This window comes from Lepisosteus oculatus, unplaced genomic scaffold, assembly GCF_040954835.1.
Source record: "Lepisosteus oculatus isolate fLepOcu1 unplaced genomic scaffold, fLepOcu1.hap2 HAP2_SCAFFOLD_45, whole genome shotgun sequence".
NCBI classification, from domain to species: Eukaryota; Metazoa; Chordata; class Actinopteri; order Semionotiformes; family Lepisosteidae; genus Lepisosteus; species Lepisosteus oculatus.
Window position 1 is genome coordinate 662,506 of NW_027167988.1, and position 70,511 is coordinate 733,016.

The window sequence follows — 70,511 nt, forward strand, 5'->3', positions numbered from 1 at the left end:
GGGGCAGAATGGACAACATAATGCAACTCCTGGAAACGAATGCGGTGCTCAGCTACCAGTACATTCTGCTGGGGCTGGCACCTACCGGACTGGACAGGGGGACGCAGTTCCTGATGTGGCTGCTGCTGTCCCTCACAAAGAAAGGCCTGTGGGACGCGAGGAACAATCTCATCCGGCACAACAACAAGTGGGGAGCGAGGGAGCTGGAAGAGAGGATCCTGGCGGACCTCAGGAGGAGGATGAAGCGCGATGTTGCTAAATGGGGTTTCCCCACGGCAAAGGAGCGCTGGAAAGGCCTATGGACCCTGTACAGGGATTAATGGTTTACAGCAAGCGGTAGGGTTTGGAGGGACTCTCATAATAGCGCAAATACGCCCACCCTTGCAAGGATTGATAACGGACAATCACCGCCGTTCCACCGATGTTTTAATTTTGTGGAGTGTTATCGTGTGAGATGTTTCCTTTTGAGATGTGTTTTTTTTCGGAATAAAGTATATTTTATAAGAAAAAAAAAAGATTGTACCATAAAGATTTCCATGGAGAGGACTATGGTTTCCTGCAGGACTATGCCGGTAGGAGGACCAGGTTCCACAACTTCAAGGGGCTGTGTCGAGGCGATCCACAGTACTGTCAGGACCAGCCGTGGCAGTTTTAGGATTCCCATTCTGGAACATAGATGAGGCACATGGTACAGTTCCACTATAATTTTGAATATATTTTCCTAGCAGGACCTACAGTACAGTACCTAACTGCCTGCAGCTACAAAGGGGCACCCCCCTCTTTGATCGGGTTTGGACGTTTAACCCTATTCTGTGTTCTCCGGCGCCATTTGAGGTGGGCGATACAACCGGAGGTGGTTGCGATGCACCCACTTGTAGACCAGAGATTGCCTTCCCTTCTCAATCTGAATTCGATAAGCTACCGGTGATACCTTATCGACAATCTCGTGGGGTCCTGTCCAACTGGGTAAGTACTTCCGGGCCACCCCTGTGGGTTTGGCAAATTGGAAGTACAGGACCTTGTCTCCTACTTGGAGTTCCTGGTTAACTGCCTTTCAGTCATAGTATGCTTTCCTACCCTCTGCACTCCTTCCCAGATTGTTCTGGGCAAAAGCAAAGGTTGCCTGCAGATGTGCTCGCAGGTCTGACACATACTGATGGGCCGTAGCAGCCCCCGTCGTGCTCAGGTCCTCCACCCCATAAAGACAGTGTAGGGGAAGAGTCATCTTCCGACTTGTCATCATCTCAAAAGGTGGGACCCCCGTAGAGCAATGGGGCGTAGCTCGGATGGCCATCAGAACCAGGGGCAGCTTAATGTCTCAGTCCCTACTGCTGTTGGAGACAAACTTTTTGAGCATACTAACCACCGTTCGGTTTGCCCTTTCTGCCTGGCCCGAGGATTGAGGGTGGTAGGAGATATGCAACTGGGTCTTGACCCCAAGCATATTCCACAGGGTTGCCATTACTGTAGCTGTGAAATGGGTTCCCCGATCCGAGACCACGGTCAGGGGGAATCCCCATCGACTGAACACATGGTTCACCAACAGCACTGCAGTTGTCTCTGCCGTGTCGTTGGGTGCTGGGAGGCACTCAATCCATTTTGTGAATGCACACGTAACAGTGAGGAAATATTTGTTCCCTCTGGATGACCTCACCAGCGGCCCCACCCAATCCATTTGAAGATTGGACCAGGTGAATGTCATGCCCTTTTTCTGGAGTGGTGCACGGTGCAAGGGCCGTGATGGTTGGAACTGGCTACACGTCAGACACCCCTTTACATACGCGGCGATGTCTTGGCCCATGTGAGGCCAGAATGCCACCTGCTGGATAGTGTCGTATGTAGCCTTGATTCCCCGGTGACCCCCACAGGGTTCGTCATGAGCGTGTTGGATCATGACCCCCCGATGACAGTGGGGAACTACCCACTTTGGGACACCTTGTGTAACTGGTACACAAACCAACAACCCCTTTATAATTTTTAGGTTGTCTTTCACCTCTGCCAGCTCCTTCAGCTCCAGAGACTGGCTCAGCACCTGCTCCGAAAGAGGTTGACGCACTGGGTCAGCGATATGCTGATACATTTGCCCAATTGCTGGGTCCTGTTTCTGCATTTCCGCAAGATCGGTGTTAAAACCCTGTGACCCAAGCACTACAGATTGAGGGTCAGCTCCGACATCCTGTCTAGCCCTGCTTCGGGTGACCGCCTTGACCTCAGCCACGAATTCTGGGGGTAGCCATTCCTGCTGGAACTGCCAGGGTTCACCCTCTAAGGCGCCAGATTTGGCCAACCGGTCGGCCTCATCATTCCCGTCTTTGTCGGGTCCCTTCACCTGGGAGTGTCCCTTCACCTTCCTCCAGTAAACCATCATTCCAGCCTCGGTCGTGAGCTTGTCACTGGCCAGGAACAACTCTTTGTTCTTTACTTCCTTGCCCCGGGCATTTTTCATGCCGTTACCCTTCCAATACGGAACGTGAGACACGAAGCTATGTCGGGCGTAGTTCGAGTCACTACAGATGACAAACTGTTTAAGGCCATGTGTCAGGGCCTGCTGGAGGGTGATCAGCACCCCAGCTACTTCCGCATACTGACTAGTCTTTGGTCCTAGCTTATAGCGGGTCGGCCCACAGGGAGTATTGTCTTGCCAGACTACTCCTACCCCTGCTAGCACCTGCTGTTCGTGGCGAAAAGAGCAACCGTCAACATAGGCCATGGGTAAGCCCTGGCCCATGTTCTCATCGTAGTACCGATGATTGTTCGGTAGCTCAGCAGCGGGAATTGTTTCTGGAGCTTCCATGTCAGTGTCACAGCCGTGACACACTTGGCCCAAAGCCAGGCCCTGTCCCAGGTACATTTTCTTGCTCTGTGCATAACGTACCTCTATCTCATAGCCTTGTAGGGCCATCATTCATGCCACAATCCTGCTATTTGACACCCTGCCCGCTTTCAGTCTCTGGCTATGCAGGAATGTCACAGGTTGGTGGCAGGTTTCGATGATGATCTTTTGTCCCCCAACATAACTACGGAAGTGTTCTACCGACCAGACCGTAGACAACAGGGCCTTCTCGCAGTCCAAGAACTTTTGCTCCACTGGGCTCAGGGCTCGACTGGCATATGCCACCACCCTTCGCTCTTGGTTATATTCCTGACTCAGAGCAGCCCCAAGGCAGTGCTCTGAGAACCCTGCTTCAAGGTAGAAGACCTTATTTTTGTCAGGGTAGGCCAAGCTCGGCGCACTACCGAGTCTGCGCTTCAGCTCCATCACAGCCTGTTCTGGGGAAGGCCCCCACTCAAAGGGCACGTCTTTCTGCAACAGCTTGTGGAGGGGCCTTGCTATTTCAGCGTAATCCTCAATGAACTGCTGGGAATAATTACATACTCCCAGAAAGCTGCGCAGTTCAGACAGGTTAGTGGGCGACTTCATATTCTGGATAGCTTGGACTCTGCTGGACTGTGGCTGTATGCCTTGGGCTCCAACCAACAGTCCCACGTACTCCACTTGGGTCCTACACCACTGTCCCTTAGCCAGGGACAGTTTGGCCCCTGCACAGGAGAGCTGGGTCAACACATGCCTGATCTCGGCCATGTGTTCTTCCCAGGTCTGACTCCTCATCAGAATATCGTCCACATAGACCAGGTTGCCCCTGGCGGCTGCATCACTCATGGCTTTGTGCAGAAATATGTTGAACTCCGCTGGGGAGTTGGAATACCCAAAGGGGCATCGATTCCAGGTGAACTGCCTGTTTCCAAAGGAAAAGGCCAGTTTGTACTGGTCTGTTGGTTCTACCTTAAGGGTCCAGAACCCATTGGCCACATCCACTGTGGTGAAATATTTCGCTGTTGTCACCTTGAATAACTCCTGATCTAGGTAGATCATTGGCCATCGTGACAAAGGAACCTGTTTATTCAGCTGCCGGTAGTCAATGGTCAGACGCCATTTACCATTGGGTTTCAGCACCGGCCACAGTGGGGAGTTATAAGTGGAGTTACACTCCCTTATGATCTGACGCTCTAGTAGAGCATCCAACGTCTGCTTTATGGACTCGTATGCCGTGAGGGGAATGCGATACTGCCTGACATAGGTTGGGCGGGCGCCAGGGGCCGTTGGAATGCGCACTGTGTTCAAATCCGTCACCCCGCAGTCATAGGCGTCCCGTGCAAACACTTCCCGGAAATCCTGGAAATTCTGACGCAGCTGCTGACGCTGGCTTTCCGTTTCCAGGGCATCTGCCTTGCCAACCTGTTCCTGTACCTGCTCTAGGAACCCCGCTTTTGACGGCATGGCGGTATCCCGGGTCGTACTCTCGGCTGAGTGGTCCATCGGAACACCTGCGTGTACTGTGTACACAACCATCTCATCCTTATCGCTAAGGTCCACCCTGCACACCTCCTGGTTGCAGAATCCCTCTATTGGCATAATTGCAATCATCCGCCGGGGGTAGGTGTAGTACACCTGCTCGGTTCCCCCCTCCCTGGCCAAGGGACCAGGGAGCTGCCCCAGTACTGGGATGGCTAGTTCGAAATCATAGAAACCATTGTCAATTACCAGTCCCATGTCAGTGCGAGCAGGGATTTTGACATCTTGTTTTGCTATGTTCTGCACCAACAGGCAGGTGGCTCGGCCATTCCGTTCCAGTCTGGGGGTACAACAGACTGCTAGGTTCAGTCTGATAAACTGAGCTGATGGTTGGAAGAAAACCATCTCAGCGTCCATTCTCTGTCCCTTCTTTAGGACAAGGCGTACTGGAAACCCTGCTGTTGACGCAGGAACGATCAGGTCCGATTCGTTTCCTACCTGGCAGGCCTGAGGAATCGTCTGACCTGACCGAATGTTCTCGGGGTCACCGCTTAGAGAGTGGGCATCTGGGTCCACCCGTGTCCACAGCACACTGTTTACTGTGTCCAGCTGGGCGCCCAGTCGAACCAATAGGTACTTCCAATAGGAAGTAGTGAGCAAACTTCCTTTTTCCGATGGAGATGGAAGCTACACAGCTTCCTTTGCTCCAAATGGACCTATGAGATGGGGGTGCCCACCACAGAACCTGTGACTGCGTCACCAGGGTCACCTGACAGCTTCGCGACAGGTCCTCGAACAGACCTTCACTGATTATGGACTTCTCAGAGCTGAGGCTAAGAATTACATCATCAACCTGCACTTCTGCCACCTGGACCCCCTCCCACCACCATGGGGTGGTAGTCCTGGACCCCCTGAGGTACCAGGGTGCACAGAAAGGACTCCCATTCATTACCGGACAGGGAGATCCACTCTTCTTCAGGGATGAAAAGGGGGTGTGCTTTACCTGGCGGGTCAAGCAGCTGCTTGGAGCACTGCTCCTGTAGTTGGGAGACCGTGGGAGTGCTGGCCTGGGCAGGACTTCCCTGTAGTTTTGGAAAGCAAGAAGAGACATTTATTCTCATCCAGAGGAACCAGGAGGAACCTCCAACTCAGCTATAGTGTTCAGTGGGCACTGTGTGATCACAGCATAACCACTGAATCCCCCTTTTTGCTGTGCAACAGGCTTAGGGTTTTTGACCTGAGCCCACAATTTTCCACGCTGGCAGTCCACCAGAGGCTCCAGCCTGTCAAGCAGGTCTTGGCCAATGAGTAGTGGCTCTGTTTTAAACCTAGAGATGTAAACAGGATGCACCACGTTCATTGGCCCGAACCTAAGTGCCACCCAAACTCGGTGTGTGATCCTGGCATGATCCTGGGTATAGCTGGAAATATCTATCTTACACGGTTCTACCTTAAGTCTGATGCCTTTTCCTTTCGCTACTCGTTTGAGCTCGCTGAGTAGATCGGCTGACATCAAACTAATTTCAGCCCCAGTGTCAATCAGTGCTTCTCTATCTAAGACGTTTTCAAGAGAAACCTTGATATAAATACGCCTTGCTTTGCCTTTCTGGCTGAGATTCCCTAAGAATTGTAGGAAGCCTGCCTTTTCTTTGACTTCAGGGGCGGGGTCAGCGCCCAACTCAGAGTCACAGCCTTCTTCCAGGCAGGAACCCTCCCACCCAATCAGATAGACTGAGGGAGGGGCTTGGGACGGATCCCCGCCTCCTCCAGTGAGAAGGGGCGTGGTCCCCCTAAGCTCATTCACACTTCCGGCATTCGGTGCGGAAGGTTTACCCTGTCCCGATCTCTCAGGCAGGGCTTGTTCAAGCCTGGCCAGGCGGGCTGCAGTTGACTCCCTTCGTCCAGTCTTATGATAGGCTCTGCCTGAGCCCTTGCCTTCCCCGTAGCGCTCACGGCGGCTCTGACGCTTAGTGCGGTCCTGCCTGCCTATTTTGCGCCGGGGCTTAGCGAGCTCAGGAACCTCAGCTGCCTCGAGCTGAGGCGAGTCGTCAACCCTGCTGGCTTTAGTGGCGAACACGGCCGTTTTAGCAGGTTTTTGCTCTGAGGAAGCAGAGACTTCAGCTCCCCAGGCTTTTTGAGCCAACCTTCTAATGTCAGACATTTTCATCGCTTTTGCATCAGTGTGCATCACAATCATTTTCCTGACTGAGGGATGCAGATTAGCAATGAATAAACCTTTGAAATTCACGTTCTCTTCGCAACCCTCTTCATTCCGCCCTGCAAAATAAGTGCGCCTAAGCCTCTGATAATAGTCGCGAGGGGCTTCAGCTTTTTCGTGCTTAATATGGTGCACAGCGGCCACGGCAGCTATGGGATCGATAAAAGCCGAAAATTCTCCGATCATTGCCTGACACAGCTCCTCAAAGCTATTACAGACCTCCGGTCCTTGTCTAGACATCCACTCGTGGACCGCTCGGCTGGTAGTTTTCCTTACTAACATAGCCTTTTCCTGTTCGGACGCTTCGGGCATAAACTGCAAAGTATATCTCAGCTCATCGATGTAGGTCTCCACATTATTCCCTGACACTGACGGGTCAAACCTTTCTACATCTTTGGCTAACTGCCTCAGGGAGTGGAGGTTAATTTTTACGGTTTCTCAGCGGGCAGGGAGACGGCCGTGATCAGGAGCAGGGGGTCTATCCCTGAACTGACTCGCACTTGCGTTTCGCGCAGGACTCGGCGATCTCCCCCATGCCGATCCGACCACAGACCCTGGCCGGGAGAAACCTCCTCCCGGCGCGCTGGGTGAGCGCTCCGGGCTGCTAGGTGGGCTGGCATGCAAGTGGGATCTAGTCTATTTTGCTTCCAGTACGGCAGCATCTGACTCCTTTTGCCTTTCCTGTCTGAGCTCATTTAAACTCTCAATTTCTTTTTCTTTTTCTTTCAAGCTCGCTTCCAGGTCTCTCCTAGCTACCTCAGCCGCAGTTTCTCTAGCAGACAAGTCATCTAATTTACCTAAAACTTCCCTGAGTCAGTCTTCACTTTCCTCATTTTTCACTCTCTTTTCTCTGATTATATCCAACAACTCAACTCGCTCCGCCTTATATCTTTCTAGCGTTCCCTGAAGCTTTTGAAACTTTGTCAGCTCGGACAAAGACAGTTCCAGCTGTTTAGCTAGATTTAAGGTGAAACTCGATAGGACCAGAACTGCTTTCACAGACCCTCCTGTGTTAAGCTGGTTCGCTACCTTAGCTACTAAATCTACTTGCAGCTTCTCAATATCATCAAAGTTCAACTTTTCGATACCACTCCAGTAACCAGGATTGTCGTCGCTAGAAATAGTACTTATAAGCGACTCCACTTCAGACATTTTAGCAGCCATTGTCATTACGTCTGTAGGGAAAACCGGTTCAGGGACGCCAAATATGTAATCATAGTGGCTCTCTGAAGGCACCAGTTCTGTAGGGTTTGGGCATTTACTGAGACAATTATTAATTGTAGCAGTAAATCACAAAGTTGATTCTTTTGATGGCTTTAGAATCCAACCATGCGATATAACTCAAACAACGCACACACACAGGTACTAATACACGAGGATACATTTATTAATACATAGAATATGCATATAAACCTAACAGATCTTATCGAGAGGGTTATCAGAATACAAAAGGTATATATTCAATCAGTTACAAAGTGTTACACATATCAAGAGGACATACGTTCAGTATATCATTCATTAAGACCGTTTCATAAATGAACTTGGTTACAACTTCTACATTAGATACTCAAAACAAGTACATAACTCTTAGGAATTAAATTGATATCAACTGGTTGGGATAACAATTGAATTCTCGAGCTGTAATGCATTGAAGTTGAATACTCATCCAATCTTTGGGGATTCAGATCTCCTGCGGACTCAAAGAAACAGTTGCAGGCTGTTGCTGTCCAATCCGCGCTCTCTGGCTCCGTGCCAGGCTGTGCTGTGCGGCTTGCGACGGTGCGCTGCTGATGCTCACTGTTGGCTTTAACTAGCAAAGTTTGTGCACAGGAGAAAAGATGACTGTGGGTCCCAGCAAATCAGGAAGAGGACCGGTTCGTTCCTGATGAAGAGCTAGTTCTGAATAGTGATTCAGCTGTCCACAGTTCCGACCTGTTCACAAGGCCTGCTGCTGGTTACTCTCTGGCAACCTCCACTCTAGACTCTTAGAACAAAGGAAGGTTCTGGCACTCGGACATACTGGCCGTTCCATGGTTGTCCGGGCTGAGTCTCAGGATGGTCAGGAGGCGCGCTGCGAGAATGTCCTGCCCTTGGGATTCTCCTTTGAATTCCCTTTAGGATTGTTGAATCTGAATCTGAATCTGAATCTTGTTGAATCTTCCCTTCTGAATCTGAATCTCCAGGCTCTCTGTGTTGCCTGTTTTTACCTGGAGGAACTTCAGCTCATTGATTGGCTGAAAGTTCCATGGGCATCAGAGTCCCATGTGGGTTACTCGGCCCTACCAGTCCCTGATTGGTTGATCAAGGTGAGATATGAGTCACTTACTCCTGACACTTAGTAATGCAGTCCAGATGTCCAACTGGCACTCCCTAGACAGATAGGCGCCAATGGATGACCATTGATCATGATAGCCAGGCTTAGCTAAGTGCATCCCCCTTTGGGAGCTGTCCTTATCAAAAGAAAACATCTTGCATGAATTGTTTCTCTATGGCTGCACCACAGAGAAATGGGGCCTCATTTGGGAAGGCTCAGAACACTTAATTCTTTCTATTAATAAGCCTCACCGCTACACGTCAGAGAAACTTTAAGAGTATTACTTTTTTTTTTCTTTTTCCAAAATACAGTATGGAATCTAGACACCCGAGCAGATGGATTTCCAATCAGCACACGTTACACTAAACGCTAGAAAACAGGGGGATTTCTTTACGCAGTTATCAGCACACCCGGTATTCGCGTATAGAAGCCGCGGTGCTGTGCTGAACTTCAGTTATTCTGTGCGACTGATTCTCATTTCATTCTAAACTCGCCCACCCAGGGACGCCATTAAATGTAATGGTTTGATGGGTTTACTGAGACAATTATTAATTGTAGCAGTAATCACAAGGTTGTTCGTTGGGGCTTTTAGAAAATCAATCGTCAGAACAACTAACAACGCACACACAGGGGTTCAATACACTAGATACATTTATTAATATAAATTGTGCACCAAACATATACTAGTCTGCCTGGATACGAGTGGCAGACCTTACTGTGAGGGTTATCAATATACAAGGTATATAATCCCGAAGAGATGCAAACACAAAGAGATACACAACAGAGAATATATGTCAATATATATCGTTCGGTTACCAAATCGCTAATCAGTGTTATTACCCACTGTTACTCTAAACTCGGAAGTAAATACATTACTCATGAATTAAATTGATAACAACTTGTGTTGAGGTACAATTAAATTCTCGAGACGCAATGTAGAACATGGGGTTTACTTATCCACTGTGTATGGATTTGGAATTTCCCGGCACGAACACCAAACCAGCTGACAGGCTCTGTTGCAGCCTCTGTTCCAGCGGTTGTCCAATGGGCGTTGTCCCGGCGTCCTCTGGCTACCGGCCAACCAGTCAAGGTGCAGCTCGGAGTAGGACGGGCGGAGGAATCTGACTGAGGCGCGCAGGGCAGTCGTTGCTCCGAGGGGATCTACCAGCAGTCCGGCTGGCTGGTAGAAAGTCTCTATGCACAGAGTGTGACCGCGAGTCCTCACAAGTCACTCTTGTGCCTGGGAAGAAGCTGGTTCGTTCCCGGTCCAGCACTGCTTCTGAATAAGCTATTCAGGTTGTCGACGAGGGTCCAACTGTAGGGTCCAACTGTCCAACACAAACACAATCTGTGGCGTTAAGCGTGACATAGTCTTGCAGGCATCGTGCTGTCTCACTGCAATACTATACCGCTGGAGGAAACAGTCCATCTGGCCATGAAACTCATTTGAACGTCTAGCTACAGCAACTAACAATATCATGATTTATTCAGGATGTGTGGAATCAGCACGTCCCAGAGACAGCTTCCGAAATCGTGAGCATTCTCTGGTGGTGTCCTGCAGGGCACCTGTGGGCGTGCGTTGGTGGTATAGTGGTGAGCATAGCTGCCTTCCAAGCAGTTGACCCAGGTTCGATTCCCGGCCAACGCAGTGGCGATTGGTTTCAAATGCTGTCATGAGCCTTGGATTGTGACTAGCAAAGCGCAGCCTTTTGAAAGAGCTAAAGCACTGCAAAACGGAATTGAAGGAGAATCTTACAGGGGATTCTGAGCGGTGTCTGCATACACGCAGTCCGATACGGGTGCTGAAAGCTTGAGCTACTCTCAATGTCATGCTGCCTTGCCCCAGAGTAAATCTGTTACATTGAAAGAATGCTTCTGGCAGGTTCAAAAAGGGACCCTTGTTAATTGGAGAAATCAATGATTTCGAATGAATTCTGTATGCGTTAAAAGACAGCTATACACAGAAAACATGCAGGACACTGCTCATGATGTTTCCCGAGCCGAAACACAGTGCGTTTTTCCAAGCCATCTGACAAAGCCCGCCCACTGAAAACTGCAGCAGATCGTGTAAAGACGTTCAACTTTGTAACTACTGCACGCACAGGAAGCAGAATAAATTCCTCTTTTCCGGTTTTATTTATGCGAACCATAAATAAACCAAATAAACCAAGTTGCAAGAGGCCCGCACCCACAGCACAAATTGCGCAGCCTAGGCCACCTCCTCGCCCTGCACGCCACCGCCTCCTGCTGGGCCCACTCTTTCGCACACTCACACGCCACACTAACACTCAAAAGTGTGGGCAAAACAAGAAAACGAGCGCACCGTTTCCTACACATCTGCAGTCACCGTTGCGCATTCGCAGCATGTCCCGGGATGCAATTCGGCCTCATTTGCATAACTCCAGACCGGCAGATCGCCACGCAAGCTCGCGACGTGTGCCTGCCACACACCGAACAAACCTTTTCAGCAATTTCCAAAAAACGGACCTGCTCGCCTGCCCACAAGGCTCCGTCTCTTACCTGCTCTCCAGAGCCTGCTGCCTTCTGTGCTTTTCTCTCGGCACCGCTGCAGCGCACACAACTCCTGCAGCGGGAGGGGGGGAGAAAGTTCCCGCGCTCCGCCGCAGGGAAGGCTCGCTCCGTGCGCACACGTCCTTTCGATGCCAGTTCAACAAGTGCTCCGCATTAGCTGCGTCGGGGCTCCGGGGTGTCGCACCTCACCTCACCTCACCTCGCACTGCCCCCTCCTTGAATGTCTGCCGCTGGGCATGCCCCACTCTCCTCCGCCTTATCTTATCGCGTGTGAGCACCGACAATGGCCACAATGCCGGGGAATGGCACCTGTAAATTAATTCTCTTCTCTTGCAGCCTGAGATCATGTCCTTCTTTTGGCTCCCTCCAGTTCTGATAAAAAATCTCACTCTTGCTAATTGAGGCATTGTGAGAGAGGAGCAGGGTGACGTCATCCATGTATAGAGATGTCTTTACCTCTCCTCCCCCACTTCCAGGCACTGGTATCCCATTAATGGCCTGATCCTGGCGCAAGGCACAGGCTAAGGGCTCCATAGCCAAAACGAATAACAAGGGGGATAATGGGCAGGCCTGCCTCACCTCTGAACAGACTTCAAAGGGGTGTGATCTATTGCCATTAACCATTACTCTGCTGTTGCTACCTGTGTACAGCAGGTTAATCCACTTTCTCATGATGGGGCCAAAATTCATGTGCTCAAGTACCAATGTTAAGTACTGCCGGTTTAGGCGGTCAAAGGCCTTTTCTAGGTCTACACCTAAAATGCACAGAGGGAGGGAGCGATCCTCTGAGTACAGACAGACATCCCTCAACAAGGCCAGGTTGTCGCTCATCAGGCGTCCTGCTATCCCACAAGTCTGTTCTTTCCCTACCAGTGAGGCCACTACATTTTGTAGGCGCAGGAAAAGGGCTTTGGACAGGATCTTAGTGTCCACGCCTAACAGGCTGAGGGGTCTCCAGTTCTTTATGTCATTCTTTGCTCCTTTCTTAAACAAGAGAGAGATAGTGCCTTCTCTTAAGGAGTCAGGCAGCAATTCTGTCTTATAGCTTCCCTCGAATAGGAGCAGTAGCGGATCCTGAAGCAGATCCCAAAAGGTGCAATAAAATTCTTTAGGGAGCCCGTCAGCACCCGGAGTTTTCCTCTTCTGTAAGCTCTCCATAGCCTGTCTCAGCTCTTCTATTGTCAAATCCCTCTCAAGTACTTCCCTATCTTCTTCACTCAAAACGTTTTCTAGCTTTGAGGTAAAAAAATGAATTTCTTCATCCTTTACCTCTGTAGAGCTGTACAGTCTTGAGTAGAAGGCCTTGGTGCAGGAGAGGATAGCACTCGGCTCTGTTCTCTCTCGTCCCTCCTCATCAACTACACTTTCCATGACAGACTTGGAGCCTACCACTTTCCTGAAAAAGAAGCGAGTACACTTCTCATTTTCTTCCAAGAACTGCACTCTGCTTCTTAACAGCAATCCTCGACTACTTTCTTCGGCTATGCTCCGGATGTCCTTTTTTAAAAGGGTGATATCCTCGAGCACAGCGAAGCCACTGTGCAGCATCGTGTAGAGACGCTGCAGCTGCCTCTGTTTCCTGGCTAGCACTCCTCTCCGTCTGGCAGCAGCCTTCCTTCCCTCAGCCATGAAAAAGGCCTTTGTCCTCATCTTCACCTCCTCCCACCACTCTCCTACTGACCCGTACAGACACTGCAAGGACAGCCACTGTGATAGTTTCTCCTTGTAGCGGGATACTACCCCCTCGTTCTCTAGCAGCTTAGTGTTGAGTTTCCAGAGGCCTGGGCCAAAGACAGTCCCGCCCTGGAGTTCCACTCTACACCCTAAAGCCTGATGATCTGAGAAGAAGACAGGCTGAAGAGTGACCCCAACAACTTTCACTCTCTCTGAGACAAAGCAATAGTCAATTCTGGAGCTGCTATTCCTCCTTGACCATGTATATCCTGCTGTTGTGGGATATATACATCTATATGTGTCTGAGAGTTTAAAGTCTTGAACTAAGTTTTGCAGGGCCAGTGAGCTGGAATCCAATTTTATCGGAGAGCTAGACTGCCTGTCTGTGTGCTCTAAGATACAATTAAAATCCCCTCCCACTATCACGTCTGTGCTACTTAACAATAGGGGAGAGAGTGCCTTGAGTAGCTCCACCCTTCCTCCCACGTCAGTAGGACAATACACATTGATTAGCCGCAGGTTAACGGTCCCCCATTCCACATCCACACACAGCAACCTGCCATCTATGACCCTCTGAATACTTTTCAATTTGAAAGCCCATCCTTTGAAAAGAATGGCCACACCAGAGGCTCTGTTGTTATTGTCCCCTGACCAAACAGAAGGCCCTTTATCCCACCTATCTTCAAAGGTTTTATACCTCTCTTGATAGGCTAAAGCACACTCCTGCAACATCAACACATCTCCCTCTCTCTGCTGGAGGTAATCAAAGACAGACTGGCATTTAACTCTGTCATTGATACCTCTGGTGTTAAGAGAAATTATGTTTAGATCCATATTACATAAGAAAGTGGAACCAGTCTTTACAAAACACATTTCTCTTCGGTCTCACCTGTTACCTTCTTCTTTTTCTTTTTCTTCTTACCAATTTCCTGCCAGCCATCCTCTGAATGAGCCTTCATCAGGGTGGCAGCAGTAAAAGCATTCACGGAGTCCATTTCAAGGAAGGGGGTAGAGGGAGGGGTGGAGGGGTTCCAGCTGTCCCCATCGCCATGCTCTCCTTCCTCCTCGCTCGGGGAGAAAACAGAGTCATTTTTCCTTTTCCTCAAGTCCAGCTCCTGGGAGCACTGAGGGGAAAGGGGTGCAGCCGATGCACCAGTCTCCTCTTCCCCCTCACCCACCAGCTGTTGCAGATCCTCCGTGATGGACTGGATGGAGGAGAGGAGGGCATCTGTAGCACTTGCAGAGTCTAAGAAAAGCAGCTCCGCTGAATCCTGGGTATCGTCGCTGGACCCGCTCCACCGGGGGGCCCCACACTGGCCCTTGTTCTGAGGAGCAGGAGTGGGGGAGGGGTCCTCGCTGTTCTCGGGGGTTTTCAAACCCTCGTGCTTGTCTGGTGCAGTCTGCGGTTGTGGGAGCGTAGTGGATTTCTCTTCCACCGGCCCCGGAGCCACAGCAGGACTGATCCTGGCTGGAGGCTGAGAGTCTTTGTCCAACAAGGGTTCTTTGTTTGACTTGTTGTTTGCTTTGGCTTTTCGGGCCGGTTTGGCTGAAACAAGCACTGCCTCATCCTTTCTCATTTTGAGTTTATTGGCGTAGGCGTGAGGGCAGTTCTTAAAAACGTGTCCTTCCGAACCACATAAATTGCACTTTGGCAGCATTGAACAGTCAGAGGCTAAATGTCCCTGTTTTCCACAGGTCTTGCAGCATTTCACAGTGCAGGACGATGCCAGGTGTCCCACAGCACCACAGCGCCGACACACCTTTGGTTGTCCCACATAAAAAACATAGCCATTGCAGGCGCCCAGCCGGATCGTAGAGGGCAGGTGCCTTAAGCCTCCATTTACATTGTCCGGTAGCAAGCGAACCTCGAATTTCCTTGCTCCTGTTTTTATACCGTCAACATCTCTAACCTCAGTTCCATGGTGGACGGTGCAGTACTGCTTAAGCCAGGTGTGAATGTCCTCCGTCTTTGCCAGTTCCGAGAACATAACAACATGCACCGTTTTCCTCTCTCTCTGTGTCAGAGGCTGCAAGTTGATCTTCTCAAGGGCAGGAACTTTCCCTTTTTTTGCCTCAAACACATCCACACATTGTTCAAACAGAGAATAGGTAGCAAAAACAACCTCAAATGCTTTCTGACCTGGGAGAGCGAAGATGAAATCCAAGTGCCGAGGTTCAAAGCCAAGTTCCTTCTGTAACACTTTTCTGCTGAACTGCATACGATCCATGAAGAGGTCATCCAAAAGCTCAAAACGTACAGCATTGTTGCGGGATCCAAAGGTTGCCATCTCAAACTGCAAAACAAACACTGCTTCCACAAAACAAGAAAACAATCCAACTACTCCAACTACAGGCTGATCAAGGTATCTCCCCTGCCAGGTAAGCCGAGAGCCGCAGGCGATGAGCCCGGAGCTGAACGGGCCCCACTGGCTCATTTGTAAGGCCAGGTGCATTGCCAACCACGACCGGCAGGGCAGAGGCTTTGAAGGCGGCCTGGGCTCCTGCAGCTGTGCTGCCACGCACTCTGGTTTCTCTTCATCTCGTACAAATCTTTTGCCTTTTACTAAAGATTTCCATGGAGAGGAGCATGAATGAGTTCCATACAATTTTTGTGCTTCCCTGCCTTCGGGTGGGGCGCAGCTGGGCTGGTCAAAGAGAGAAAACAAAATCGCTCACAATCGCTCTTATTATGGCGACTGTGGCCGTCTGCTCTGTGAGTCCTCGGTCTCCGCCTGTCTGATTGGCGCTCTTTTCTTTGGGGGGCGGGAAGTGTCCGGCCGCAAATATGAAGCGTTACAGCAACGACATGCCATGAGACGATTGATAACGATTTCCATAGGATCCCCGCGGTTGCCTGGCAACCGTCAGCTTTGCGCAGTGGCAGTATCGTAGCCTGTGAGGTATAGCCGAGGCGCGATTATTGCTAGTTGAAAACTTTTCCCAATACCCCGCTTCCGCCGGTTTGCAATACAATCGTCGAAAGCAATTTTTGACAGTCTCGTCAGTGCGTGACATAGTCTTGCAGGCATCGTGCTGTCTAACTGCAATACTATACCGCTGGAGGAAAAAGCCCGGGTTCAATGAGCCTTGGAATGTGACTAGGAAAGTGAAGCCTTTTGAAAGAGGTAATGTCAACGCTTTTTTAACAGAGTACCAAAAAAGCGTCTTTTTTGAAGGCCTGGGCACTGAGCATTGTTGGTTCAGTGGTAGAATTCTCGCTTCTCACGCGGGAGGCTCTGGTTCGATTCCCAGCCAAAGCAGTGGCTTTTGCAGCGAGCGGCTCCATCACTTGCATCCCTTTGCAACTCGCAACTGAAAACCCACTGAAGCTAAGCAGGTGTGAGCCAGGTCAGTACCCGGATGGGGGTGAGCTACAGGGAAAAACAAAGTTTCCAGCTGGAAGCGGTGTTAATGGTGCCGGCGGGGGGGCGCTCACCCTGAGGTCTGTGCGGGTCCCAATGCCCCAGCATAGTGACGGAGACGCTGTGTTGTAAAAGGGTGCTGTCTCTTGGATGAGATGTAAAACCGAGGTCACAGCGCTCTGTGGTCATTAAAAATGACCACCAAAACCTTTGACAAAAGCTCTTGGTAATTGATGGTCTTCAATAATGCTTCTCCTTTAGGTACATTTTAAATCAGCTGAAAAATGCTGTGAAATGGGGGGTCACTTCACGCCAGTGTAGGATTTGGGTTACAAGAACTATAAAACTGCACGAGAAAGCCCGTACACTGAATTACACGGCTTTCAATTCAAAGGAGGGCAAAAGAAATTCCCTGAGTTTGATTTTTTGCAGCACAGAGAGGATTGCTGTCGTGAGGCTGGTTAGCTCAGTTGGTTAGAGCTAATAACACCAAGGTTGTGGGTTCGAGTCCCGTACGGGCCAGGTCCTTTTCTCCTCTCTTACAAAAGCTGTTAGGTTCCTTTCCGTGGTGAGATGGGTTGTCATGCAACGCTGCTACATAGTGCCGACAGACAATTAAATGACAAAAATGAAGAGAGTTAAAGCAGCTGGAAAGATTTTCTTACAACTTTTGAGCTGACACAGTTTTGGAAAATGTTTTCTTCACGCTGCACTGTACCACATAGGCAGCCAAGAGTCTCCAAAACAAAACAGAATTGACAGTCATATAATGTCCATTAACCCCGGTTTTAAACACAGCATCATGTCTGCCATCATAAGAATATGAGTCCAATATTTTAGAATATAGTCAGAATGTCTTCTAACCTTACCTGTGGTGTCTTTAATCCCTATTGCTAAATGCATGATGTACGTACTGCATACATGTGTCTTGAGAATGAGGAATGGGCCCCTGAGACATTTACCTGTTTCACAAATGATCGTATTTTACTAGAGATTCTGTTTGGGATTCAGATGTGCATTCGGACAGCAATCCCTTTCAAGAAATGATACGTTCTGGATGAGGTCAAAGGTGCTGGAACACTGTATTTAGGATGTATGTAAGCAGTGAAGTAGTGCAACACACTGGATCATTATATTATTAGAATCTATTCTACTTAAATTATTACATTCTACACAACTTGAGCTCTCAGCACCGTACTGAGCCCAGGTGTTTTTCTAAAGCTGTCAGGTGCAGTTCATTTACATGAAGGAAATCTCTTACTGGGTACGATTACAATGCAGTAAGTAGCACAGACTACTTAGGGAGTAGGCTGATGTGTTTAAAAACAACCAGCGCCAGACAGGAGTCGAACCTCCAAACTCCTAATCCATAGTCAGACACATTATCCATTGCACCACTGGCCCTCGTGTGACACTGCAGGGCTGTAACCCAGTGAGCTTAGCACTGCAACTAGTAAAATATTACCCCCGGTCCATTCTTTTCCAAAAGTGAGAAACACCTGTTTTCTACATTTTGTCTGTTTTAAAACCATATCTCTTTAAACCAAACCAAGAGTTTGTCTTTTGCACTGATATTCTGATTCATTTCGATTTCAAAGAAAAAAAAAACATTACCTTCCAAAGCATCATAAAATTGTCCCTTCCTCCAGACTCTACTTCTCTCTTGTAGTAGTACAGCAGACCTTTCCAGGTGAGAAGATCACAGAGTCCGAAATGAGCTTCCTCCATCAAGCAAAGTACCTGAACTTGACTCTGTCATCATAAAAGCGCCCCTGTAATAAAGAAATTAAATCCGAAATCAAGAGGGCAGTTGCCTACTGAAGTTCAAGAAGTCATAAATTTTAACCTAGCAACATATTAAAGGCTGCATCTATACAATTACGATTCTAGAAATGCTCACCAGATTACGTTTTAAGAAAGAACTGCGCCTCAGGTTCCGCCGAGATCTTAACTCGGATGGCAGGATTCAGAGGCTGGAGTGTGGAATGATGGCGCACGGAGGGTCCACATACTGTGGATCCCTCAGTGATCTTCCGCGTGTTCAAACCGCCAGCGTGTGACTCCCCTATCCCCCTGACCTCATTGCTCTGCTCTCGCCTCTGTGCAGCTGAGCCCGACTCATGGTAAAGTGAAAAAAATATGCCCTCAACGTGAGATTTACTCTGGAGTGAGGATAGTTGTTACCTTCTTATCGTTGAAACGGATGTATGTGATGTGGCGACTAGGTTCTTCTCCATTAGCAGGCTTAAGGTTAAAGAAGTCATTGCTGACTTATTTTTTTTTTGCCAGCCGCGAGCGCTGATTAGCGAGGTTTGTATTTCATGTTTTGCAAGTTGCATCCATTTTAAGACAAACAAGTCGTTCAAGACAGGAAATGAATACTTGCATTTAATTAAGTCTAGACGTATGCGGTTGTCCATAATGACCAGTTCTGTTCGAGAACACAGAACAAAAAAAGGCACCGCTGGGATTCGGACCCAGGATTTTCTGTTTACTAGACAGGCGCTTTAACCAACTAAGCCACGGCGCCCCGGGAGTGCTGTCCTTTTGCAGCCACTTGGACACACCACTCAGACACATCTGCATTCGGTGTGTGCTCCGCCTGCTCGCTGAGCAAGTTGCCACCTTTACATACAATAGCAACATCGACACCAAGAGAAAGGATGACAAATGGCTTTTATCTGGAACTTTTCATGTCCAAGGAGCTCAATGTGCTTTCTGTGTACAACAGGGCCACTGAACTCCACACTGGCCACTGAACCACAGCAGTGGCTTGCTGGCTTGACATCTCCCAAGGAAAATGTTGAAATCGCATGTGGAACAGGAAAATGACCCTCGAGTATGAGGGAAAAAAAAGAAAAAGATCAACTGGAGTGCGCCAACCCATGTCAGGACAGCCCAGTTTCCTAGACGAGGTGGCCGAGTGGTTACTGTATGCTGAGTCTAAAGACAGTTTCACCCGTTTTCTGATTGCTCGGTTCTGTACCAGTGCAGACATGTCAAACAGTGAATGGCTGTACCTCTATTGTATCCGTGCTCAATGAATGAAATCGGTAACAAATGAATATATGTCTAGTTATACGAAAAACGAGTGGTTTATCGACTCATCTTCATTTGCAGATTTAGAGGCAGCTTCGATATTCGTTTTACAGATGTTTTTTTTTTTTTGAATATGGGTCACACACATGCCACAGCAACAAAACATCTCTAGAGATGAGGCTATAGATCACCTTTCCATCCTGCAGGTTTTCCTCTCAAAGCCTACGGCACCAACGGCGACCCCTGCTGGCCGGGAGAGCAAAAGCTTACAGCACCTGGTATTCCCAGGCAGTCTCCCATCCAAGTACTAACCAGGCCCGACGCTGCTTAGCTTCCAAGATCAGACGAGATCGGGCATGTTCAGGGTGGTGTGGCCGTAAGCGAAAGCCCTGGCGCCTGACTCGCTACTTGAAGCTGTGTGTGGCGGGGGTTCCGTGCCCCCCGAGCGGCACTGAAGGATCGTTCGTGTGCAACTCTTTGGAAAGGAGCTGCTTTCCAAATCGCATTGCGTGCCTGGATGTTGGCGAATGCGCTCCCTTGTGTTGGCTCGTCCCGCACTGGAGGAGGACAAACAATCTGCACGGAGGAGCACCAGGCAAGTCTTCACCAGACAAAAACCTCCAGTGCACAGCACTCTGGAAACATTTCGGGGCTTTCGCGTGTTTATTTCAGCACGTAAAGCGCACCGGTCCAACACGTCGGCCGGGCGCGCGGCGCCTCCGCCCTCTTGTGGGCTTGCGGCGTCAGAGCAAGAGGCTCCTTCTCGCTGCCCTTCCGCTGTGTTGCAGGGCCCCGAGAGGGAACCCGGAGCGCTCACTTTGTGGGGGGCGGGGGACCGCGTTCGCGCTCTGCCCCCGGTCTCTTGCGCGAGTACTAAATCTCACGGACAGGGGGGCCTCGTCATTGATTGTTACAGGTGAGACGGGGATTAGGAGGAGACCCCGACTGATGGGTAAAGGGGAGCACTAACACCAGAGGGACACCCCCGGCGTCTCTTTTTGAGAGACGCCCTGGGGTTTCCTAATGGCCAAGGAGGGTCGGGACCTCGGTTTGACGCCTCCCCCGAAGGACGGCGCCTGTTTGTGCAGCAGAGTGTCGCCATCAGGAGGCTGGGGCGTAAGAGAGCCACACAGCCCGCAGGGTGAGCGCTCCCTACTGGTCCCAGTCACACCTCTTGCAGGAGCAGCAGCAACCGGAGCTTTTCCGGGGTGGAATCTCCCATCCGGGTGCCGGCCAGGCTCACACCTGCTGGGCTGCCCCGGGGGTGAGCCCAGTCGAGAGTCGCAGGGCCAGATCTAGTCACCGGGGAGAAACGATACAAGTGAAGGATTGCTCGGCTCTCGGCACTTGAAAAGACCGACAAATGTCTCGTTCCCGCCGGAGCTGAATGTAACCGCATGTGTGGTGTCGTCTTCTTCCCCCGCCCCGCTGTGTTTGCTGTATTGTCTCTGAAGCCGGCCCCCCCGAGACGAGACGGGCTGTTCCTGTGCCCCAATTAACACTTTACAGGTGCCATTCCCCGGCATTGTGGCCATTGTCGGTGCTCACACGCGATAAGATAAGGCGGAGGAGAGCGGGGCATGCCCAGCGGCAGACATTCAAGGAGGGGGCAGTGCGAGGTGAGGTGAGGTGCGACACGCCGGAGCCCCGACGCAGCTAATGCGGAGCACTTGTTGGACTGGCATCGAAAGGACGTGTGCGCACGGAGCGAGCCTTCCCTGCGGCGGAGCGCGGGAACTTTCTCCCCCCCTCCCGCTGCAGGAGTTGTGTGCACTGCAGCGGTGCCGAGAGAAAAGCACAGAAGGCAGCAGGCTCTGGAGAGCAGGTTAGAGACGGAGCCTTGTGGGCAGGCGAGCAGGCCCGTTTTTTGGAAATTGCTGAAAAGGTTTGTTCGGTGTGTGGCAGGCGCACGTCGCGAGCTTGCGTGGCGATCTGCCGGTCTGGAGTTATGCAAATGAGGCCAAATTGCATCCCGGGACATGCTGCGAATGCGCAACGGCGACTGCAGATGTGTAGGAAACGGCGCGCTCGTTTTCTCGTTTTGCCCACACTTTTGAGTGTTAGTGTGGCGTGTGAGTGTGTGAAAGAGTGGGCCCAGCAGAAGGCGGTGGCGTGCGGGGCGAGGAGGTGGCCTAGGCTGCGCGACTTGTGCTGTGGGTGCGGGCCGCTTGCAGGGGCCTGTTTAACTCCTACTTACCTGGCAGGGTAGGTACCTTGATCAAGAAGGAGGTTCACCCAGGGCGAGGCTCGGCCATTGCACTCCGGCTGTGCTGACCCCTGCGAATTCCCCAAATGTGGGAATCTCGACTGCATAATTTCTGATAGTGGGGGACTGCGTTCGCGCTCTCCCCTGATGTGCTTGATCCAAAATCAGATACGAGAGGGTTAGGACACCACGAGCTGCGTGGCTGCGGAAGGATCCCGGTTCGACAGGAGGGGACGCCGCTGCTGGTTCTCGCTGGCTTTTAGTTAGGGGTCCGGAGAAGCATCTCAAGCTAGTTCCACTACTCCTTCCGGACGTTCATTCCCTTTTCAAAGTCAGTCGTTTTGCTGTAGTCTGCGTTCTTTAGGCTGATTATCGAGGTTAGCCTTTATTTGGTCATGGGGGGCCTCGGTACTGTATGCTGAGTCTAAAGACAGTTTCACCCGTTTTCTGATTGCTCGGTTCTGTACCAGTGCAGACATGTCAAACAGTGAATGGCTGTACCTCTATTGTATCCGTGCTCAATGAATGAAATCGGTAACAAATGAATATATGTCTAGTTATACGAAAAACGAGTGGTTTATCGACTCATCTTCATTTGCAGATTTAGAGGCAGCTTCGATATTCGTTTTACAGACGGGTTTTTTTTTTTGAATATGGGTCACACACATGCCACAGCAACAAAACATCTCTAGAGATGAGGCTATAGATCACCTTTCCATCCTGAAGGTTTTCCTCCCAAAGCCTACGGCACCAACGGCGACCCCTGCTGGCCGGGAGAGCAAAAGCTTACAGCACCTGGTATTCCCAGGCAGTCTCCCATCCAAGTACTAACCAGGCCCGACGCTGCTTAGCTTCCGATATCAGACGAGATTGGGCGTGTTCAGGGTGGTGTGGCCGTAAGCGAAAGCCCCAGCGCCTGACTCGCTACTTGAAGCTGTGTGTGGCGGGGGTTCCGTGCTCCCCGAGCGGGACTGAAGGATCGTTCGTGTGCAACTCTTTGGAAAGGAGCTGCTTTCCAAATCGCATTGCGTGCCTGGATGTTGGCGAATGCGCTCCCTTGTGTTGGCTTGTCCCGCACTGGAGGAGGACAAACAATCTGCACGGAGGAGCACCAGGCAAGTCTTCAGTGCACAGCACTCTGGAAACATTTCGGGGCTGTCGCGTGTTTATTTCAGCACGTAAAGCGCACCGGTCCAACACGTCGGCCGGGCGCGCGGCGCCTCCGCCCTGTTGCTGCCCCTGCAGCTGCTTCACTTTTCCCTTTAGTTGCCATCGATTTTTTTGTAGTGCTATACATATACGATTGAGGTATCTTAGAGTTCTCCTTCGAAGACCCAGCACTCTCTTTTCTTTTCCCAGTGTTACTCATATCGGACTTTTTAAACCTAAAAAAAATCGTTTTTTTTTCTTTCAATTAAAACTGAAGTTTAAACAACTAGTGTTAAGTCCTTATTTTTCTGTAGTCAAAAAAAGCAAAAATTAACATTCAGGTCATGAAAAACTCAAAAAAAACTCCCCAACCACTAAACTTTACCTCCCACCTGAGCGCCATCTTGAACGCCCCTACCACCAGAGAATGCTCACGATTTCGGAAGCTGTCTCCGGGACGTGCTGATTCCACACATCCTGAATAAATCATGATATTGTTAGTTGCTGTAGCTAGACGTTCAAATGAGTTTCATGGCCAGATGGACTGTTTCCTCCAGCGGTATAATATTGCAGTGAGACAGCACGATGCCTGCAAGACTATGTCATGCTAAACGCCACAGATTGTGTTTGTCCGTTCGTGTCAGTCGTCCCGCAGCCACGGGAAGTGGGACACAAACATGCTGCAATGCTTTCAAGACGTTAGGATTTGTTTGTGCAACATCCAAGAAGAGTACTTGTGGCTTGAATGTGAACTGTACGTGCCCGCCCCCTTTCCTCTGTAGTGCATGAGTTCCTCCCGGCATGCCCTTCGTCATTGTTCTGTCATCTTGTATTTAAAGGGTTGTATTTCTGCTGCTGAAAATAAGCAACGGTTTTCTCACAACGCCCTTTGTTCCCAACGGAGCCCTTGTCTGTCATGAAATTCTTCAAAACCTCAAGCTAGAAGAAGAAGAAGACGACAAATATGAAGCGTTACCGCAACGACATGCCATGAGACGATCGATAACGATTTCCATAGGATCCCCGCGGTTGCCTGGCAACCGTCAGCTTTGCGCAGTGGCAGTATCGTAGCCTGTGAGGTTTAGCCGAGGCGCGATTATTGCTAGTTGAAAACTTTTCCCAATACCCCGCTTCCGCCGGTTTGCAATACAATCGGCGAAAGCAATTTTTGACAGTCTTGTCGGAGACTGAGCAAGGTGTTTAAAGACAGATTTGGTCACGGTGATATCATGGTAGAAAGAAACGAGCTTGTTACGTGTCAACAGGAACGCTCTTTAGCTCTTTCAGCTTTATGCAGAGAACAGCGTCTGTCGAGATTACTTTTGTGTCAGCGCGAAACGCCGTGTGCTGTCAGTATGATTTCATATTGCTCATAGCGGCGCCTGGCTTTTGTCTGTCAAACGTTAGGTTGCGCTTCTTCATGCTGCATCGTCGGCATGAGTGGAGCATTTTAAACGTCTGTACTTACTGCGCCCCATAAGAAATCGTTTGTCCCCATTCAAAAGAGATTGTGCGATGTCCTGCAGCGTTCGCAAAGCAAACCTTTGACAGTTTGAAAAGAGGAATTTATTCTGCTTCCTGTGCGTGCAGTAGTTACAAAGTTGAACGTCTTTACACGATCTGCTGCAGTTTTCAGTGGGTGGGCTTTGTCAAATGGCTTGGAAAAACGCACTGTGTTTCGGCTCGGGAAACATCATGAGCAGTGTCCTGCATGTTTTCTGTGTATAGCTGTCTTTTAACGCATACAGAATTCATTCGAAATCATTGATTTCTCCAATTAACAAGGGTCCCTTTTTGAACCTGCCAGAAGCATCCTTTCAATGTAACAGATTTACTCCGGGGAAGGGCAGCATGACATTGAGAGTAGCTCAAGCTTTCAGCACCTTTATCTGACTGCATGTATGCAGACACTGCTCAGAATCCCCTGTAAGATTCTCCTTCAATTCCGTTTTGCAGTGCTTTAGCTCTTTCAAAAGGCTTCGCTTTGCTAGTCACAATCCAAGGCTCATGACAGCATTTGAAAACATTCGCAACTGCGTTGGCCGGGAATCGAACCTGGGTTAACTGCTTTGAAGGCAGCTATGCGCAACACTGGCTCGCTCCAGAATAAATCTCGCGTCGAGGGCATATTTTTTTCCATTTTACCGTGAGTCGGGCTCAGCTGCACAGAGGAGAGAGCAGAGCAATGAGGTCACGGGGACAGGGGAGTCACACGCTGGCGGTTTGAATATGCGGAAGATCACTGAGGGATCCACAGTATATGGACCCTCCGTGCGCCATCAGTCCGCACTCCGGACTCTGAATCCTGCCATCCGAGTTAAGATCTCGGCGGAACCTGAGGCGCAGTTCCTTCTTAAAACGTAATCTGGTGAGCATTTCTAGAATCGTACTTGTATAGATGCAGCCTTTAATGTGTTGCTAGGTTAAAATTGATGACTTCTTGTATTTCGGTAGGCAACTGCCCTCTTGATTTCGGATTTAATTTCTTTATTACAGGGGCGCTTTTATGAAGACAGAGTCATGTTCAGGTACTTTGCTTGATGGAGGAAGCTCATTTCGGACTCTGTGATCTGCTCACCTGGAAAGGTCTGCTATACTACTACAAGAGAGAAGTAGAGTCTGGAAGAAGGGACAATTTTATGATGCTTTGGAAGATAATGTTTTTTTTTCTTATACTGAAAATGAAAGGTAGTTGTTTCTATATGGACTCAGTCTTTGGAATTTGTATATTTATATATTTCAGTGAACCCTCAGCCATTCCTTCTGTATTGTAATTCAATTTCTCTTTTAAAATTCCTTCCCCACTTCTAGGACCTGCAGTTGCTGAACTCCACAATGGCTTCTATTGGAAAGTCTGTGACTGAGACCATTATTTATTTAGGAGCAATGAGCAATTCTTATATAAATGCAATAAAATCATTATGCTCAAACTATGAGAGAGAATTTTAAGGATAATTTAAGAAATCAGTCTTAGCTTGTTTCTATACACAGATGGTATTATTTATTTTCAAAGGAAACCCGCGCGGATTCCCCTGGTGTGCAAGATGTACCTGAATACTCTTGATCAGCTTCCTGCTCACTTGAAGAGGGCGTGTATGAAGCACGCCACGGCAGAAAAGATCATGATGGCCTCTCAACAGGCGAGGGAGGACATGATGAATCACCTGAAGAACGGGGTCATCGTGGATTACCACAGAATAGAGATCGTGTCTGGTGAGGCAAACAGGATAGTGGTTGTAAGACTGCTAGAGTCCTTGGGCCTTTTTGTACATGGGAAGCCTGAAGACACATTGGCAAGGTGAGATATTTTTAATCTGTAAGGCTTCTGTAGTTTCTTTTTGAAATCATTGTTACAACATATTATGTAAAAGCATGTTGAAAAGAATCTACCTGCATTCCAGCGGCCCTGAGCAAGAGGCCGCTGTCCAGGAGGAAGAGATGCCAGAGGCTGCTCTAGAAACTGAAACAGAAGCGGATAAGGAAGGGGAAGATGTGAGCTCTGAAGAACTCTATCAGCAGTAAGACTTTTTTATTTTTCAGATGTATCTATTTTTTACTAAAATTCTAATTTGTCTTATAGGTATAAAATGTTTAAACCGGTGTTTTATATCCTTACAGGCCCTGAGTAGTTAAAAAGTATCAGCAGGCCGGAAGAGAGTGGCCCAAGCTGGACTCTATAGAAAGCACTCCCTGGATGCTCCTCTCCTGATTGGATTCAAACAGTACCTTACCAAGGATCTGGGAGTGGCAAATTATTCTCAGGAGGTATTTATTTTTTAAAGGCATTTAAAATTAAGCAATGGTATCTTCATTGTAAATGTTTTTATTTCTTAGCTTAAAATTCACCCATGTGAAATGATGTCAGCCATAAACATCATGACTTTTGTCTGTCAAAATATATTATATAATATATTTCCTACCTGAATCTATTCTACTTAAATTATTACATTATACACAATTTGAGTTCATTTTAAAAAGTAAAAGGTAATGAAAGGAATGCATTTTCATAAGAAAGATAATACCGATATGCATGTGATAATCTTCCTTATATCATGTAGTGCGTCATTTGGACACTTTGTGGGCTTGAAATACAAAGAAAATCATGTTCTATGGTACAAGATAAATACAAAACTTAAGCTTCTTTATAAAGCATAAGCAATCATTTATTACATCGCTTCTTGAATTAAATCTTTTGACAAGAGGTAAGACTTCTGTTACATTTAAACCCATGTTTAGCTGTGTTTTTTAGATTTAACTGAACCAATTTCTGTGTGTGATAATGTCCTTGAATTCTGACAACATCACACTAAATTACATGATATAAAACAGCTAATGTTTCTAGAGATAAAGTTTCTGAGATGCTTCTAATTACTTTTTATTACCAGGGACAGTTTAATTCACCTTGTACAGTACTGTAAGACCAAGATACTTTTTTTAAAAGTTATTTAACATTTTATAGAACTTTGTCTACTATGGCAACATGATGTGCTTGGTGAAACTTGGAAAAATACTGCTTGGCCACTTATCTTAAGATAAAGATAGGATAAAGGTTTATCTTTTGCACCTACCTGACCCCCAGGGAAGGCCAATGCTTTCTAAGTTGATGGTTCCCTACAGTAGACTGTACTTTAATTTCAAAGGTAATGTATATTGACCCAAATCAGTTTTGGAATCCAATCTACTGACGAGATGGAGCACATCCTTTTTTCAGGATTTTAGCATCATACGTTTGGTATATTTAGTCCCTAATGCTGAAAGAAATGATCATAGAACATTTGGACACTTTGTGGGCTTGAAATACAAAGCAAATCATGTTCTATGGTACAAGATAAATACAAAACTTAAGCTTTTATTTTAATTAGATTTGTTTATAAAGCATAAGCAATCATTTATTACATTAATATATGTGAAAATAACATTTTAGCATCATACGTTTAGTATATTTAGTCCCTAATGCTGAAAGAAATGATCATAGAACATGACATCTAACCTTACCTGCGGTGTTTTTAATCCCTATTGCTCAATGCACGGTGAAAGCATTCCATACATGTGTCTGACAATGAGGAATGGGCCCCTGAGACAGTCATTTGCCTGTTTCACAAATGATCGTATTTTACTAGAGATTCTGTTTGGGATTCAGATGTGCATTCGGACAGCAATCCCTTTCAAGAAATGATACGTTCTGGATGAGGTCAAAGGTGCTGGAACACTGTATCTAGGATGTGTTTGCAGAGACTGTGTGTCTCCTGCTTCAACGCAGTGATAAACAGATGTGCTCTTTTAATTTATTGGTACATGCCCAGGGCAGTAAGCAGTCTGAGGATTTATTTCCAGATGGCATAGAGCAGTGAAGCAGTGAAGTAGTGCAAAACACTGGATCATTATATTATTAGAATCTATTCTACTTAAATTATTACATTATACTCAATTTGAGTTCATTTTAAAAAGTAAAAGGTAATGAAAGGAATGCATTTTCATAAGAAAGATAATACCGATATGCATGTGATAATCTTCCTTATATCATGTAGTGCGTCATTTGGACACTTTGTGGGCTTGAAATACAAAGAAAATCATGTTCTATGGTACAAGATAAATACAAAACTTAAGCTTTTATTTTAATTAGATTTGTTTATAAAGCATAAGCAATCACTTATTACATTAATATATGTGAAAATAACATTTTAGCATCATATGTTTAGTATATTTAGTCCCTAATGCCGAAAGAAATGATCATTTGTTTAACATGCACGGGTCTGTCTCAAAGGATGCAGTACTCCTGAAGGGTCTCAAACCCTACATTTCGGATGCCTAGCTGTATCCCTCACATGTGGCACCTCAGAATGACTTCTAACCTTACCTGTGGTGTATTCAGTCCCTATTGCTCAATGCACGGTGTACATACTGCATACATGTGTCTTGAGAATGAGGAATGGGCCCCTGAGACAGTCATTTGCCTGTTTCACAAACAGGGACCTGGACCTAGACCTGGCCCGTACAGGGCTCAAACCCGCGACCTTGGCGTTATTAGCACCATGCTCTAACCAACTGAGCTAACCGGCCTCACGACAGTGCTCCTCTCTGTGCTGCAAAAAATCAAACTCAGGGAATTTCTTTTGTCCTCCTTTGAATAGAAAGCCGTGTAATTCAGTGTACGGGCTTTCTCGTGCAGTTTCATGGTTCTTGTAACCCAAATCCTACACTGGCCTGAAGTGCCCCCCCATTTCACAGCATTTTTCAGCTGATTTAAAATGTACCTAAAGGAGAAGCATTATTGAAGACCATCAATTACCAAGAGCTTTTGTCAAAGGTCTTGGTGGTCATTTTGAATGACCACAGAGCGCTGTGACCTCGGTTTTACATCTCATCCAAAAGACAGCGCCCTTTTACAACACAGCATCTCCGTCACTATACTGGGGAATTGGGACCCGCACAGACCTCAGGGTGAGCGCCCCCCCGCCGGCACCATTAACACCGCTTCCAGCTGGAAGCTTTGTTTTTCCCTGTAGCTCATCCTCATCCAGGTACTGACCTGGCTCACACCTGCTTAGCTTCAGTGGGTTTTTAGTTGCGAGTTGCAAGGGGATGCAAGTGATGGAGCCGCTCGCTGCAAAAGCCACTGGATTGGCCGGGAATCGAACCCGAGCCTCCCGCGTGGCAGGCGAGAATTCTACCACTGAACCACCAATGCTCAGTGCCTGGGCCTTCAAAAAAGACGCTTTTTTGGTGCTCTGTGCAAAACGCGTCGACATCTGCTTCCAGCTGCAAAATGCCATTTGCGGACGCTGAAGAACTTATTTCCAAGGCAGCAGGTACAAGCGATTGGGCGTTTTAAAACCACCAGGAACAGCAAAGAGGCGCGCTTCTTTGCTTGTGCCGAAACACACCGACTGAAGGCGGACAACGTAGTCGGCAGGATTGGAACCTGTGCGGGAAGACCCCAATGGATTTCTATTCCATCGCCTTAACCACTGAGCCACGACTACAGCAAACCCCACCGCCGCTGCGTTCTTGCTACAATCTTACCTGGATCGCGAGGCGCCGGCGGAAGCCTATTTCAAAGTCGTTCTCCGTTTCAAAAAAACATTTCCAAAATACAAGCCTTGCAGACAGACACACCTCAGAGGACTAAAGGGTGGCTTCATGTCGGAATGATAAAGTCTCCCCGTCCGGACATGAAAATGCCACTTTGTTACACACAAAAAAAGAATCAACAACAGAGAAATGCCCACAAGCATTTGAAAAGCCGCACCACGTCGCACTTGAAATAGCTCTTACATTAGTGGTAGACGCAGAAATCGCCTTTTTATTTATGCTCTTATCAAACTGTCAAAGGTTTGCTTTGCGAACGCTGCAGGACATCGCACAATCTCTTTTGAACGGGGACAAACGATTTCTTATGGGGCGCAGTAAGTCCAGACGTTTAAAAAGCTCCACTCATGCCGACGATGCAGCATGAAGAAGCGCAACCTAACGTTTGACAGACAAAAACCGGGCGCCGCGACGAGCAAAATGAAATCGAACTGACAGCACACGGCGTTTCGCGCTGATTCAAAAGTATCTCCCGTATCTGATTATGGACCAAGCACATCAGGGGAGAGCACGAACGCAGTCCCCCACTACCAGAAATTATGCAGTCGAGATTCCCACATTTGGGGAATTCGCAGGGGTCAGCACAGCCGGAGTGCAATGGCCGAGCCTCGCCCTGGGTGAACCTCCTTCTTGATCAAGGTATCTCCCCTGCCAGGTAAGTATGAGTTAAACAGGCCCCTGCAAGCGGCCCGCACCCACAGCACAAATCGCGCAGCCTAGGCCACCTCCTCGCCCCGCACGCCACCGCCTCCTGCTGGGCCCACTCTTTCACACACTCACACGCCACACTAACACTCAAAAGTGTGGGCAAAACGAGAAAACGAGCGCGCCGTTTCCTACACATCTGCAGTCGCCGTTGCGCATTCGCAGCATGTCCCGGGATGCAATTCGGCCTCATTTGCATAACTCCAGACCGGCAGATCGCCACGCAAGCTCGCGACGTGCGCCTGCCACACACCGAACAAACCTTTTCAGCAATTTCCAAAAAACGGGCCTGCTCGCCTGCCCACAAGGCTCCGTCTCTAACCTGCTCTCCAGAGCCTGCTGCCTTCTGTGCTTTTCTCTCGGCACCGCTGCAGTGCACACAACTCCTGCAGCGGGAGGGGGGGAGAAAGTTCCCGCGCTCCGCCGCAGGGAAGGCTCGCTCCGTGCGCACACGTCCTTTCGATGCCAGTCCAACAAGTGCTCCGCATTAGCTGCGACGGGGCTCCGGCGTGTCGCACCTCACCTCACCTCGCACTGCCCCCTCCTTGAATGTCTGCCGCTGGGCATGCCCCGCTCTCCTCCGCCTTATCTTATCGCGTGTGAGCACCGACAATGGCCACAATGCCGGGGAATGGCACCTGTAAAGTGTTAATTGGGGCACAGGAACAGCCCGTCTCGTCTCGGGGGGGCCGGCTTCAGAGACAATACAGCAAACACAGCGGGGCGGGGGAAGAAGACGACACCACACATGCGGTTACATTCAGCTCCGGCGGGAACGAGACATTTGTCGGTCTTTTCAAGTGCCGAGAGCCGAGCAATCCTTCACTTGTATCGTTTCTCCCCGGTGACTAGATCTGGCCCTGCGACTCTCGACTGGGCTCACCCCCGGGGCAGCCCAGCAGGTGTGAGCCTGGCCGGCACCCGGATGGGAGATTCCACCCCGGAAAAGCTCCGGTTGCTGCTTCTCCTGCAAGAGGTGTGACTGGGACCAGTAGGGAGCGCTCACCCTGCGGGCTGTGTGGCTCTCTTACACCCCAGCCTCCTGATGGCGACACTCTGCTGCACAAACAGGCGCCGTCCTTCGGGGGAGGCGTCAAACCGAGGTCCCGACCCTCCTTGGCCATTAGGAAACCCCAGGGCGTCTCTCAAAAAGAGACGCCGGGGGTGTCCCTCTGGTGTTAGTGCTCCCCTTTACCCATCAGTCGGGGTCTCCTCCTAATCCCCGTCTCACCTGTAACAATCAATGACGAGGCCCCCCTGTCCGTGAGATTTAGTACTCGCGCAAGAGACCGGGGGCAGAGCGCGAACGCGGTCCCCCGCCCCCCACAAAGTGCGCGCTCCGGGTTCCCTCTCGGGGCCCTGCAACACAGCGGAAGGGCAGCGAGAAGGAGCCTCTTGCTCTGACGCCACAAGGCCACAAGAGGGCGGAGGCGCCGCGCGCCCGGCCGACGTGTTGGACCGGTGCGCTTTACGTGCTGAAATAAACACGCGAAAGCCCCGAAATGTTTCCAGAGTGCTGTGCACTGGAGGTTTTTGTCTGGTGAAGACTTGCCTGGTGCTCCTCCGTGCAGATTGTTTGTCCTCCTCCAGTGCGGGACGAGCTAACACAAGGGAGCGCATTCGCCAACATCCAGGCACGCAATGCGATTTGGAAAGCAGCTTCTTTCCAAAGAGTTGCACACGAACGATCCTTCAGTCCCGCTCGGGGGGCACGGAACCCCCGCCACACACAGCTTCAAGTAGCGAGTCAGGGGCTGGGGCTTTCGCTTACGGCCACACCACCCTGAACACGCCCGATCTCATCTGGTCTCGGAAGCTAAGCAGCGTCGGGCCTGGTTAGTACTTGGATGGGAGACTGCCTGGGGATACCAGGTGCTGTAAGCTTTTGCTCTCCCGGCCAGCAGGGGTCGCCGTTGGTGCCGTAGGCTTTGGGAGGAAAACCTGCAGGATGGAAAGGTGATCTATAGCCTCATCTCTAGGGATGTTTTGTTGCTGTGGCATGTGTGTGACCCATATTCAAAAAAAAAAACCTGTCTGTAAAACGAATATCGAAGCTGCCTCTAAATCTGCAAATGAAGATGAGTCGATAAACCACTCGTTTTTCGTCTAACTAGACATATATTCATTTGTTACCGATTTCATTCATTGAGCACGGATACAATAGAGGTAAAGCCATTCACTGTTTGACATGTCTGCACTGGTACAGAACCGAGCAATCAGAAAACGGGTGAAACTGTCTTTAGACTCAGCATACAGTACCGAGGCCCCCCATGACCAAATAAAGGCTAACTTCGATAATCAACCTAAAGAACGCAGACTACAGCAAAACGACTGACTTTGAAAAGGGAATGAACGTCCGGAAGGAGTAGTGGAACTAGCTTGAGATGCTTCTCCGGACCCCTAACTAAAAGCCAGCGAGAACCAGCAGCGGCGTCCACTCCTGTCGAACCGGGATCCTTCCGCAGCCACGCAGCTCGTGGTGTCCTAACCCTCTCGTATCTGATTTTGGACCAAGCACATCAGGGGAGAGCGCGAACGCAGTCCCCCACTACCAGAAATTATGCAGTCGAGATTTCCACATTTGGGGAATTCGCAGGGGTCAGCACAGCCGGAGTGCAAAAATGACTCTGTTTTCTCCCCGAGCGAGGAGGAAGGAGAGCATGGCGATGGGGACAGCTGGAACCCCTCCACCCCTCCCTCTACCCCCTTCCTTGAAATGGACTCCGTGAATGCTTTTACTGCTGCCACCCTGATGAAGGCTCATTCAGAGGATGGCTGGCAGGAAATTGGTAAGATGAAAAAGAAAAAGAAGAAGGTAACAGGTGAGACCGAAGAGAAATGTGTTTTGTAAAGACTGGTTCCACTTTCTTATCTAATATGGCTCTAAACATAATTTCTCTTAACACCAGAGGTATCAATGACAGAGTGAAATGCCAGTCTGTCTTTGATTACCTCCAGCAGAGAGAGGGAGATGTGTTGATGTTGCAGGAGTGTGCTTTAGCCTATCAAGAGAGGTATAAAAGCTTTGAAGATAGGTGGGATAAAGGGCCTTCTGTTTGGTCAGGGGACAATAACAACAGAGCCTCTGGCGTGGCTATTCTTTTCAAAGGATGGGCTTTCAAATTGAAAAGTATTCAGAGGGTCATAGATGGCAGGTTGCTGTGTGTGGATGTGGAATGGGGGACCGTTAACCTGCGGCTAATCAATGTGTATTGTCCTACTGACGTGGGAGGAAGGGTGGAGCTACTCAAGGCACTCTCTCCCCTATTGTTATGTAGCACAGACGTGATAGTGGGAGGGGATTTTAATTGTATCTTAGAGCACACAGACAGGCAGTCTAGCTCTCCGATAAAATTGGATTCCAGCTCACTGGCCCTGCAAAACTTAGTTCAAGACTTTAAACTCTCAGACACATATAGATGTATATATCCCACAACTGCAGGATATACATGGTCAGGGAGGAATAGCAGCTCCAGAATTGACTATTGCTTTGTCTCAGAGAGAGTGAAAGTTGTTGGGGTCAATCTTCAGCCTGTCTTCTTCTCAGATCATCAGGCTTTAGGGTGTAGAGTGGAACTCCAGGGCGGGACTGTCTTTGGCCCAGGCCTCTGGAAACTCAACACAAAGCTGCTAGAGAACGAGGGGGTAGTATCCCGCTACAAGGAGAAACTATCACAGTGGCTGTCCTTGCAGTGTCTGTACGGGTCAGTAGGAGAGTGGTGGGAGGAGGTGAAGGTGAGGACAAAGGCCTTTTTCATGGCTGAGGGAAGGAAGGCTGCTGCCAGACGGAGAGGAGTGCTAGCCAGGAAACAGAGGCAGCTGCAGCGTCTCTACATGATGCTGCACAGTGGCTTCGATGTGCTCGAGGATATCACCCTTTTAAAAAAGGAGATCCGGAGCATAGCCGAAGAAAGTAGTCGAGGAGTGCTGTTAAGAAGCAGAGTGCAGTTCTTGGAAGAAAATGAGAAGTGTACTCGCTTCTTTTTCAGGAAAGTGGTAGGCTCCAAGTCTGTCATGGAAAGTGTAGTTGATGAGGAGGGACGAGAGAGAACAGAGCCGAGTGCTATCCTCTCCTGCACCGAGGCCCTCAAGACTGTACAGCTCTACAGAGGTAAAGGATGAAGAAATTCATTTTTTTACCTCAAAGCTAGAAAACGTTTTGAGTGAAGAAGATAGGGAAGTACTTGAGAGGGATTTGACAGTAGAAGAGCTGAGACAGGCTATGGAGAGCTTACAGAAGGGGAAAACTCCGGGTGCTGACGGGCTCCCTAAAGAATTTTATTGCACCTTTTGGGATCTGCTTCAGGATCCGCTACTGCTCCTATTCGAGGGAAGCTATAAGACAGAATTGCTGCCTGACTCCGGCCAAGCCCGCGGAAGCTGGTGTAGTGTGCTCTCACGAGGCACCAGTTCTGTAGGGTTTGGGCATTTACGGGGACAATTATTAATTGTAGCCAAAAATTATTTTTGTGTAAGTCACAAAAATAATTCTTTTAATGGCTTTAGAATCCAACTATGCGATATAACTCAAACAACGCACACACACAGGTACTAATACACGAGGATACATTTATTAATACATAGAATATGCATGTAAACCTAACAGATCTTATCGAGAGGGTTATCAGAATACAAAAGGTATATATTCATTCAGTTACAAAGAGTTACATATATCAAGAGGACATACGTTCAGTATATCATTCATCTAGACCGTTTCATAATTGAACTTGATTACAACTTCTACATTAGATACTCAAAACAAGTACATAACTCTTAAGAATTAAACTGATATCAACTGGTTGGGATAACAATGGAATTCTCGAGCTGTAATGCAGTGAAGTTGAATACTCATCCAATCTCTCGGGATTCAGATCTCCTGTGGGCACAAAGGAACAGTTGCAGGCTGTTGATGTCCAATCCGCACTCTCTGGCTAGGTGCCAGGCTGTAATGTGCTGCTTGCGACGGTGCGCTGCTGATGCTCACTGACCGGCTAGTTAGTGTTGGCTTTAACTAGCAAAGTTTGTGCACAGGAGAAAAGATGACTGTGGGTCCCAGCAGGGCAGGAAGAGGACCGATTCGTTCCTGATGAAGCGCTTGTTCTGAATAGTGATTCAGCTGTCCACAGTTCCGACCTGTTCACGAGGTTTGCTGCTGATGCTAACCTCGGGTGGATCCTCTGGTTATTCGTGGCAACCTCCGCTCTCGACTCTTAGAACAGAGGAAAGTACTGGCACTCGGACACACTGGCCGTTCCGTGGTTGTCCGGGCTGAGTCTCAGGATGGTCAGGAGGCGCGCTGTGAGAATGTCCTGCCCTTGGGAGCCTTCTGCTCCTGGGCCGTCCTGCCATGGAATTGTCTTGCACCCCTGGAATTCTCCTTAGAATTCTCCTACTGGAATAGTCCTACTAGTTCTCCTTCTCCAGGCTCTCTGTTGCCTGTTTTTACCTGGAGGAACTTCAGCTTGTCATTGGCTGAAAGTTTAATGGGCATCAGAGTCCCACATGGGTTACATGGCCCTACCAGTCCCTGACTGGTTGATCAAGGTGAGATATGAGTCACTTACTCCTGACACCTAGGAATGCAATCCAGATGTCCATCTGGCACTCCCTAGACAGATAGGCGCCAATGGATGACCATTGATCATGATAGCCAGGCTTAGCTAAGTGCATCCCCATTTGGGAGCTGTCCCTTATCAAAAGAAAACATCTTTAAATCAGCCTGCATGAATAGTTTCTCTGTGGCTGCACCACAGAGATGAAGAGAGAGATGGGGCCTCATTTGGGAAAGCACAGCAGCCCTTAATTCTGTCTTATTAACAAGCATTGCCTCTACATATCCCCCCTTTTTGAAGGTCACGAGGTCCTGAGGCGTTGTTGCCTTCAAAACAAAACAGAGTTAAGTGATGTCCCTTGTAATTAGAACATTAACCTTAAATGTCCACATTACTCCTCGAGAATTCATACCGGAACCAGCATTGGGAACAAACAGGATGAATAACATCTGGAGTATGTATAAACACGGTAGGAGACATCATCTCAGTCTAGGCATTACAAATCAGGAAGTTCACTGTCAGTATCTGATACCTCTGTAGGCAGATATTTGGGGAAGAGGTAACTTCCTTTCTTTTGAAATGGTACCTTTGACTCATTCGTGCTACCCGGAGTACATCTTGATGTAAGAGTACAGCATTCAGAGTACATTGTCAGTCATGATCCAGCTTCCCAGCAGCAGTGTTACAATAACACCGGTTCCTGTTCCCAGCCCCCCTGATGAACCATGACACCTGTGTTGGGCACCTGCCAGGGTGGTTTGGAGGTTTGTTCCATTAAAGCAAACTAACTACCTGTACGTCTTCAGTGCTTACTGTTTCTTGGATTTCTATCCAATTCAATAGTGTGGCACCTGAAGGCATCCACGACCTCAAGTTTGGTCTTATGTTGTCTGGTTCCAGACCGTACAGTGTTAAGTAACCATGCTGTACTATGGCCTCCTTGGGAACTTGCAGGAAACTGTTGGTTAGGTAGCTGCATTGTGGTAGCTGTATCATGCCTGTCACAAGTTATAGTGACAGTTAAATGTCAGTGTGGTGCAGCTTGTAAAATCCTTTTCCACATTTGTGGTTTGTTGATGTTTTTTCTGTCTGCCAAAGTTGTATTTTGACATCCGGACTGGGGGACTTTATCATTTGAACGTGAAGCCAGCCTTAAACCCTCTGAGGCGTGTCTGTCTGCCGGCACGAATCTTGTGAAAGGTATTTTTTTTTTTTTAACGGAGAGCGACTTTAAAAAGGTTTCCGCAGCCACCTCGCACTCCGTGTTAGATTATAGGAGAAATGCGGCGGCAGCGAGCTCGCTTTTGTCATGGCCGAGTGGTTAAGGCGATGTACTCGAAATGCGTTGGGGACTCCCCGCGCAGATTCGGAACTTGCCGACTCCGGCGTCTGCCGCACGTCGCCTTGTGCCTGCGCGGCAAAGGCAAAGTGCCGCTTCTCCTTTCCCGGTACTATAAAAACGCTAAATCGCTTGGCCCCGCTGCCATGGAAAGCAGTTCCTCAGATTACCACACATTCTGCGTTCGCACCTCTGGTGCTCTACTTATGCCTTTGAAAACCCAATGAATAAAGCTGAAAGAACCGACACGATATGTAGGTGCTCGTAAAGCACGCAGTAAAGAACTGTTAACAGCAAGGGTTTCAGTGGGTTAACTGAGGAGAAGGCGTGATCGCTAATTGTTGACTTTTTATTTGGTGTTAGAAACACTCTTACTGTGCATGACGTGCAACAAATGTAGCCACAGAAATTGCATCACGCTTTCATGTATGCTATTGCAGACACCAACATTGCCTAGATAGAAAACCGAAATAGCCGTGGGTTTGCTTGCTGGTCTGAAGGATCTCTCTTCGAATCTCTATCATTTGTCAATGGAAGTAAAAGGCGCCGCAATCTCATACGTTCAGAATCAAACCCGCAGCTGTTGTTCGACTTTATTTCTTGACTAATTACAACTGAGTGTCGCATGAGCAGTTACGTAAACTTGTCTGGTATATTTGAACACAAATGCCGTTCTTCAATTAAAACTAACAGTACATTGTCAGGAACATTCAGTTCTATACAAACAAGAGACAGACAAGAGAATATTTCTACCTTCCATGTGGACTACGTGTTGACTTACTGATCGGAATAATTGAAAAGTTCGGGTTCATAGCCGATGCAGTGCGTACAAATTAGAACAACAGCAACGCTGAGCTCTCAGCACCGTACTGAGCCCAGGTGTTTTTCTAAAGCTGTCAGGTGCAGTTCATTTACATGAAGGAAATCTCTTACTGGGTACGATTACAATACAGTAAGTAGCACAGGCTACTTAGGGAGTAGCCTGATGCGTTTAAAAACGACCCGAGCCAGGCAGAAGTCGAACCTACAATCTCCTGATCCGTAGTCAGACGTGTTATCCATTGCACCACTGACCCTGGTGCAACACTGCAGGACTGCAACCCGGTGAGCTCAGCACTGCAACTAGTAAAATACCCCCGGTCCATTCTTTTCCAAAAGTGAGAAACACCTGTTTTCTACATTTTGTCTGTTTTAAAACCATATCTCTTTAAACCAAACCAAGAGTTTGTCTTTTGCACTGATATTCTGATTCATTTCGATTTCAAAGAAAAAAAAAACATTACCTTCCAAAGCATCATAAAATTGTCCCTTCCTCCAGACTCTACTTCTCTCTTGTAGTAGTACAGCAGACCTTTCCAGGTGAGAAGATCACAGAGTCCGAAATGAGCTTCCTCCATCAAGCAAAGTACCTGAACATGACTCTGTCATCATAAAAGCGCCCCTGTAATAAAGAAATTCAATCTGAAATCAAGAGGGCAGTTGCCTACTGAAATACAAGAAGTCATCAATTTTAACCTAGCAACACATTAAAGGCTGCATCTATACAAGTACGATTCTAGAAATGCTCACCAGATTACGTTTTAAGAAGGAACTGCGCTTCAGGTTCTGCCGAGATCTTAACTCGGATGGCAGGATTCAGAGTCCGGAGTGCGGACTGATTGCGCACGGAGGGTCCATATACTGTGGATCCCTCAGTGATCTTCCGCGTGTTCAAACAGCCAGCGTGTGACTCCCCTGTCCCCGTGACCTCATTGCTCTGCTCTCTCCTCTGTGCAGCCGAGCCCGATTCACGGTAAAGTGAAAAAAAATATGCCCTCAACGTGAGATTTACTCTGGAGCGAGGATAGATGTTACCTTTTTATCATTGAACAGGATGTATGTGATGTGGCGACTAGGTTCAATTTTGTATCCTCTTTAAAAGATTAAGGACTGGGGTGAGCGTGATTTACCACCCTTTCAGCTAAGAACCCGACGTGCGCACCGTTTAAGCTGCATAGACTCGGTCGTTTAACTCTTCTCCATTAGCAGGGTTAAGGTTAAAGAAAAAAAACATTGCTGACTTCTTTTTTTTTTGCCAGCTGCTAGCGCTGATTAGCAAGGTTTGTATTTCATGTTTTGCAACTTGCATCCATTTTAAGAAAAACAAGTCATGTTAAAGACAGGAAATGAATACTTGCATTTAATTAAGTCTAGCCGTAGGTGGTTATCCACTGGGATTCAGACCCAGGGCCGCCTGTTTACTAGACAGGCGCTTTAACCAACTAAGCCACAGCGCCCCGGGAGTGCTGTCCTTTTGCAGCCACTTGGACACACCACTCAGCCACATCTGCATTCGGTGTGTGCTCCGCCTGCTCGCTGAGCAAGTTGCCACCTTTACATACAATAGCAACATCGACACCAAGAGAAAGGATGACAAATGGCTTTTATCTGGAACTTTTCATGTCCAAGGAGCTCAATGTGCTTTCTGTGTACAACAGGGCCACTGAACTCCACGCTGGCCACTGAACCACAGCAGTGGCTTGCTGGCTTGACATCTCCCAAGGAAAATGTTGAAATCGCATGTGGAACAGGAAAATGACCCTCGAGTATGAGGGAAAAAAAAGAAAAAGATCATCTGGAGCACGCCAACCCAGTTGGGACAGCCCAGTTTTGTTGATGAGGTGGCCGAGTGGTTAAGGCGATGGATTGCTAATCTATTGTGCTTTGTACGCATGGGTTCAAATCCCATCCTCGTCTGTTTCCATTCTGTTTTTGATCCCTATTGCTCAATGCACAGTGAAAGCATTGCATACATGTGTCTGACAATGAGAAATGGGCCCCTGAGACAGTCATTTGCCTGTTTTACAAATGATCGTATTTTACTAGAGATTCTGTTTGGGATTCAGATGTGCATTCGGACAGCAATCCCTTTCAAGAAATGATACGTTCTGGATGAGGTCAAAGGTGCATCATTTGGACACTTTGTGGGCTTGAAATACAAAGAAAATCATGTTCTATGGTACAAGATAAATACAAAACTTAAGCTTTTATTATAATTAGATTTGTTTATAAAGCATAAGCAATCATTTATTACATTAATATATGTAAAAATAACATTTTAGCATCATACGTTTAGTATATTTAGTCCCTAATGCTGAAAGAAATGATCATAGAACATTCCTTCTAACCTTACCTGCGGTGTTTTTGATCCCTATTGCTCAATGCACAGTGAAAGCATTGCATACATGTGTCTGACAATGAGAAATGGGCCCCTGAGACAGTCATTTGCCTGTTTCACAAATGATCGTATTTTACTAGAGATTCTGTTTGGGATTCAGATGTGCATTCGGACAGCAATCCCTTTCAAGAAATGATACGTTCTGGATGAGGTCAAAGGTGCTGGAACACTGTATTTAGGATGTGTTTGCAGTTATTCTGTGTTTCTAGCTTCAACCCAGTGATATATATATATATATGCTCACTGATTTTTTGGTACATGCCCTGGGCAATAATCATTATGAGGATTTATTTCCATATGTGCTAGAGGTAGTGTTGTGAAATTCTTCAACACACTGGAACGCAGGTTTAAACCTGCACTCTTACTCCTTAAATACCAACAAATGCAGATATGTAGCAATCATATTGTAGCTGACACTCATTTGCCTGTTTCACAAATGATCATATTTTACTAGAGATTCTGTTTGGGATACGGATGTGCATTCTGACAACAATCTCTTTCAAAAAATGATTTTACCTTATCGCAGCTTTGCCCCTCTTGCCTCTTTGGAAAATATCTCCATCTTCTGGTCGTTGTTGGTAATGTCTAGACAATATCTCCATCTTGTGGTCGTTGTTGGTAATGTCTAGACAATATCTCCATCATGTGGTCGTTGTTGGTAATGTCTTCTTATGCCCTTTTTTATTTCAATTCTTTATTGATTCTAGAATCTCTACAATAGAGCTGAAAATATCAGTTTTGTAGCAGACAATATGACATTAGTTATAGTCCAATTAAGACTTTATTACCCTGTTTGTAACATAACAAATTAAAATTGATTAAAACTAAGTTTGGAACACCAGGGAACATAAAAAATGATTTTTAGGAAAACCATGAGGTTCTCTGTGTCCGATGCCTGCAAGGGGAGAAAGCTAGAATCCTTTGCTTTTTCAAAATTTGAAAATAAACATCATATAACAACAGCTTTCATTTCTAGGAGTGAAAAATAACCATTTTTGAAGACATATTAGTTTCTAAAACACTACAATAAAGTTAAAAACATCCGTTTTATATTACTTTTAGTATTTTTAGTGAAATTAGTCATTTATTGCACTATTTTTAATATAATCTCTAATTAAAAGTGAATAGAATTAAGTTTGGAGCAACAAGGAACACAAAAAAAAAAGATTTTATGGAAAAAAATGGTCTTCTGTGCCAGGTGCCTGCAAGGGGAGAAAGCTAGAATCCTACCCAGGCTCCTGGAGCTCTGTCCTGGCTAAAGGAGGGTGAATCCATCCCCTTCAAAGCTCCATGAAAAAATGATCATTTAAAATTTGAAAAAAAAACATCATATAACAACAGTTTTCATTCATAGGAGTGAAAAACAACAATTTTTGAAGACATATTAGTTTCTAAAACACTACACTAGCCAGCAGCCATATCACCCTGCAACTCACAACTGGCAACCCACTGAAGCTAAGCAGGTGTGAGCCTGGTCAGTACCTGGATGGGAGACCTCCTGGGAAAAACTAAGGTTGCTGCTGTTTTTCACTAAGTGGGGCCAGCAGGGGGCGCTCACCCTGTGGTCCACGTGGGTCCTAATGGCCCAGTATAGTGATGGGGACACTATACTGTAAACAGGTGCCGTCCTTCGGATGAGACGTAAAACTGAGGTCCTGACTCTCTGTGGTCATTAAAAATCCCAGGGCGTTTCTCGAAAAGAGTAGGGGTGTAACCCCGGCGTCCTGGCCAAATTTCCCGTTGGCCTTAACCAATCATGGCCTCCTAATAATCCCCATCTATGAATTGGCTTCATTACTCTCTGCTCTCCTCCCCACTAATAGCTGATGTGTGGTGAGCGTTCTGGCGCACTATGGCTGCCGTCGCATCATCCAGGTGGATGCTGCACATTGGTGGTGGAGGGGAGACCCCATTACCTGTAAAGCGCTTTGAGTGGAGTGTCCAGAAAAGCGCTATATAAGTGTAAGCAATTATTATTATTAATTACAATAAAGTTGAAAACATCCGTTTTATATTACATTAATTTTTATGAAATTAGTCATTTATTGCACTATTTTTAATAAAATCTCTAATTAAAAGTGATTAAAATTAAGTTTGGAACAACAAGGAACACAAAAAAAAAAGATTTTAAGGAAAAAAATATTGTCTTCTGTGCCAGGTGCCTGCAAGGGGAGAAAGCTAGAATCCTACCCAGGCTCCTGGAGCTCTGTCCTGGCTAAAGGAGGGTGAATCCATCCCATTCAAAGCTCCATGAAAAAATGATATTTTTAAATTTGAAAAAAAAAAACATTATAGAACAACATCTCTTGGTCCACAGAGTGCAAAAATCCAACTTTGAAGAAAATCCATTGACTGATCCCCGAATCCTGAAGTTTCTTCGCATGATATCGGGCTTGCAACCACTTTCTGGAAAATGATGAAAAATGCCAAAAATGAAAAAAAAGTTATCAATTCTAGAGCCTAAGAGGAAAATAAGACAAATGTATATCTCCAAATAATTTTATGTGCTTCAGAAGAGCCCAGGAAAGTTTTTTGCATACATGAAACCACGCCCGTTTGCACGTAAGCAGACATGGTTGCACACACGACTGCATGAAAGCACGCGTGCATGCAAAATCATCCTGTTAAGCATTTGAAAAGCCGCACCACGGCGCACTTGAAATAGCTCTTACATTAGTGGTCGACACAGGAATCGCCTTTTTATTTACGCTCTTACCAACGCGATGGAAAGCAAAACAAAGCAAAGCAGAGCAAAACAAAACGAACAAACGCAAAACCCTCACGTCCCGCACTTGCATATAACGCCGTTACGTGTCCAAGCAGTATTGTACGTCATCCTAGCACTGCACCCCGGGGCGTACGGTATATGGGAATGAGCACACGCCACGAATCGTCTGAAATCACTCCCTACAGCTGTAAGGCGCCTTGAAGCGTGCACCCCCAACATTCTTCTTTGCGCATCTGTGAAAGGTAAACTCTTGAGCAAACTCTGAACCAGCTCTAAGGAAACTAATCCGATTAGACGTTACTTTGACTCATCCTTTAACAGTTTTCAGTCTCTGTCTTTAAACACCTTGCTCAGTCACATTCAAGCCACAAGTACTCTTCTCGGATGTTGCACAAACAAATCCTAATGTCTTGAAAGCATTGCAGCATGTTTGTGTCCCACTTCCCGTGGCTGCAGGACGACTGACACGAACGGACAAACTCAATCTGTGGCGTTTAGCGTGACATAGTCTTGCAGGCATCGTGCTGTCTTACTGCAATACTATACCACTTGAGGAAACAGTCCATCTGGCCATGAAACTCATTTGAACGTCTAGCTACAGCAACTAACAATAACATGATTTATTCAGGATGTGTGGAATCAGCACGTCCCGGAGACAGCTTCTGAAATCGTGAGCATTCTCTGGTGGTGTCCTGGAGGGCTCCCCCAGGCATGTGTTGGTGGTATAGTGGTGAGCATAGCTACCTTCCAAGCAGTTGACCCGGATTCGATTCCCGGCCAACACAGTGGCAAGTGTTTTCAAATGCTGTCACAAGCCTTGGATTGTGACAAGCGAAGCCTTTTGAAAAAGCTAAAGCACTGCAAAACGGAATTGAAGGAGAATCTTACAGGGGATTCTGAGCGGTGTCTAAATAAATAAATTCACAGCGTCCGCGGATGGCATTTTGCAGCTGGAAGTAGATGTCGACGCTTTTTGCACACAGCACCAAAAAAGCGTCTTTTTTGAAGGTACAGGCATTGAGCATTGGTGGTTCATTGTTAGAACTCTCGCCTGCCATGCAGGAGGCTTGGTTTCGATTCCTGGCCAATGCAGTGGCTTTTGCAGCAAACGGCTCCATCACTTGCATCCCATCTTTTGCAACTCTCAACTGAAAACCCACTGAAGCTAAGCAGGTGTGAGCCAGGTCAGTACCTGGATAGGGTGAGCTACAGGGAAAAACAAAGCTTCCGGCTGGAAGTGGTGTTAATGGGGCCAGCGGGGAGGCGCTCACCCTGAGGTCTGTGCGGGTCCCAATCTCCCAATATAGTGACGGAGAAGCTGTGTTGTAAAAGGGCGCTGTCTTTTGGATGAGATGTAAAACCGAGGTCATAGTGCTCTGTGGTCATTAAAAATGACCACCAAAACCTTTGACAAAAGCTCTTGGTAATTGATGGTCTTCAATAATGTTTCTCCTTTAGGTACATTTAAAATCAGCTGAATAATGCTGTGAAACCATGAAACTGCATGAGAAAGCCCGTACACTGAATTACATGGCTTTCTATTCAAAGGAGGACAAAAGAAATTCCCTGAGTTCGATTTTTTGCAGCACAGAGAGGGGCACTGTCCTGAGGCCGGCTAGCTCAGTTGGTTAGCGCGTGGTGCTAATAATGCCAAGGTCACGGGTTCGAACCCCGTATGGGCCATGTCCTTTTCTCCTCTCTTACCAAAGCTGTTAGGTTCCTTTCCGTGGTGAGATGGGTTGTCCTGCAACGCTGCCACACAGTCCCGACAGACAAGAGTGTTGTGGGAGAAGAGAAAAGTGTTTGAAGATTTAAGAGTGTCTTAGGTGGAGCCAAAATCAAGTGTCACAAATGCAAGTGGGAAGATTTCCAATGTTTAATATGGTCAAAATAAGCGGAAGTTACCAGCTGGTCCGGCACAGTCTGCCATGCTTTTGTCATATACTGTAAAGTGGTGTCGAACTGGAGCCTCACCATTTGCATATGTGAGGCTCCAGTTATACATCGATTGTCACATTAAATGACAAAAATGAAGAGAGGTAAAGCAGCTGGAGAGGTTCTCTTACAACTTTTGAGCTGACACAGTTTTGGAAAATGTTTCCTTCACGCTGCACTGTACAATATAGGCAGCCAAGAGTCTCCAAAACAAAACAGAATTGACAGATAGGAGAAAATTCCCACTCGTCCTGAAGTTCCCAAAATCCAGCACTGAGCGTAAACAAAGTGTCTAAGTAGTGTGGGAATGTTAAACCTAACCCTAGCTGGAGTTTGAGCAATCCAGCACTGAGAGTAAAAAGATGAGTCAAAGTAACGTCTAATCAGATTAGTTTCCTTAGAGCTGGTTCAGAGTTTGCTCAAGAGTTTACCTTTCACAGATGCGCAAAGAAGAATGTTGGGGGTGCAGGCTTCAAGGCGCCTTACAGCTGTAGGGAGTGATTCGAGACGATTCGTGGCGTGTGCTCGTTCCCATATACCTTACGCCCCGGGGTGCAGTGCTAGGATGACGTACAATACCGCTTGGGCACGTAACGGCGTTATATGCAAGTGCGGGACGTGAGGGTTTTCGTTTGTTCGTTTTGTTTTGCTCTGCTTTGCTTTGTTTTGCTTTCCATCGCATTGGTAAGAGCGTAAATAAAAAGGCGATTCCTGCGTCTACCACTAATGTAAGAGCTATTTCAAGTGCGGCGTGGTGCGGCTTTTCAAATGCTCAACAGGATGACTTCGCATGCACGTGTGCTTTCATGCAGTCGTGTGTGCAACCATGTCTGCTTATGTGCAAATGGGCGTGGTTTCATGTATGCAAAAAACTTTCCTGGGCTCTTCTGAAGCACATAAAATTATTTGGAGATATACATTTGTCTTGTTTTCCTCTTAGGCTCTAGAATTGATAACTTTTTTTAGGATTCTAGCTTTCTCCCCTTGCAGGCATCGGGCACAGAGGACCTCATGGTTTTCCTAAAAATCTTTTTTTTTGTGTTCCTTGTTGTTCCAAACTTAATTTTAATCACTTTTAATTAGATATTTTATTAAAAATAGTGCAAAAAATGACTAATTTCACTAAAAATAATGTCATATAAAACTGATGTTTTTAACTTTATTGTAGTGTTTTAGAAACTACTATGTCTTCAAAAATGGTTATTTTTCACTCCTAGGAATGAAAGCTGTTGTTATATGATGTTTATTTTCAAATTTTGAAAAAATCAAAGGATTCTAGCTTTCTCCCCTTGCAGGCATTGGACACAGAGAACCTCATGGTTTTCCTAAAAATCATTTGTTATGTTCCCTGGTGTTCCAAACTTAGTTTTAATCAATTTTAATTTGTTATTATGTTAAAAACAGGGTAATAAGTTTCTAATTGGACTATAAATAATGTCATATTGTCTGCTATAAAACTGATGTTTTCATCTCCATTGTAGAGATTCTAGAATCAACTAATAGAGAATTAAAATAAAAAAGGGCATAAGAAGACATTACCAACAACGACCATAAGATGGAGATGTTGTCTAGACATTACCAACAATGACCACAAGATGGAGATATTGTCCAAAGAGGCAAGAAGGGCAAAGCCGCGATAAGGAGATTGCTGTCAGAATGCACATCCGGATTTCAAACAGAATCTCTAGTAAAATATGATCATTTGTGAAACAGGCAAATGAGTGTCTGCTACAATATGATTGCTACATATCTGCATTTGTTGGTTTTTAAGGAGTAAGAGTGCAGGCGGTTTAAACCTGCGATCCAGTGTGTTGAAGTATTTCACAACACTACCCCTAGCACATCTGGAAATAAATCCTCATAATGATTATTGCCCTGGGCATGTACCAAAAAATCAGTGAGCATATACATATATCGCTGTGTTGAAGCTAGAGACACAGAATAAGTGCAAACACATCCTAAATACAGTGTTCCTGCACCTTTAACCTCATCCAGAATGTATCGTTTTTTGAAAGGGATTGCTGTCAGAATGCACAACTGAATCCCAAACAGAATCTCTAGTCAAATATGATCATTTGTGAAACAGGCAAATGAGTCTCTCAGGTGCCCATTGCTCATTTTCAGACACATTTATGCAATACTTTCACCATGCGTTGAGCAATAGGGATTAAAGATACCAGAGGTAAGGTTTAAAAGTGATTCTGAGGTGCAACACATCAGCGAAACAGCTAGGCATCTGAAATGCGGGGTTTGAGAGCCCTTCAGGGAACACCATACCCTAAAGGTACCAGAAGTCCACTAGTATAAGCATTAAGTCACTGTCACCCCTGTTGCAATGTGATTGCTACATATCTTCATTTCTTTGGTTTTTAAGGAGTAAAAGTGCAGGGGGTCTAAATCTGCGATCCAGTGTGTTGAAGTATTTCACAACACTACCTGTAGCCCGTCTGGAAATAAATCCTCATTCTGATTATTGACCCGGGCATGTACCAATAAATCACTGAGCATATATATATATATCACTGTGTTGAAGCTAGAGACTTGTATGTAATAATATGATGCTAAAATGTTATTTTCACATATATTAATGTAATAAATGATTGCTTATGCTTTATAAACAAATTTAATTTAAATTAAAGCTTAAGTTTTGTATTTATCTTGTACCATAGAACATGATTTTCTTTGTATTTCAATCCCACAAAATGTCCAAATGACGCACTACATGATATAAGGATGATTATCACATGCATATCGGTATTATCTTTCTTATGATAATGCATTCCTTTCATTACCTTTTACTTTTTAAAATGAACTCAAATTGTGTATAATGTAATAATGTAAGTAGAATAGATTCTAATAATATAATGATCCAGTGTGTTGCACTACTTCACTGCTTCACTGCTCTATGCCATCTGGATATAAATCCTCAGACTGCTTACTGCCCTGGGCATGTACCAATGAATTACAGGAGCACATCTATTTATCACTGCGTTGAAGCAGGAGACACACAGTCTCTGCAAACACATCCTAAATACAATGTTCCAGCACCTTTGACCTCATCCAGAACGTATCATTTCTTGAAAGGGATTGCTGTCCGAATGCACATCTGAATCACAAACAGAATCTCTAGTAAAATACGATCATTTGTGAAACAGGTAAATGACTGTCTCAGGGGCCCATTGTCCTCATTGTCAGACATATGTATGCAATGCTTTCACCGTGCATTGAGCAATAGGGATTAAAAACACCGCAGGTAAGGTTAGATGTCATGTTCTATGATCATTTCTTTCAGCATTAGGAACTAAATATACTAAACGTATGATGCTAAAATGTTATTTTCACATATATTAATGTAATAAATGATTGCTTATGCTTTATAAATAAATCTCATTAAAATAAAAGCTTAAGTTTTGTATTTATCTTGTACCATAGAACATGATTTTCTTTGTATTTCAAGCCCACAAAGTGTCCTTTGATCTCTATTCTGTGGTAATCCACGATGACCCCGTTCTTCAGGTGATTCATCATGTCCTCCCTCTCCTGTTGAGAGGCCATCCTGATCTCTTCTGCCGTGGCGTGCTTCAAACACGCCCTCTTCAACTTAGCAGGAAGCTGATCAAAAGTATTCAGGCACATCTTGCACACCAGGGGAATCCTCGCGGGTTTCCTTTGAAAATAAATAATACCATCTGTGTATAGAAACAAGCTAAGACTGATTTATAAAATTATCCTTAAAATTCTCTCTCATAGTTTGAGCATAATGATTTTATTGCATTTATATAAGAATTGCTCATTGCTCCAAAATAAATAATGGTTTCATAAAAAATTGAACACTTACTTGGTCTCAGTCACAGACTTTCAAATAGAAGCCATTGTGGAGTTCATCAACTGCAGGTCCTAGAATTGGGGAAGGAATTTTAAAAGAGAAATTGAATTACAATACAGAAGGAATGGCTGAGGGTTCACTGAAATATATAAATATACAAATTCCAAAGACTGAGTCCATAAAGAAACAACTACTTTTCATTTTCAGTATAAGAAAAAAAAACATTATCTTCCAAAGCATCATAAAATTGTCCCTTCTTCCAGACTCTACTTCTCTCTTGTAGTAGTATAGCAGACCTTTCCAGGTGAGCAGATCACAGAGTCCGAAATGAGCTTCCTCCATCAAGCAAAGTACCTGAACATGACTCTGTCTTCATAAAAGCGCCCCTGTAATAAAGAAATTAAATCCAAAATCAAGAGGGCAGTTGCCTACTGAAATACAAGAAGTCATCAATTTTAACCTAGCAAAACATTAAAGGCTGCATCTATTCAAGTGCGATTCTAGAAATGCTCACCAGATTACGTTTTAAGAAGTAACTGCGCCTCAGGTTCCGCCGAGATCTTAACTCGGATGGCAGGATTCAGAGTCCGGAGTGCGGACTGATGGCGCACGGAGGGTCCACATACTGTGGATCCCTCAGTGATCTTCCGCGTATTCAAACCGCCAGCGTGTGACTCCCCTGTCCCGTGACCTCATTGCTCTGCTCTCTCCTCTGTGCAGTCGAGCCCGATTCACGGTAAAGTGAAAAAAAAGATGCCCTCAACGTGAGATTTACTCTGGAGCGAGGATAGATGTTACCTTTTTATCGTTGAACAGGATGCATGTGATGTGGCGACTAGGTTCAATTTTGTATCCTCTTTAAAAGATTAAGGACTGGGGTGAGCGTGATTTACCACCCTTTCAGCTAAGAACCCGACTTGCGCACCGTTTAAGCTGCATAGACTCGGTCGTTTAACTCTTCTCCGTTAGCAGGGTTAAGGTTAAAGAAAAAAAAACATTGCTGACTTCTTTTTTTTTGACAGCCGCTAGCGCTGATTAGCAAGGTTTGTATTTCATGTTTTGCAAGTTGCATCCATTTTAAGAAAAACAAGTCGCGTTAAAGACAGGAAATGAATACTTGCAAGTCTAGCCGTAGGCGGTTGTCCGTAAGGACCAGTTCTGTTTGAGAAGACAGAACAAAGAAGGCACCACCGGGATTCAAAGCCAGGATCTCCTGTTTACTAGACAGGCATTTTAACCAACTAAGCCACGGCACCCCAGGAGCACTGTCCTTTTGCAGCCACTTGGACACAACACTCAGACACATCTGCATTCGGTGTGTGCTCCGCCTGCTCGCTGAGCAAGTTGCCACCTTTACATACAATAGCAACATCGACACCAAGAGAAAGGATGACAAATGGCTTTTATCTGGAACTTTTCATGTCCAAGGAGCTCAATGTACTTTCTGTGTACAACAGGGCCACTGAACTCCACACTGGCCACTGAACCACAGCAGTGGCTTGCTGGCTTGACATCTCCCAAGGAAAATGTTGAAATCGCATGTGGAACAGGAAAATGACCCTCGAGTACGAGGGAAAAAAAAGAAAAAGATAATCTGGAGCGCGCCAACCCATGTCCGGACAGCCCAGTTTCGTCGACAAGGTGGCTGAGTGGTTAAGGCGACGGACTGCTAATCCATTGTGCTCAGCAGGCATTGGTTCGAATCCCTTTCTCATCGCTCTCCATGTCTGACACGTGTGCCTGTTCGACGTTGGCCCTCCTGTTGTTTGCTCTAGTGCTAGAACCGTACATTTTCTAGCGGTGGCTGAACATGGTATAGTAGGCCAACGTCGGTATCGAGCAGTGACAGTAACAGTACTTACTGCGCCCCATAAGAAATCGTTTGTCCCTCTTCAAAAGAGATTGTGCGATGTCCTGCGGCGTTCCCAAAACAAACCTTTGACAGTTTGAAAAGAGGAATTTATTCTGCTTCCTGTGCGTGCAGTAGTTACAAAGTTGGACGTCTTTACACGATCTGCTGCAGTTTTCAGTGGGTGGGCTTTGTCAAATGGCTTGGAAAAACGCACTGTGTTTCGGCTCGGGAAAAATCATGAGCAGTGTCCTGCATGTTTTCTGTGTATAGCTGTCCTTTAACGCATACAGAATTCATTCGAAATCATTGATTTCTCTAATTAACAAGGGTCCCTTTTTGAACCTGCGAGAAGCATTCTTTCAATGTAACAGATTTACTCCGGGGAAAGGCAGCATGACATTGAGAGCAGCTCAAGCTTTCAGCACCCGTATCGGACTGCGTGTATGCAGACACCGCTCAGAATCCCCTGTAAGATTCTCCTTCAATTCCGTTTTGCAGTGCTTTAGCTCTTTCAAAAGGCTTCGCTTTGCTAGTCACAATCCAAGGCTCATGACAGCATTTGAAACCAATGGCCGGGAATCGAACCCGGGTCAACTGCTTGGAAGACAGCTATGCTCACCACTATACCACCAACACACGCCCACAGGCACCCTGCAGGACACCACCAGAGAATGCTCACGATTTCGGAAGCTGTCTCCGGGACGTGCTGATTCCACACATCCTGAATAAATCATGATATTGTTAGTTGCTGTAGCTAGACGTTCAAATGAGTTTCATGGCCAGATGGACTGTTTCTTCCAGCGGTATAGTATTGCAGTGAGACAGCACGATGCCTGCAAGACTATGTCACGCTAAACGCCACAGATTGTGTTTGTGTTGGACAGTTGGACCCTACAGTTGGACCCTCGTCGACAACCTGAATAGCTTATTCAGAAGCAGTGCTGGACCGGGAACGAACCAGCTTCTTCCCAGGCACAAGAGTGACTTGTGAGGACTCGCGGTCACACTCTGTGCATAGAGACTTTCTACCAGCCAGCCGGACTGCTGCTAGATCCCCTCGGAGCAACGACTGCCCTGCGCGCCGCAGTCAGATTCCTCCGCCCGTCCTACTTCGAGCTGCACCTTGACTTGTTGGCCGGTAGCCAGAGGACGCCGGGACAACGCCCATTGGACAACCGCTGGAACAGAGGCTGCAACAGAGCCTGTCAGCTGGTTTGGTGTTCGTGCCGGGAAATTCCAAATCCATACACAGTGGATAAGTATACCCCATGTTCTACATTCCGTCTCGAGAATTCAATTGTACCTCAACACAAGTTATTATCAATTTAATTCATGAGTAATGTCATAAGACTGGACGAAGGGAGTCGACTGCAGCCCGCCTGGCCAGGCTTGAACAAGCCCTGCCTGAGAGATCAGGACAGGGTAAACCTTCCGCACCGAATGCCGGAAGTGTGAATGAGCTTAGGGGGACCACTGGAGGAGGCGGGGATCCGTCCCAAGCCCCTCCCTCAGTCTATCTGATTGGGTGGGAGGGTTCCTGCCTGGAAGAAGGCTGTGACTCTGAGTTGGGCGCTGACCCCGCCCCTGAAGTCAAAGAAAAGGCAGGCTTCCAACAATTCTTAGGGAATCTCAGCCAGAAAGGCAAAGCAAGGCGTATTGATATCAAGGTTTCTCTTGAAAACGTCTTAGATAGAGAAGCACTGATTGACACTGGGGCTGAAATTAGTTTGATGTCAGCCGATCTACTCAGCGAGCTCAAACGAGTAGCGAAAGGAAAAGGCATCAGACTTAAGGTAGAACCGTGTAAGATAGATATTTCCAGCTATACCCAGGATCATGCCAGGATCACACACCGAGTGTGGGTGGCACTTAGGTTCGGGCCAATGAATGTGGTGCATCCTGTTTACATCTCTAGGTTTAAAACAGAGCCACTACTCATTGGCCAAGACCTGCTTGACAGGCTGGAGCCTCTGGTGGACTGCCAGCGTGGAAAATTGTGGGTTCAGGTCAAAAACCCTAAGCCTGTTGCACAGCAAAAAGGGGGATTCAGTGGTTATGCTGTGATCACACAGTGCCCACTGAACACTATAGCTGAGTTGGAGGTTCCTCCTGGTTCCTCTGGACGAGAATAAATGTCTCTTCTTGCTTTCCAAAACTACAGGGAAGTCCTGCCCAGGCCAGCACTCCCACGGTCTCCCAACTACAGGAGCAGTGCTCCGAGCAGCTGCTTGACCCGCCAGGTAAAGCACACCCCCTTTTCATCCCTGAAGAAGAGTGGATCTCCCTGTCCGGTAATGAATAGGAGTCCTTTCTGTGCACCCTGGTACCTCAGGGGGACCAGGACTACCACCCCATGGTGGTGGGAGGGGGTCCAGGTGGCAGAAGTGCAGGTTGATGATGTAATTCTTAGCCTCAGCTCTGAGAAGTCCATAATCAGTGAAGGTCTGTTCGAGGACCTGTCGCGAAGCTGTCAGGTGACCCTGGTGACACAGTCACAGGTTCTGTGGTGGGCACCCCCACCTCATAGGTCCATTTGAAGCAAAGGAAGCTGTGTAGCTTCCATCTCCATCGGAAAAAGGAAGTTTGCTCACTACTTCCAGGTAGCACCTCAGCTGACCCATTCGGTCTGTATTGGTGCAGACCTATTGGTTCGACTGGGCGCCCAGCTGGACACAGTAAACAGTGTGCTGTGGACACGGGTGGACCCAGATGCCCACTCTCTAAGCGGCGACCCCGAGAACATTCGGTCAGGTCAGACGATTCCTCAGGCCTACCAGGTAGTAAACGAATCGGACCTGATCGTTCCTGCGTCAACAGCAGGGTTTCCGGTACGCCTAAAGAAGGGACAGAGAATGGACGCTGAGATGGTTTTCTTCCAACCATCAGCTCAGTTTATCAGACTGAACCTAGCAGTCTGTTGTACCCCCCAGACTGGAACGGAATGGCCGAGCCACCTGCCTGTTGGTGCAGAACATAGCAAAACAAGATGTCAAAATCCCTGCTCGCACTGACATGGGACTGGTAATTGACAATGGTTTCTATGATTTCGAACTGGCCATCCCAGTACTGGGGCAGCTCCCTGGTCCCTTGGCCAGGGAGGGGGGAACCGAGCAGGTGTACTACACCTACCCTCGGCGGATGATTGCAATTATGCCAATAGAGGGATTCTGCAACCAGGAGGTGTGCAGGGTGGACCTTAGCGATAAGGATGAGATGGTTGTGTACACAGTACACGCAGGTGTTCCGATGGACCACTCAGCCGAGAGTGCGACCCAGGATACCGCCATGCCGTCAAAAGCGGGGTTCCTAGAGCAGGTACAGGAACAGGTTGGTAAGGCAGATGCCCTGGAAATGGAAAGCCAGCGTCAGCAGCTGCGTCAGAATTTCCAGGATTTCCGGGAAGTGTTTGCACGGGACGCCTATGACTGCGGGGTGACGGATTTGAACACAGTGCGCATTCCCACGGCCCCTGGTGCCCGCCCAACCTATGTCAGGCAGTATCGCATTCCCCTCACGGCATACGAGTCCATAAAGCAGACGTTGGATGCTCTACTAGAGCGTCAGATCATAAGGGAGTGTAACTCCACTTATAACTCCCCACTGTGGCCGGTGCTGACACCCAGTGGTAAATGGCGTCTGACCATTGACTACCGGCAGCTGAATAAACAGGTTCCTTTGTCACGATGGCCAATGATCTACCTAGATCAAGAGTTAGCCAAGGTGACAACAGCGAAATATTTCACCACAGTGGATGTGGCCAATGCGTTCTGGACCCTTAAGGTAGAACCAACAGACCAGTACAAACTGGCCTTTTCCTTTGGAAACAGGCAGTTCACCTGGAATCGATGCCCCTTTGGGTATTCCAACTCCCCATCGGAGTTCAACATATTTCTGCACAAAGCCATGAGTGATGCAGCCGCCAGGGGCAACCTGGTCTATGTGGACAATATTCTGATGCGGAGTCAGACCTGGGAAGAACACATGGCCGAGATCAGGCATGTGTTGACCCAGCTCTCCTGTGCAGGGGCCAAACTGTCCCTGGCTAAGGGACAGTGGTGTAGGACCCAAGTGGAGTACGTGGGACTGTTGGTTGGAGCCCAAGGCATACAGCCACAGTCCAGCAGAGTCCAAGCTATCCAGAATATGAAGTCGCCCACTAACCTGTCTGAACTGCGCAGCTTTCTGGGAGTATGTAATTATTCCCAGCAGTTCATTGAGGATTACGCTGAAATAGCAAGGCCCCTCCACAAGCTGTTGCAGAAAGACGTGCCCTTTGAGTGGGGGCCTTCCCCAGAACAGGCTGTGATGGAGCTGAAGCGCAGACTCGGTAGTGCGCCGAGCTTGGCCTACCCTGACAAAAATAAGGTCTTCTACCTTGAAGCAGGGTTCTCAGAGCACTGCCTTGGGGCTGCTCTGAGTCAGGAATATAACCAAGAGCGAAGGGTGGTGGCATATGCCAGTCGAGCCCTGAGCCCAGTGGAGCAAAAGTTCTTGGACTGCGAGAAGGCCCTGTTGTCTACGGTCTGGTCGGTAGAACACTTCCGTAGTTATGTTGGGGGACAAAAGATCATCATCGAAACTTGCCACCAACCTGTGACATTCCTGTATAGCCAGAGACTGAAAGCGGGCAGGGTGTCAAATAGCAGGATTGTGGCATGAATGATGCCCCTACAAGGCTATGAGATAGAGGTACGTTATGCACAGAGCAAGAAAATGTACCTGGGACAGGGCCTGGCTTTGGGCCAAGTGTGTCATGGCTGTGACACTGACATGGAAGCTCCAGAAACAATTCCCGCTGCTGAGCTACCGAACAATCATTGGTACTACGATGAAAACGTGGGCCAGGGCTTACCCATGGCCTATGTTGACGGTTGCTCTTTTCGCCACGAACAGCAGGTGCTAGCAGGGGTAGGAGTAGTCTGGCAAGACAATACTCCCTGTGGGCCGACCCGCTATAAGCTAGGACCAAAGACTAGTCAGTATGCGGAAGTAGCTGGGGTGCTGATCACCCTCCAGCAGGCCCTGACACATGGCCTTAAACAGTTTGTCATCTGTAGTGACTCGAACTACGCCCGACATAGCTTCGTGTCTCACGTTCCGTATTGGAAGGGTAACGGCATGAAAAATGCCCGGGGCAAGGAAGTAAAGAACAAAGAGTTGTTCCTGGCCAGTGACAAGCTCACGACCGAGGCTGGAATGATGGTTTACTGGAGGAAGGTGAAGGGACACTTCCAGGTGAAGGGACCCGACAAAGACGGGAATGATGAGGCCGACCGGTTGGCCAAATCTGGCGCCTTAGAGGGTGAACCCTGGCAGTTCCAGCAGGAATGGCTACCCCCAGAATTCGTGGCTGAGGTCAAGACGGTCACCCGAAGCAGGGCTAGACAGGATGTCGGAGCTGACCCTCAATCTGTAGTGCTTGGGTCACAGGGTTTTAACACCGATCTTGCGGAAATGCAGAAACAGGACCCAGCAATTGGGCAAATGTATCAGCATATCGCTGACCCAGTGCGTCAACCTCTTTCGGAGCAGGTGCTGAGCCAGTCTCTGGAGCTGAAGGAGCTGGCAGAGGTGAAAGACAACCTAAAAATTATAAAGGGGTTGTTGGTTTGTGTACCAGTTGCACAAGGTGTCCCAAAGTGGGTAGTTCCCCACTGTCATCGGGGGGTCATGATCCAACACGCTCATGACGAACCCTGTGGGGGTCACCGGGGAATCAAGGCTACATACGACACTATCCAGCAGGTGGCATTCTGGCCTCACATGGGCCAAGACATCGCCGCGTATGTAAAGGGGTGTCTGACGTGTAGCCAGTTCCAACCATCACGGCCCTTGCACCGTGCACCACTCCAGAAAAAGGGCATGACATTCACCTGGTCCAATCTTCAAATGGATTGGGTGGGGCCACTGGTGAGGTCATCCAGAGGGAACAAATATTTCCTCACTGTTACGTGTGCATTCACAAAATGGATTGAGTGCCTCCCAGCACCCAACGACACGGCAGAGACAACTGCAGTGCTGTTGGTGAACCATGTGTTCAGTCGATGGGGATTCCCCCTGACCGTGGACTCGGATCGGGGAACCCATTTCACAGCTACAGTAATGGCAACCCTGTGGAATATGCTTGGGGTCAAGATCCAGTTGCATATCTCCTACCACCCTCAATCCTCGGGCCAGGCAGAAAGGGCAAACCGAACGGTGGTTAGTATGCTAGGAAAATATATTCAAAATTATAGTGGAACTGTACCATGTGCCTCATCTATGTTCCAGAATGGGAATCCTAAAACTGCCACGGCTGGTCCTGACAGTACTGTGGATCACCTCGACACAGCCCCTTGAAGTTGTGGAACCTGGTCCTCCTACCGGCATAGTCCTGCAGGAAACCATAGTCCTCTCCATGGAAATCTTTATGGTACAATCTTTTTTTTTTTCTTATAAAATATACTTTATTCCGAAAAAAAACACATCTCAAAAGGAAACATCTCACACGATAACACTCCACAAAATTAAAACATCGGCGGAACGGCGGTGATTGTCCGTTATCAATCCTTGCAAGGGTGGGCGGATTTGCGCTATTATGAGAGTCCCTCCAAACCCTACCGCTTGCTGTAAACCATTAATCCCTGTACAGGGTCCATAGGCCTTTCCAGCGCTCCTTTGCCGTGGAGAAACCCCATTTAGCAACGTCGTGCTTCATCCTCCTCCTGAGGTCCGCCAGGATCCTCTCTTCCAGCTCCCTCGCTCCCCACTTGTTGTTGTGCCGGATGAGATTGTTCCTCGCGTCCCACAGGCCTTTCTTTGTGAGGGACAGCAGCAGCCACATCAGGAACTGCGTCCCCCTGTCCAGTCCGGTAGGTGCCAGCCCCAGCAGAATGTACTGGTAGCTGAGCACCGCATTCGTTTCCAGGAGTTGCATTATGTTGTCCATTCTGCCCCACACCGCCTTGGAGAAGGGGCAGCTCCAGAAAACGTGCTCCTGAGTCTCCTCGACGAAACACGTGTCCCGGGGGCAATGCGGATTCCTGGAGATCGAGTGTCTGTAGAGGACCTCTCTGGTAGCCAGTCTCTTGTGTACGGCCATCCAGTTGAGGTCCTTCAGTTCGTTGTCCAGTTCTTTCGACCAGATGCCCCCTCACCTCTTTGTACAGAGCTCTGTGGTTGGTGCAGAGCTCTGGCTGTCTCGTGGCCTCGTACCTCCTGCTCCACTTGACAGCGTGGGTGTAGAGCTCCGGTCGCCTCTCTGCCTTGGGCCAAGTGTTTGACCACTGGACCAAGTGCCTCATCGGGATGGAGAGCCACAGCCTGACAAAGTACTGGTACTTGTGGCCGATGGGCTCCCGCAGCGCCCGACAGAGGTTGCAGAAGAAGATGCAGTCGAGTTTCAGGGGGAAATGTGGGACATCTCGACCCCCTTCCTCGACCGGCTGACACATCCGGTTCCTCGTGATGCACTCGTACCTGCCGCCCCAGACGAAGCCGAAGATCATCCCTTGCAGCGCTCGTCTGAGTCTGGCCGGCAGCGGGTACACCACCTCCAGGTAAACCAAAGCCGGCAGGACGTCTGCTTTCAACACCATCACTTTCCCCGTGTAGGACAGCGACCGCGTTTTCCATAGACCCAGCTTCGTGTTCATCTTGGCGATCCTCTCAGTCCAGTTGTTGGTCTCGTTGTCCCGGCTCTGGAAGGAAACCCCAAGTATTCTGAGGGGCTCCGTGCAGAGCTCGAGACCCTCCGGCGCCGTCGTCCTGTGCTTCCAGGGCCCAAAGAACTTCAGTTTGCTCTTTCGGTGGTTGAGCTTCGACCCCGAGGCTCTGGAGTACTGCTCCATGACCTGCAGGGCCCTCCTCAACCCCCTGTCCGACCTCAGGAACAGCGTTGTGTCGTCGGCGTACTGGGAGATCTTCAGGGTTTCCCCCGCGCCTCCCGGTATCTCCAGGCCGTCGATGACGGGGTCCCGTCTCACCACCTCTGCTTAGGGCTCTGTGAAGAGAACATAGAGAAGGGGTGAAAGGGGGCAGCCCTGTCGTACTCCGGATTCCTGGGGAATGAAATCCCCCAGGTTTCCGTTCACGTTCACTCTGCTGCCCACGTCAGAGTACAGAATCTGAATCCAGCGGCTGAAACTCTCTCCGAAACCGAAGCGTTCCAGCACCCTGAACAGATAGCTGTGGTTCACTCTGTCGAAGGCTTTCTCCTGGTCCAGGCTGACCACCATCATGGGCACGTTCCGGTCCTCGGCCCAGGCGATGGCGTCTCTGGTCAGCTGGAAGTTCCAGCTGACGGATCGCCCCTCCACCCCACACGTCTGGTCGCTGTGGATGATGTGGGGGAGGGCGGTTCTCAGTCTGCCGGTCAGGAGCTTGGACAGGATCTTTACGTCCACGCAGAGCATCGTGATCGGCCTCCAGTTTTTGAGGAGGAGGATTCCCACTCCGGAAGAGTGGACCCCTCCTACGCTCCAGCATGATTCTCCCTTCGTCCATTCCCTGGTGAATGTCAGCTTGTCGCTTTCATCCTTCAGGTGGACCTCCTGTAAGAAACAAACTGAGAAAGACTTTGAGGCCAGATCATGAAAGACTCCCCGTCTTTTCACCGGGTCTCTCAGCCCTCTCACGTTGGTTGTTAGGAAGGTTAGTTTCACAGTCATGATTAAAACTAGTGAAAGTTAAACCTCCTCTCTGTACTTACAGTAGAAACTTGGGAGTCTACATCTTGGCACTGTTTAGCCTAGATGTAACTCCTCTCATTCGGGTCCTGGGGGGAATATGCTGGGCTCCCTCCAGGTTTCGCTGGGGACTGAAAAGTAAACATGCTGGACAGGTCCAGCCCTACCATTAGTCCGGGCTCCAGGGCGGCTTCGAAATAATCCTCGTCGTCCTCGAGGATACTCTCCGCCACCGCTTCGGGAAGGCTCCTTTCTTCCCTTTTTCCGGGAGTTTCGGGGGCCTCCAATTTCTCCTGGGCCTCGGGGGAGGGGGGCTCCAATTCCTGGGCTGCCTCTACCTGTTGTTCCTGGGCCTCGGGGGAGGGGGTTCCGACTTCCTGTGCTGCCCCTTCCTGTTGTCCCTGGGCCTCGGGGGAGGGGGTTACCTCTTCCTGGGCTGCCTCCTCCTTTTGTCCGTGGGACTCGGGGGAGGGGGGTTCCGTTTCCTGGGCCTCGGGGGGGAGGGTTTCCATTTCCTGAAGCGCCTCCTCCGGTTGTTCCTGGGCCTCGAGGGAAGAAAGTTCCGTTTCCTCTAGGACGAGGAAACGGTTTTCCCTTACCACTCTCTTTTTATGTCCTTCCGAAGGTGGATCCGCCCTGGGTCTCTTCTCCCGCTTTCGCTTTCCCTTTTTGCTGGGAGTTATGCAGGGCCCTTCCTCCGGTCGGCCATCTTGTCCCTCTTCCTGGCGGCCATCTTGTGGCACCGATGCGGCTGGGGGTGTGGCCTCGGCAGTTTCGGTTCTCAGCGGGGGAGGTGCGGGTTCTTTGTTCTCAGCCCTCTCCCTTTGTCTGGAGACCGGTTTCTGCCTGCCGGCTTCCACCACCTGCGCAAACGAAGGTTTGCTTACCTTGCATTGGCGAAGGAGGTGTCCCTCGGCGCCGCATCCGTCGCACTTTTTGGCTGCCCGGCAGGTTTTTGCCAGGTGCCCGTCCTCATTGCAGTTGTGACATCTGACGATGTCGCATGTGTTTGTCTTGTGGCCGGACTGTCTGCACTTGCTGCAAAAATCCGGCATCCTGGGGTAGTAGAGGTACCCCCTGTCGGCTCCGATGTTGAAGCGAGCCGGGGGGTGCTGGAAGCCGTCGACGCCTTCTGGGTCCTCTTTCAGGAGGACTCGGTACTGGCGTTTGCCGTACCAGACGCCTTCGTCCCTGACCTCTGTCGGTTTTCCCACCACGGTTACATACCTCCTTAGGTACGCTGTTACCCGTTCCGCTGGTACGTAGGGATTGTATGTGCAAACCGTAATGGTCCTCTGATTCGTCTTCCTCATAGGCTCCGGCCTGAAATCAGAGAAACCAGGGTGCTTACCTTTCTCCCTGATCAGTCTCGTTGCCTTTTCGTACGATGCGTCCGTAGCCATGTAGGCCTCCATGTATCTCTCTGCGTTGTTGTCCTGGAGGCAGTAGAGATCTCCGGCCACCAACTGCAAGATCCCTCGCAGGAAGGTCATAAAGAAGGCCTTTGCAGTCGGCATCGGCTCTGTCTTCTTTGTCCAGTGGAACCGGATCAGTGTCCTCTTGTCTGCCATCTCTGAGGGAGAAAGAGGGAAAAAAAAAGGAGGGAAAGAGAGAGAGCAAAAAAGAGCTAAAGGAGCAGCGAGGGAGCCCTGGCCTTTGTCCTTGTGGGCAAAGCCCAGCTAGGTGGAGGCGCAGGAGGAGAGAGAGAGAGGAGAGCGGAAAGTGCTTCCGGGTCTCAAGGAAGAAAGCAAGCACCGCGGGCAGGCCACGTGTACCTGCTCCCAGCCAAGAGGCCAAGGAGGCAGAGAGAGCGAGAGAGAGAGGGAGCGGATAGTGCTTCTGAGTCTCGAGGTGGGAAGCAAGCACCGCGGGCAGGCCACGTGTACCTACTCCCAGCCAAGAGGCCAAGGAGGCGGAGAAAGAGGGAGAGAGAGAGAGCGAGAGAGAGAGGGAGTGGATAGCGCTTCCGAGTCTCGAGGAAGAAAGCAAGCACCGCGGGCAGGCCACGTGTACCCACTTCCAGCCAAGAGGCCAAGGAGGCAGAGCAAGAGAAAGGGGGAGGGGAGAGGAGAGGAGAGAGCAGAGAGAGAGAACGTTGCTGCCGGATCCCACCCAGCTCAGCTGCTGCTTGGCCTTAACCCCCTAGGCTCAACCTAGAGCGATACCAGCCTCACAGGCTCACAAAGGCTCACACTACGATACTGCCACTGCGCAAAGCTGACGGTTGCCAGGCAACCGCGGGGATCCTATGGAAATCGTTATCGATTGTCTCATGGCATGTCGTTGCGGAAACGCTTCATATTTGTCGTCTTCTTCTTCTTCTTCTAGCTTGAGGTTTTGAAGAATTTCATGACAGACAAGGGCTCCGTCGGGAACAAAGGGCGTTGTGAGAAAACCGTTGCTTATTTTCAGCAGCAGAAATACAACCCTTTAAATACAAGATGACAGAACAATGACGAAGGGCATGCCGGGAGGAACTCATGCACTACAGAGGAAAGGGGGCGGGCACGTACAGTTCACATTCAAGCCACAAGTACTCTTCTTGGATGTTGCACAAACAAATCCTAACGTCTTGAAAGCATTGCAGCATGTTTGTGTCCCACTTCCCGTGGCTGCGGGACGACTGACACGAACGGACAAACACAATCTGTGGCGTTTAGCGTGACATAGTCTTGCAGGCATAGTGCTGTCTCACTGCAATACTATACCGCTAGAGGAAACAGTCCATCTGGCCATGAAACTCATTTGAACGTCTAGCTACAGCAACTAACAATATCATGATTTATTCAGGATGTGTGGAATCAGCACGTCCCGGAGACAGCTTCCAAAATCGTGAGCATTCTCTGGTGGTGTCCTGCAGGGTGCCTGTGGGCGTGCGTTGGTGGTATAGTGGTGAGCATAGCTGTCTTCCAAGCAGTTGACCCGGGTTCGATTCCCGGCCATTGGTTTCAAATGCTGTCATGAGCCTTGGATTGTGACTAGCAAAGCGAAGCCTTTTGAAAGAGCTAAAGCACTGCAAAACGGAATTGAAGGAGAATCTTACAGGGGATTCTGAGCGGTGTCTGCATACACGCAGTCCGATACGGGTGCTGAAAGCTTGAGCTACTCTCAATGTCATGCTGCCTTTCCCCGGAGTAAATCTGTTACATTGAAAGAATGCTTCTGGCAGGTTCAAAAAGGGACCCTTGTTAATTGGAGAAATCAATGATTTTGAATGAATTCTGTATGCGTTAAAGGACAGATATACACAGAAAACATGCAGGACACTGCTCATGATTTTTCCCGAGCCGAAACACAGTGCGTTTTTCCAAGCCATTTGACAAAGCCCACCCACTGAAAACTGCAGCAGATCGTGTAAAGACGTTCAACTTTGTAACTACTGCACGCACAGGAAGCAGAATAAATTCCTCTTTTCAAACTGTCAAAGGTTTGCTTTGCGAACGCTGCAGGACATCGCACAATCTCTTTTGAACGGGGACAAACGATTTCTTATGGGGCGCAGTAAGTACAGACGTTTAAAAAGCTCCACTCACTCCGACGATGCAGCATGAAGAAACGCAACCTAACGTTTGACAGAAAAAAGCCGGGCGCCGCTACGAGCAATATGAAATCAAACTGACAGCACACGGCGTTTCGCGCTGACTCAAAAGTGATCTCGACAGACGCTGTTCTCTGCATAACGCTGAAAGAGCTAAAGAGCGTTTCTGTTGAGACGTAACAAGCTCGTTTCTTTCTACCATGATGTCATCATGACCAAATCTGTCTTTAAACACCTTGCTCAGTCTCTGACGAGACTGTCAAAAATTGCTTTCGCCGATTGTATTGCAAACCGGCGGAAACGGGATATTGGGAAAAGTTTTCAACTAGCAATAATCGCGCCTCGGCTAATCCTCACAGGCTACGATACTGCCACTGCGCAAAGCTGACGGTTGCCAGGCAACCGCGGGGATCCTATGGAAATCGTTATCGATCGTCTCATGGCATGTCGTTGCGGTAACGCTTCATATTTGTCGTCTTCTCCTTCTTCTAGCTTGAGGTCTTGAAGAATTTCATGACAGACAAGGGCTCCGTTGGGAACAAAGGGCGTTGTGAGAAAACCGTTGCTTATTTTCAGCAGCAGAAATACAACCCTTTAAATACAAGATGACAGAACAATGACGAAGGGTATGCCGGGAGGAACTCATGCACTACAGAGGAAAGGGGGCGGGCACGTACAGTTCACATTCAAGCCACAAGTACTCTTCTTGGATGTTGCACAAACAAATCCTAACGTCTTGAAAGCATTGCAGCATGTTTGTGTCCCACTTCCCGTGGCTGCGGGACGACTGACACGAACGGACAAACACAATCTGTGGCGTTTAGCGTGACATAGTCTTGCAGGCATAGTGCTGTCTCACTGCAATATTATACCGCTGGAGGAAACAGTCCATCTGGCCATGAAACTCATTTGAACGTCTAGCTACAGCAACTAACAATATCATGATTTATTCAGGATGTGTGGAATCAGCACGTCCCGGAGACAGCTTCCGAAATCGTGAGCATTCTCTGGTGGTAGGGGCGTTCAAGATGGCGCTCAGGTGGGAGGTAAAGTTTAGTGGTTGGGGAGTTTTTTTGAGTTTTTCATGACCTGAATGTTAATTTTTGCTTTTTTTGACTACAGAAAAATAAGGACTTAACACTAGTTGTTTAAACTTCAGTTATAATTGAAAGAAAAAAAAAACGATTTTTTTTTAGGTTTAAAAAGTCCGATATGAGTAACACTGGGAAAAGAAAAGAGAGTGCTGGGTCTTCGAAGGAGAACTCTAAGATACCTCAATCGTATATGTATAGCACTACAAAAAAATCGATGGCAACTAAAGGGAAAAGTGAAGCAGCTGCAGGGGCAGCAAGAGGGCGGAGGCGCCGCGCGCCCGGCCGACGTGTTGGACCGGTGCGCTTTACGTGCTGAAATAAACACGCGACAGCCCCGAAATGTTTCCAGAGTGCTGTGCACTGAAGACTTGCCTGGTGCTCCTCCGTGCAGATTGTTTGTCCTCCTCCAGTGCGGGACGAGCCAACACAAGGGAGCGCATTCGCCAACATCCAGGCACGCAATGCGATTTGGAAAGCAGCTCCTTTCCAAAGAGTTGCACACGAACGATCCTTCAGTCCCGCTCGGGGGGCACGGAACCCCCGCCACACACAGCTTCAAGTAGCGAGTCAGGTGCCTGGATGTTGGCGAATGCGCTCCCTTGTGTTGGCTCGTCCCGCACTGGAGGAGGACAAACAATCTGCACGGAGGAGCACCAGGCAAGTCTTCACCAGACAAAAACCTCCAGTGCACAGCACTCTGGAAACATTTCGGGGCTTTCGCGTGTTTATTTCAGCACGTAAAGCGCACCGGTCCAACACGTCGGCCGGGCGCGCGGCGCCTCCGCCCTCTTGTGGCCTTGCGGCGTCAGAGCAAGAGGCTCCTTCTCGCTGCCCTTCCGCTGTGTTGCAGGGCCCCGAGAGGGAACCCGGAGCGCCCACTTTGTGGGGGGCGGGGGACCGCGTTCGCGCTCTGCCCCCGGTCTCTTGCGCGAGTACTAAATCTCACGGACAGGGGGGCCTCGTCATTGATTGTTACAGGTGAGACGGGGATTAGGAGGAGACCCCGACTGATGGGTAAAGGGGAGCACTAACACCAGAGGGACACCCCCGGCGTCTCTTTTTGAGAGACGCCCTGGGGTTTCCTAATGGCCAAGGAGGGTCGGGACCTCGGTTTGACGCCTCCCGCGAAGGACGGCACCTGTTTGTGCAGCAGAGTGTCGCCATCAGGAGGCTGGGGCGTAAGAGAGCCACACAGCCCGCAGGGTGAGCGCTCCCTACTGGTCCCAGTCACACCTCTTGCAGGAGCAGCAGCAACCGGAGCTTTTCCGGGGTGGAATCTCCCATCCGGGTGCCGGCCAGGCTTACACCTGCTGGGCTGCCCCGAGGGTGAGCCCAGTCGAGAGTCGCAGGGCCAGATCTAGTCACCGGGGAGAAACGATACAAGTGAAGGATTGCTCGGCTCTCGGCACTTGAAAAGACCGACAAATGTCTTGTTCCCGCCGGAGCTGAATGTACCCGCATGTGTGGTGTCGTCTTCTTCCCCCGCCCCGCTGTGTTTGCTGTATTGTCTCTGAAGCCGGCCCCCCCGAGACGAGACGGGCTGTTCCTTTGCCCCAATTAACACTTTACAGGTGCCATTCCCCGGCATTGTGGCCATTGTCGGTGCTCACACGCGATAAGATAAGGCGGAGGAGAGCGGGGCATGCCCAGCGGCAGACATTCAAGGAGGGGGCAGTGCGAGGTGAGGTGAGGTGCGACACGCCGGAGCCCCGACGCAGCTAATGCGGAGCACTTGTTGGACTGGCATCGAAAGGACGTGTGCGCACGGAGCGAGCCTTCCCTGCGGCGGAGCGCGGGAACTTTCTCCCCCCCTCCCGCTGCAGGAGTTGTGTGCACTGCAGCGGTGCCGAGAGAAAAGCACAGAAGGCAGCAGGCTCTGGAGAGCAGGTAAGAGACGGAGCCTTGTGGGCAGGCGAGCAGGCCCGTTTTTTGGAAATTGCTGAAAAGGTTTGTTCGGTGTGTGGCAGGCGCACGTCGCGAGCTTGCGTGGCGATCTGCCGGTCTGGAGTTATGCAAATGAGGCCGAATTGCATCCCGGGACATGCTGCGAATCCGCAACGGCGACTGCAGATGTGTAGGAAACGGCGCGCTCATTTTCTCGTTTTGCCCACACTTTTGAGTGTTAGTGTGGCGTGTGAGTGTGTGAAAGAGTGGGCCCAGCAGGAGGCGGTGGCGTGCGGGGCGAGGAGGTGGCCTAGGCTGCGCGATTTGTGCTGTGGGTGCGGGCCGCTTGCAGGGGCCTGTTTAACTCATACTTACCTGGCAGGGGAGATACCTTGATCAGCCTGTAGGTGGAGTAGTTGGATTGTTTTTCTTTTGTTGGAAGCAGTGTTCGATTTGCGGTTTTTGAAATGGCAACCTTTGGATCCCGTAAGAATGCTGTACGTTTTGAGCTCTTGGATGACCTCTTCATGGATCGTATGCAGTTCAGCAGAAAAGTGTTACAGAAGGAACTTGGCTTTGAACCTCGGCACTTGGATTTCATCTTCGCTCTCCCAGGTCAGAAAGCATTTGAGGTTGTATTTGCTACCTATCCTCTGTTTGAACAATGCGTGGATGTGTTTGAGGCAAAAAGAGGCAAAGTTCCTGCACTTGAGAAGATCAACTTGCAGCCTCTGACACAGAGAGAGAGGAAAACGGTGCATGTTGTTATGTTCTCGGAACTGGCAAAGACGGAGGACATTCACACCTGGCTTAACCAGTACTGCACCGTCCACCATGGAACTGAGGTTAGAGATGTTGATGGTATAAAAACAGGAGCAAGGAAATTCGAGGTTCGCTTGCTACCGGACAGCGTAAATGGAGGCTTAAGGCACCTGCCCTCTACAATCCGGCTGGGCGCCTGCAATGGCTATGTGTTTTATGTGGGACAACCAAAGGTGTGTCGGCGCTGTGGTGCTGTGGGACACCTGGCATCGTCCTGCACTGTGAAATGCTGCAAGACCTGTGGCAAACAGGGACATTTAGCCTCTGACTGTTCAATGCTGCCAAAGTGCAATTTATGTGGCTCGGAAGGACACGTTTTTAAGAACTGCCCTCACGCCTACGCCAATAAACTCAAAATGAGAAAGGATGAGGCAGTGCTTGTTTCAGCCAAACCGGCCCGAAAATCCAAAGCAAACAACAAGTCAAACAAAGAACCCTTGTTGGACAAAGACTCTCAGCCTCCAGCCAGGATCAGTCCTGCTGTGGCTCCGGGGCTGGTGGAAGAGAAATCCACTACGCCCCCACAACCGCAGACTGCACCAGACATGCACGAGGGTTTGAAAACCCCCGAGAACAGCGAGGACCCCTCCCCCACTCCTGCTCCTCAGAACGAGGGCCAGTGTGGGGCCCCCCGGTGGAGCGGGTCCAGCGAGGATACCCAGGATTCAGCAGAGCTGCTTTTCTCAGACTCTGCAAGTGCTACAGATGCCCTCCTCTCCTCCATCCAGTCCATCACGGAGGATCTGCAGCAGCTGGTGGGTGAGGGGGAAGAGGAGACTGGTGCATCGGCTGCACCCCTTTCCCCTCAGTGCTCCCAGGAGCTGGACTTGAGGAAAAGAAAAAATGACTCTGTTTTCTCCCCGAGCGAGGAGGAAGGAGAGCATGGCGATGGGGACAGCTGGAACCTCTCCACCCCTCCCTCTACCCCCTTCCTTGAAATGGACTCTGTGAACGCTTTTACTGCTGCCACCCTGATGAAGGCTCATTCAGAGGATGGCTGGCAGGAAATTGGTAAGAAGAAAAAGAAAAAGAAAAAGGTAACAGGTGAGACCGAAGAGAAATGTGTTTTGTAAAGACTGGTTCCACTTTCTTATGTAATATGGCTCTTAACATAATTTCTCTTAACACAAGAGGTATCAATGACAGAGTTAAATGCCAGTCTGTCTTTGATTACCTCCAGCAGAGAGAGGGAGATGTGTTGATGTTGCAGGAGTGTGCTTTAGCCTATCAAGAGAGGTATAAAAGTTTTGAAGATAGGTGGGATAAAGGGCCTTCTGTTTGGTCAGGGGACAATAACAACAGAGCCTCTGGCGTGGCCATTCTTTTCAAAGGATGGGCATTCAAATTGAAAAGTATTCAGAGGGTCATAGATGGCAGGTTGCTGTGTGTGGATGTGGAATGGGGGACCGTTAACCTGCGGCTAATCAATGTGTATTGCCCTACTGACGTAGGAGGAAGGGTGGAGCTACTCAAGGCACTCTCCCCCCTATTGTTATGCAGCACAGACGTGATAGTGGGAGGGGATTTTAATTGTATCTTAGAGCACACAGACAGGCAGTCTAGCTCGCCGATAAAATTGGATTCCAGCTCACTGGCCCTGCAAAACTTAGTTCAAGACTTTAAACTCTCAGACACATATAGATGTATATATCCCACAACAGCAGGATATACATGGTCAGGGAGGAATAGCAGCTCCAGAATTGACTATTGCTTTGTCTCAGAGAGAGTGAAAGTTGTTGGGGTCACTCTTCAGCCTGTCTTCTTCTCAGATCATCAGGCTTTAGGGTGTAGAGTGGAACTCCAGGGCGGGACTGTCTTTGGCCCAGGCCTCTGGAAACTCAACACAAAGCTGCTAGAGAACGAGGGGGTAGTATCCCGCTACAAGGAGAAACTATCACAGTGGCTGTCCTTGCAGTGTCTGTACGGGTCAGTAGGAGAGTGGTGGGAGGAGGTGAAGGTGAGGACAAAGGCCTTTTTCATGGCTGAGGGAAGGAAGGCTGCTGCCAGACGGAGAGGAGTGCTAGCCAGGAAACAGAGGCAGCTGCAGCGTCTCTACACGATGCTGCACAGTGGCTTCGATGTGCTCGAGGATATCGCCCTTTTAAAAAAGGACATCCGGAGCATAGCCGAAGAAAGTAGTCGAGGAGTGCTGTTAAGAAGCAGAGTGCAGTTCTTGGAAGAAAATGAGAAGTGTACTCGCTTCTTTTTCAGGAAAGTGGTAGGCTCCAAGACTGTCATGGAAAGTGTAGTTGATGAGGAGGGACGAGAGAGAACAGAGCCGAGTGCTATCCTCTCCTGCACCGAGGCCTTCTACTCAAGACTGTACAGCTCTACAGAGGTAAAGGATGAAGATATTCATTTTTTTACCTCAAAGCTAGAAAACATTTTGAGTGAAGAAGATAGGGAAGTACTTGAGAGGGATTTGACAGTAGAAGAGCTGAGACAGGCTATGGAGAGCTTACAGAAGGGGAAAACTCCGGGTGCTGACGGGCTCCCTAAAGAATTTTATTGCACCTTTTGGGATCTGCTTCAGGATCCGCTACTGCTCCTATTCGAGGAAAGCTACAAGACAGAATTGCTGCCTGACTCCTTAAGAGAAGGCACTATCTCTCTCTTGTTTAAGAAAGGAGCAAAAAATGACATAAAGAACTGGAGACCCCTCAGCCTGTTAGGCGTGGACACTAAGATCCTGTCCAAAGCCCTTTTCCTGCGCCTACAAAATGTAGTGGCCTCACTGGTAGGGAAAGAACAGACTTGTGGGATAGCAGGACGCCTGATGAGCGACAACCTGGCCTTGTTGAGGGATGTCTGTCTGTACTCTGAGGATCGCTCCCTCCCTCTGTGCATTTTAGGTGTAGACCTAGAAAAGGCCTTTGACCGCCTAAACCGGCAGTACTTAACATCGGTACTTGAGCACATGAAGTTTGGCCCCATCATGAGAAAGTGGATTAACCTGCTGTACACAGGTAGCAACAGCAGAGCCATGGTTAATGGCAATAGATCACGCACCTTTGAAGTCTGTTCAGGGGTGAGGCAGGGCTGCCCATTATCCCCCTTGTTATTCGTTTTGGCTATGGAGCCCTTAGCCTGTGCCTTGCGCCAGGATCAGGCCATTAATGGGATACCAGTGCCTGGAAGTGGGGGAGGAGAGGTAAAGACATCTCTATACATGGATGATGTCACCCTGCTCCTCTCTGACAATGCCTCAATTAGCAGAGCTCTGCAGTGCTGTGATCGGTTCTCTTTGGCTTCCTCCGCAAAAATTAACACATCTAAGAGTGAGATTTTTTATCAGAACTGGAGGGAGCCAAAAGAAGGACATGATCTCAGGCTGCAAGAGAAGAGAATTAAGGTCCTGGGGGTGTATTTTGGAGAAGAGATGGGAACAGTAAATTGGCAGAACAAATTGCCAATCTTAAACAAAAAACTGATGCAATGGAAGGACCGAGACCTCACCATGACAGGGAAGGTGCTGG

At 48.5% G+C, this 70,511-nt stretch overlaps 11 non-coding genes and 2 pseudogenes across 11 annotated transcripts; 7 read left to right on the plus strand and 6 right to left on the minus strand.

Moving 5' to 3' along the window:
• Positions 1 to 10,402: 10,402 nt before the first annotated feature.
• trnag-ucc (transfer RNA glycine (anticodon UCC)) lies at positions 10,403 to 10,474 on the plus strand. The gene has a single exon. It is a non-coding gene; the product is annotated as a tRNA-Gly (tRNA).
• Positions 10,475 to 15,551: 5,077 nt separating this feature from the next.
• LOC138229544 (U5 spliceosomal RNA) lies at positions 15,552 to 15,668 on the plus strand. The gene has a single exon (XR_011185954.1). It is a non-coding gene; the product is annotated as a U5 spliceosomal RNA (small nuclear RNA).
• Positions 15,669 to 15,898: 230 nt separating this feature from the next.
• LOC138229500 (U4 spliceosomal RNA) lies at positions 15,899 to 16,040 on the plus strand. Its single transcript, XR_011185911.1, has one exon. It is a non-coding gene; the product is annotated as a U4 spliceosomal RNA (small nuclear RNA).
• Positions 16,041 to 18,850: 2,810 nt separating this feature from the next.
• Positions 18,851 to 18,924, minus strand: trnat-agu (transfer RNA threonine (anticodon AGU)). The gene has a single exon. It is a non-coding gene; the product is annotated as a tRNA-Thr (tRNA).
• A 772-nt stretch (positions 18,925 to 19,696) lies between these two features.
• Positions 19,697 to 19,815, minus strand: LOC138229320 (5S ribosomal RNA). Its single transcript, XR_011185751.1, has one exon. It is a non-coding gene; the product is annotated as a 5S ribosomal RNA (ribosomal RNA).
• A 1,807-nt stretch (positions 19,816 to 21,622) lies between these two features.
• LOC138229400 (U1 spliceosomal RNA) lies at positions 21,623 to 21,786 on the plus strand. Its single transcript, XR_011185820.1, has one exon. It is a non-coding gene; the product is annotated as a U1 spliceosomal RNA (small nuclear RNA).
• Positions 21,787 to 22,422: 636 nt separating this feature from the next.
• LOC138229333 (5S ribosomal RNA) lies at positions 22,423 to 22,541 on the minus strand (annotated as a pseudogene).
• A 1,292-nt stretch (positions 22,542 to 23,833) lies between these two features.
• Positions 23,834 to 23,975, plus strand: LOC138229464 (U4 spliceosomal RNA). Its single transcript, XR_011185875.1, has one exon. It is a non-coding gene; the product is annotated as a U4 spliceosomal RNA (small nuclear RNA).
• A 6,401-nt stretch (positions 23,976 to 30,376) lies between these two features.
• LOC138229388 (U1 spliceosomal RNA) lies at positions 30,377 to 30,540 on the minus strand. Its single transcript, XR_011185808.1, has one exon. It is a non-coding gene; the product is annotated as a U1 spliceosomal RNA (small nuclear RNA).
• A 1,807-nt stretch (positions 30,541 to 32,347) lies between these two features.
• On the plus strand, positions 32,348 to 32,466 carry LOC138229322 (5S ribosomal RNA). Its single transcript, XR_011185753.1, has one exon. It is a non-coding gene; the product is annotated as a 5S ribosomal RNA (ribosomal RNA).
• A 636-nt stretch (positions 32,467 to 33,102) lies between these two features.
• LOC138229439 (U1 spliceosomal RNA) lies at positions 33,103 to 33,283 on the minus strand (annotated as a pseudogene).
• A 10,848-nt stretch (positions 33,284 to 44,131) lies between these two features.
• trnag-ucc (transfer RNA glycine (anticodon UCC)) lies at positions 44,132 to 44,203 on the plus strand. Its single transcript has one exon. It is a non-coding gene; the product is annotated as a tRNA-Gly (tRNA).
• A 19,276-nt stretch (positions 44,204 to 63,479) lies between these two features.
• Positions 63,480 to 63,621, minus strand: LOC138229468 (U4 spliceosomal RNA). The gene has a single exon (XR_011185879.1). It is a non-coding gene; the product is annotated as a U4 spliceosomal RNA (small nuclear RNA).
• Between the last annotated feature and the right edge of the window lie 6,890 nt (positions 63,622 to 70,511).